We start from the raw sequence: 69,394 nt of genomic DNA on the forward strand, positions 1-69,394 counted from the left end.
ATATTGGAACACCGACTGCACCTAGATTCGATGCAACCCCGGGAGGGGGAGGGGGTGGGGATGGTATGTTGGATATGCGTACTATTGATTTATGTTTTGGTGATTTGTAGTGTTCTGTAGTAACAGAGTTAGTGCTTTGAAATATATGCAGGAACCAATATGCCGTGCCGCTTGTTTGACAACACGCCTGGTGGAGCCAAAGATGCTTCAACATCATCAAACTGGAACGGTGCGATGTGTTTTTGATGTTCCAAAATTTTGATACCAAGGTTGAAGTATACATTTACTAATAGTTATTGACGCACATTGTAGGTGCAGGTTTTATGGACACTGATGCAGGTGTGGACAGCATGGAACTATGTTCAGGTGGGGCAGGAGGTGTGCTGGCCGCAGCAAGAAAAGGTACTTCAGCTAAGAACCTTCATTTAGGTGGTTCTTAAGCTATGATGAGCGTAACAGTGTTTATAAATTCTGTACCAGGCATTACATGGGGATCAAGAGTAAAGAAAATGGGATTGAAGGTTAAGCATGGGCCGGGGGATAGCGGAAAAACTTACTCAGGAAGTAAGCGAGCTGTTGATCGTAAAGTATTGTCCAGGCGTGTGCGCAACAAAACACCAATTCCAGATAATATAGAGAATACAGTAGCTGAAGGCGAAAGGTTGTATGCGCGTGCACGGAGCCTGAAGGTAACACCTTGCAAGAGGCATGTACTATCGCTTGACATCGCGCCATCACCTTTTGATCTTCCTGTACATTGGGGGAAAAGTGTTAGCACACGTTCCATGGTGAAGTATAAGGCAATTATGCGTATGTCAGGTGTTGAGTTGCAAAGGTAATGGTACAGTAATAACCACACAGAAAAGGGGGGGGGGACTTGAAGAATACATTTGACTGATTGTGTGTGCAGGTTTTGGATCGAGCATGATGTCCCCCGTCAAATCAAAATCAAAGGTGCGGTGCTGCAGGACCAGTTCAGAGAGGATGGGGTGATCAGGAGCGAAATCTTTTGTGTTATGGTTAGGCACTTGCAAAATTTGGACGCATCTATGTACAGGAACAGCGGCTGCGACCATAAACAATGGAGGCACTTAATGGAACCAACTTTCAGTGTAAGCTACTCGGGAAACTTACAAATGACTGCAGTGATTAATCTTTCCTGACTGTTTAATTTTGTTCCAGGAAAAGGTCCTTGGAACAAAAGATTTTGCTGTGACAGAAGATCTGAGAGATATGTTCATTGGACACCACCTGGCTAGCCAGATGGAACACTGCAGAATGGTATGTGCGGCAAAATAATAATGAAAATGGGAACTCCTATAAAATGAGTACATACCTAATTTTTTTTGGGGGTGGGCTATGGATGCAGATAATGGTGCCTTGCAGGGCTGCTGGGAACTGGTGCTTGTATGTCTGGGACATGGTGAAACGGGAAATACATGTCTTCGATCCAGTGAGTACAAACGTGGGCGAAGATGCGCTGTGGGCTATGCATGACAACTTTGTGGCCAAGCTGCACATGGCTCTACATGCTTGCAAGGAAGAGTTCTTTGTGGGCTGGGATGAAGATTTTGACAATTTTCATGACCACTACTTGGAACTTTCGCATCCTCCTGCAGCAAGGTTATGATGCTTCAGAATTCGCCTTAAAATTGTGAGTTTATGTGACTGAAAATGGCGTTTTGTACTGCAGCTGTGACTCGGCTTTCTATGTTTGGCACTACATGAGGTGGTACGACGGAGAAGAATTACATAAACCTATTCACTCTGTAAGTATAAAAGGAGAGTTTTTAGAATAGATGTGGTGGTATTAGATAAACCATGGTGTGTAAATGCATCTTACTTTTGCATTTTCAGTCAACTGCATCAAGATTACGGAGGTCTCTGTTGTACGACATAATGGCAATGAAAGGGAATAAGGGTCACATACCAGCTGAGCTGAAGGAACAGATTGACTTGTCTTCAGGTTCTGAATGAATGTGTAAGGGTTGCATTTCTTAGCGTTGTCTTAGTTTGGTTCGGCAGAGTGATGTTTCGAAGGAAATAATGTAAACAAGGTGGTTACTAAGTGATTGTGTTTAGTTGTTTGATACTCATGTGGAGGACTTTGTTTTAATGGAGAATGAACATATGGATAACTAAATACTTGCTTCAGTAGAACTAGTTGGCGGAGTACATGCTTTCAGACGTTGCATACGTACAAACAGGAAAAAGATTGAGAGTACACTTGTTGGATGGTACAGTCTAGAAAAGTGAATATGCAACAAAAACAATAAAAGAAACAGCAAGTAAAACTAAGATTGCATCCTTCCACTGGGGGGTCTTGTACACAACAGTGTCGGTTGTCGGCCGGCGGCGTTCAAGTAGGTGCTTTGGGCCAAAGTAGCCGTTGTACGCTGCGTAAGCTTCTTCCTCCGTACGAAAACTTTTAAATGATGCTCTTTTGAACCCAATGACTTGGTCATTGCACGTGGGCCAGTCGTTGTAGACCCCGGGCTGGCGGCCATGGAAAACAATGTACCACTTCATGGTGAGTTACTGGGGGTACGGAATTTGTGAACAAAGCAAACAAAAATATTCATTAGCATGATTAAAGGAGTAATAAAGATGGGCCACTATTAAAAGAAAAGGTGCATGATTAAAACTTGAGAGATTTGAACCAGCGATTTGGAAGCCAATAACGTGGGAAGAGAGGCAAACCTTTGTCAAGAGAAGAGAGTACTTGGAGGCAAAATTGGGGCCTTGGCGTACAGCAGCTAGTACCGACGGATGCTCTGTGCTTTCAAAGTGGGTTGCTGTGGGTGGGATAGAATTTGAGAGGCAGGGAGGGACGGTGCAAGGGTAACATATATATAGGGGTGTGATCCTACCATTGGGAACTGAAGGTAGAAGTTACCGTTGGTGATGAAGTGGAAGGAAGCTAGAAAAGGTAGACATTTTGGTGGATAGACACGTGAGGAAGAGAATAAAATATTACAAAGCAATTGAGTGCGCCACCTTGGAATTGTGTACAATTGGGTATGCCAATATTTCGGTTAGACGTGACTATCTAAAAAAGAAAAAGGAGCGTTAATAAGTAATAAGTAAGCTACTGGGATGGGTGTATCGAGCTTGACTGCTAATTGCAACTAAGTGTTTACGACCAAAGTAAGATCAATGTTTGCAGCGTTTAACATTGCACAGACAAAATACAAATGTTGGAGTGGTGATATAGAGCACAGAGGCGCACCAAGTTAGAAATGAAACACGTTTAATCAGATTGTCGGGGATAGCTGCAAGGAGGTTTGGAATAAATAGGCAAAGGTACAGAGTCTCAATAATAGGGAAGCATAGGGGAGGAGGTCATTCAATAGATATATGCAGCCCACATGATCAGGGGCGAATGCAACGGCGATCGAGGAAAACCTGAAAAATCAAGAGATAAGGAAAGAAAGAGTCATGGTTATAAAGGAAGGACATTGGGTACATGAGTTCATATACAAAGCTGACATGGTACAGGAAATGAGAGATAGGGTGTATCAGAGTGTACCGCTGACCTTGCTAATTCAAAAATAAAAAGACGCTTCGCCTTGCAATTATGATCCAGACTTCATGATTTAATTAAACGAGAAAGCATGGGTGGTAGGTCAGCTTGACTATCTTTAAGAGATAACACCTCAAACATGAACTTGAGCCGAGTTCGATCGAGGTATTCCTGCATGTGTGTTAGGGGGAATAATTTTAAGAACTATATGACCAAACCTGTTGTTCAGGTATGAATGACTCGAATTGGTATACAGAAAAGCATTAGCATTACCTTGGTGATTTCAACATCTAGTGAATTTCCATTGAAGTGGCGGGACATAACAAGCATTGCAATGCCACTGTAACAACTGTGGAAAAAAACAAATCAGAAGTGACTTGCATATGAATCTAACTATGAACATTTATAGGTTAAAATACAGAAACATGAAAAGCATGGAGAGAAATCCTAAACCTTGGAATGTCATGTGGACAAAGCTGAGGGAAGTTTATCTCCAATTCAGCAGGCCCGTCAAGAAACCATCCTTGGTAAAACTTCGAAGCTGAAGCAACAAGAGACGAGCACACAATCTTGTGGAAATGTTGATGAAGCATCAATCTATATGGCACGTGCACCATGTCAATGATGTGGACCTTCAACTCATGTGTATCATACATATAAGCCGACCATATTCCATCAATGAATACTGGCACCACCAGCTTTAATGAACATGGGAAAGAAATAATTAATAAATCAAGTTAATAAATCACTTCAGATACTAATTTCATGAATTTGGTAAAATGCTGATACAATCATAGATTAGAAGGCTGCTGGAATATTACCATTTGACATTGAGACAGCGGGTGCCCGCAATGGACAAATTGATTGAAAACTGATTTTGTGAACTCAGGCTCAACACCACCAATGCTCAGCATCTGCTTGTCGATGTGGGGATAGTCATGTAGTTGCAAATTTTGTATGATTAATTAGTGTTGACGCTAATAAATTACAAGTTTTAATCGAGCATGTTGAAAAGGTGGCAATATTAGAGCTGCATACATACCGCAAAATCAGACTCGATGAAATAACGCCACCGAGGGGCTGAATTTTGATTTGCAACTAAAGCATCAAGCTGGTTGAAGCGACGGAGTACAACATCAACAGCATCATTGTTCAATGTCTGATTAAGTGTTATATCGGGGCACTCCACGTTCTCGAACTTAATTGCACCGAAAATGGCTAATACCTCCTCTGCAGTAAGAACAATGTACCTAGGATGCTGGTGAACAAGCCAATTCCTAAGCAAATGAAAAGAATGCACATGTTTATTGAATACGAAGAAAGAAATTATTTCCCTAAAACAATTGAACAAACAAATGAACGACAAAATCTGCAGTGCCGTAAGAAAGCTTGTACCTAGACATATCTGATGCGGCTGATGTGCTGAGCCATAGTTGAAGCATCTCAAGGGACTCTTGATCAGGTTCAGGGTGCGGCATGACAGAGCTCCAGGTTGGCGCTGGGGCTGGTGAAGCGGCCGGTGGGACCTTTTGGAAATTACGTGTGATTGGCTGGCCAAACAAAACGCTTCCATTCTGGCTGTTTGCATCATCGATCATGGATATAAGGTCTGTGACGTAGTCATGTGCAAATTTTTTGGTATATGATATGGGGGACAAAGGACGACGGGATGATGAAGACTGCGGCTTGTCGTTGAAATTGATGTTTGTAGCAACATTGTGTGATGGATGTGCTGTTGGTAATTTGTGATGGCTGGAAGTGGCTATGAATTGTGGGTTGGGTGAATCAACGCCGTCAATATCAAATGCAAGTGGGTGTTCTGAAATGAATATATAAATAGGACAAACATGAGCTAACTATTCAGCCAAAAAAAAAATATAAGTTCAGCATTTCGAGGGTGGGGTTGGTGACAATGTAACCAGGGGTAGTGACAAGTTAGACAGTAAATAATATATAGTACCTGTCCTTAGACGTTTGGACCTGGGTTCCGATGAAATAGTAACACGGACAGTCTTGCTGGTCGGGTTTGAAGTAACAGGTGTGGCAAAAGAATCAGGTGTAGGGACAGCTAGTGTGTTGCAGAAAAGGTGTTAGAGTCAATTGTGATACCAAAAAATTGTTAAGAGCACATAGAACGTGTAGACAAAATTTGAGCAGGACACCAGCAAGGAGAAGTAGAGCATTACCGTTATTCTTGGCAGATGGTGTGGCTGAATCAGCCTGTGCATGGAGTGGCATCTTATGAATCAGTGGTATCTGAGATGAACCAACGTGCTGGACAAACCAGTCAAATAGGGTAGCATTGCGTTTCATGATGGCTGAACGAAGCTGGGATATTTCCCTAATCATAAGGGTGTTTTGCTGCTTGAAAAAATCTACCGCGTACAACTTTTGCTGTGCAAAAGAATATATTAGAATGACATAGAATCAGTTAAATGGTTTAGTAGCAAAAACACGGATAATTTAGACAGAATATGACGGTGCAACAAGAACAGTGACGGCTAGAGTACCATAGCTGGGTATTTCGCGTTGATGTAAGATCCAAAATCAGTAGGACTTGAGAAAACCCAATTTTCGGGCGTGACAGAAATGTTTGTTGCCGGCGATGCTTGTGCTTGGTTCTCTGGTATAAGAAGCTTTGTAGCGACACGGTTTTGGACAGGAACATGTGCATCAGACTGAAATGTGTGCTCATGTAAGCACTAGACTCTTTAGAGCGTATCTGAAATTGGAAATAGTGGGAAACAATGCTGTGTTACACATGGTGTGACTATAATAACAAGGATAGCGAAAACAAATAAACTGACCGTGAAGGAGGAAAGAATGAAATAATGGTCAATACATACTAACCCCGGTAAACGACAAATAGTCATCTTCGCCACGAGAAGCACACATTGTGGTCATTCGGCGAAGTGAATCTTGATCGAAGACCTTTATACGGGGCAGTAATGTATGTTTCTTGTTTAAGGTCCGCAGATCAATGTTGTCCAAGAAAAGCACCTGCATTGGTGCAAAAACACAAGCAGGACAAAGGTTGTTTCAGATTAAGGTAAATTGGGTTTTTGATTAAGAATTTTCCGGATCAGTAAATTGCTCACCTGGAGAAATAAATGGCATCCACTAAGGGATGTGATGCGACCCTTTACAAGCATCTCGTGCCTAGCCTTCTGAGCGGCCTCCATTACATACGAGTACACGTACCGGCACCAATTGAACCGATCTATGATCTCAGTATCCTTAAGAGCACCCCAAAAATCACAGTTGCCGTGGTTGTGCTTTGCTGATGGGGCCAGAAGATGTCCCATAACGAAAATAACGAAGGAAATCTTGAATCGGTCTAGCTCTAGACGCGAAGACTTGTCATCGACGTGTTTTTGCAACACATACTCAAGTGATTTGAAGCTACGGGAATCCTTACCGCTAAGACCACAACTGTTCCTAATATCAACTAACTGCTCAGGTGAGATCTCTGCGCTGGACACATCGATGTCGCCGCAAGGGATTCCAAACACAATACCAATGTCCTTCTCGTGCAAGTAAATGCGACGAGACTCCGAAAAAACAAGGCAACTTTCGTCTGTATCCAACCTACTGAGCAACCAAGATGAGAGCTTCAGATTTACCTTGGAAATGCAAGGGACTTCTAGTAACCCGCCGAATCCAATCTGACGGACCAATTCCTTCTTGAATTCACTGAACTTTGACACAATATTGTGGACTGCCTTGGGGGAACATCTGTTGGTGATTCCACCCGAAGAAGATCCTTCGTCATCGCTTGAAGTGGGGGAAATCGCAGATGGCGAAGAGGAACGAGCCTTCGACGCACCGGGAGCAGAAACTGCGGGGTAATTACGGCGGGGTGGCTGGTTGGCGAATGTGGGCATCCAATGGGATTCACGTTCCTCCCCCATGGCGTGGGGGTGAAACGAGAAAGGGGAGGGGACGGGCAGTAATGGATAGACAAGTGAACGACCAAGAACTCGGAATGGGTAAACTGGAGTACACTAGCAAAATGCGGGATCAGTTATGTACCACACACTCTGTAGCGGAAACTGATGCCGTGCTTTTCCGCAAATGCATTTCAATGCCCGCATTGTACACATGGTCATAAACACACTTTTCGCTGGTGGACCCTAACCTTTCCAAATGTGTGTAGGGGCTGAGATATTTAGGCCATATTTATTTGGCAAAAAAAACTTATGCTACCACCAGGGAAAAAAAGTGCCTTTAATGACCATGGGTACAATGTATGTGATTGAAATGCATTTGCGGAAAAGCACGACATCATGTTCCTTGCTGCGTAAGGTGAGTACATATAGATAACAGCTTAGTACATAGGTGTACACCTTATGCTAGTATCCAGGCCCGTGATTCGGAGAGAGGTAAAATATCTGTACGGGCATCAGCACAGTACATCGGTAGTGGATGTGTCAGGTTAGCAGGGGGTCAAAAGGGTGGCTGCCAGAGTGTACAGGGTTTGGCAGAAATGCACAGCTCGAGGCCACCTTTATGTCATATCAACAAAGACAAGTTGCCTGCCAAAAGGTGAAGAACATAAAAAAAATATAAATACAAGCCTCATACGGTGGGTCTGTACATAAAATCGAGGGGTTGATGCGATGATTGAGGGTCAGGATAAGAACGTTCACAACTGCAAGGTGTACCGTTCATTTTCCGCCCGATCATCAGTTAAGTGGAGCCAAGTTCTGGACGGGTCAGTCCTACGAAGCCATAGCCATCTCATTCGAAGCGCATAACCACATAATTGTTTATTTATTTGTTCAAATTTTGTTCTGGCAATTTCGTGAGCAGATAAGCCGCCATGCATGAACCGCATCTCAAGTCAAATCGTGGGCGATGAATTTGTTGCAGATTTGCAGACTTTGACCGGATGCGCACAGCCCGGTCAATCTGTACGCACAGAATGTCTTGCGCCCAGGGCGCAAACGGAAGCAGAATTTTTGTCAAATTAGGATAATCAAAGCACGGTTCCCTGGGCAGTTGGCCAGATGAAACCAGAGCTCGGCGACGAGGAATTTTGCCACGAATTCAGCACAAAGCTGCTGCATCTGGGTCAGATCAGCCACACAGACACAGCCTTGCGGGGGAGCCTTTTTTTGAAAAAACATCATCTGATCCCCGAATCTGTCGGTGCGTGCGGCCGCACAATCTAAGCGTATGACCTTGTGATGTCCGGTCCTTGAAAAGCTTGTAGATATCAGGGGAAGATACGCGGGTGCGTCACCTGAGATTTTCCCGGTGGACACTTGCTGACCGGCGCGCGGCGGATAACTAACTGGTGGTGCCTGTCAGGATCCAGCGTGCAAACTCCGGCTTCTCCACTGGAACATGTATCTCGTGTGACAGTGAACCAGTGACGCCGACCGATCGCTCCTCGCCCGGATCAATGCAGACCACACGTCGCCAGGACAGCAACGACTCCTGGGAACAGTCCACGGGCTCATGTTCATGGTGTGTTGGATTCTCTTCCCTTGTGTTCTTCTCATGTTAAAAAAAAAAGAAGAAGAAAGGGAGGAATAGAACACAGTGAACAATGACCAACGTACCGGAAGTCATAGGCTTGATTCGACCAATCTTCTCGTCAGACACAAGCGAACCGACTGGTACAGGACGAGATCCTCGTTAGCGTGCCATCCCGTTGGTGTCCCTCGGTCGGACGGCCGCAGAGCCGTGCTGTCCCCTCCCGCTCCGCGACTGGTTCGGTTTCCAGCTCGCGGCGGCCGGTGTCCCGGTGCAGCCCACTCTGAGCTCTCGTCAGCCCCACTCCCAAGGGGAAGGGACGGGCTGAAAAGCCCAGTCGGAGCTCGAAAGTCTCGGGATTTGACGGCGCGGGCGAAGTGCGGTCAGTCAGGCGGGGATCACCGGATCACGGCCACCACTGTTACACCGAACGCGGCCGTGCTCCGTTGGACTCGGTCCGTCGCGTACGTGCATTGCCGAGCGTTCACCGGCTCGGTTGGGGGGCAAAAGGAAGGCGCGCGCGCGTGCGTGCGGCGCGATGGAGGTGGCCCAGGAAGCGCGCGCGGCCGGCGTCGCCGCGCCAGGGGTCGCTCTCCAGGGGTGCCGGCCTTGCCGGGCTGCTGCCTGGTGGAGACGGCGACCCGCGGCCCCGCGCCCATGCATGCATCCACGCGCGGTCGTCGTCGGACCGTTCCGCACACGCACGGGCACGCGCGTACGGTGGGTTGGGTTCCGCACTGGCGAACGTACGCATCACATGGGAGGTGAGCCGCGACGGCCGCGCGAGCAGAAGAGAGGCCACAGGAGGGTGGGTGAACGTCTGAACGGTGAATCATCGGCGGCCGATCGGTCGGTCGGTCGGTCATTCAGCTAGCTAGCGTAGGCGCGGCATCGTCGCGTGGCTACGTTCGGCGGAGCACGCAGGCCGGCCGGCCGGCAGCGCGCGCGTGGGCGTGCGTGCGCGCCGGCCGCCGCGAGCCGCATTGGAGTCTGGGCCGGGCGCGCCGACTCACGGCCGGGGGCGAGCGAGCCCGTCCGGTCCGGTTGGGCGACGACGACCGGTTGGGGGCCTGGGGCGGTGCTTGATGCGCGCGGTCGGCCTCTTTTTCCGTGGGGCGTGTTGGATTCGTTCGGTCCGCATGCAGCCCCAACATGGGCTACACAGTAGCGGGTATAGCTTCATATATCTGGTCTGCGGTGTCGCGGACCGATCTGAACTGCTACGCGAGAGGCTACCTAGCTAGACATGATGCTCGCGTCGTCGGAGAGGAAGAATCGCCGAATCGGGAGCGTATTTTTTGGGCTCGAGAATAATCGGCCCGACACGATCCAGCATTTCCCTTTTGTTAACGCGTCCTCTCGAATGTAGGGTGGCAGGCGGGCATGCAGTGTGCAGGTTCCTGACGCAGCTGAGGTGAGCCTGGCCACAAACAGGCACGCAGCCACGCGCGGTGTGCTCCGGTCAACCGAAGTCAACAGGCAATCAAACAGCAAGGCCGGCTTCTCCCTCCACCCTCCTTTTCAGATAAAAGGTTCTTCAGCATATCCATACTATGTCTGCACAAGGCCTCCTAATAAAGTTCGGCAGTAGCTCCAAAGCAGGCGATTTGTGCGTTTTGATCTTGTTGCCTTGTCTCTAAAAAAACATCTACTAGTAGTATAAGCAGAGTCACCTCAGGACATTGCTATCGTGTCGCTCTTTCATGGAACACTCCAAATCCACTCGATAATAACAGGCCGGCTGTCCCCGAGTATTCGTCCGACAGTAAAAAAGAAAAAAGAAAAAAAGAAACTGGCCTTGCGGTCTTGGACTACCACATGCAGGCTTGCAGCCAATAATCAACCTAGCTGAGGACAGCGTGTGTTGTGCAATGAGCCAATGACAGCTGTGTTCAGTAGAGAAATCGATGAAGCTCTTGCACCCGAAACAACCGACGACTTCCCTACCCTTGAGCTCTCCAAAAGCACTCGCTCACACTCGCATGATATGGGCTTTTCCAGCGCCCGTCTCGCTCCGCTGCCCTGCAAATCAAACCAACTGATGTCACCGGAAATGCTCGATCAGGGGCAGCTGCCAGCTGGGTAGGACAACGCAGCACGTAGGAGTAGGATTGGTCAAGAGTAATCCCCCCGCCCCCCCAAAGCAAGCAGATCGCCGTAGACAACCCTCCCACGAAGTCAACCTGCTACGTGCATGAGCGGAGGGCCCTGGATAACCTAACCAATGCTAGCCACCTACACCACGCACTAAACCAAGCACGCCGCTAATTCAACAGCGTCTGTCCCAGCTAATCGGTCGGACTAGACTAACCTGTGAGAAGCATAGACTATCAACCTTGGCATGAACGTACTGGTGCGCAGGCTGACAGACATGTAGCTTTTCTTAATCTGACGGATCGGCGCGTGCAGGCGCATCAGCTGATTGACGGCCACCAGAAAGGCTGCGACGACGACGACTAGCATCCATCCACCCCGTCCCTCTCGTTCCCCCATTTTCTCCTTGCTTGCCGACCGAGAACTCGCCGCGGCAAACAAACCGCACGAATCCGACGCGCCGTTGGACACTAGGGGCGCGGCCGTGGTTGACGCCTCGGTCGCCGATCAGATCCGCGGTTGCTTTCGGGACGGAGCACACGGCAGTAGTGGCACCAATCAACCAGGGGCTCAGGGCGCAACAAAGGGGGCTTTGCTAGGACGATGAGCTCGGCCGGCCAGTCCAACCCCAACGAGCGAACAGCCCCCGCGTTCAACAGCAATTATTCCTCCAAGCACGTCACCGCATCTTAGCTAGCGGCTGCCAGTGCAGGCCTTTTTTTTTCCCTTCTCCCTGGTCGCCCTCACTCTCCCGTTGTTGACGAAATGAGGTCTAGAGACACATCGCACATCCACACGACCACGCATATCTTCTCTTAGATAATCGGATAATGTCTCGGTTCTGCATCATGAACTGCCATGGCGGCCACAGTCGATGCATGTACTATCTCTTATGAAATTATAAATTCGTAGATTTCAAATCGAGCAAACATTAAGCATCCGTAACACTTATCAGTTATTCTATCCGTTCCAAACTATAGATCGTTTTGTCTTTTGTGTAATATTAATTTTATTATGCATCTAGATATATATATTATGTTCAGATACATAGCACCCATTCAGATAATTGCTTGCTCGTACTACCAGAGAAAATGACGGTTATTGATGAGCAATTGAGCATATCATTTCGCCTATTCTAGCACACACTACTTTTATAATCAGTTTAGGAGGTTAGGGGATTCCGCCTAGCTAATTAACGAGGCACGGCAGCCACTGCCAGTATTTTCAAGGAGCAAATTGCAGTGGATCTGCTCGTCGTTTGGCCATCACAAGCATTGCGTCCTGCAAGATCGCGAGGTAAACTAATAGGGAGTCGCAACCTATCTAACTCCCTTCGTTTTTATTTACATATCGTGTTAGGTTTGTTATAAGTCAAATTTGACTAACTTTAAGCTAGTCTATAGCAAAATATAGCAACAATTATATACTATCCAACATATGCTCTATCGACATATACTTCATGAAACAAATTTGGTATTGCAAATATTATTATCTTTTTATAAGTTTGGTCAAAGTTTGCCAAATTTGATTTACTACAAATCTAATAGGACATGTAATAAAAACAGGAGTATATACATGCATCTCTGGCGTCACGTATGGATCATGCATGATGCTTTATTTCTTATAGGTTAACTGTTTTTTTTTCAACCTGTGTTCGTGGATCGTGGTGCACTGGTGCAGGATTGAATGGATCCACGTACTGGTTTGCAACGTCTGTGTCTAGGTGTTGGAGTACTTCCTTGGCTGAAACTAAAAAGAATTCCTTGGCTGAGCTACAGCAGCAGCTGCGTGCATAGAATATGCTCTAGATTTCTTTTTTGATATAAATATGCTCTAGATTTTGACTTGGCATGGACGATCCAACAGACATCAGGTGCGGTGGGGATTGTGCGCAATTGGTTCAGGTAGGAGAGTAGGATGGATGCTGGTTGGACTTGAGGGTGATGCTACCGTCGTCTTTGTCTTTTTTCTTGATACTAGTACTGTAAACTTACATTATTTTTGAGTCTTTTATTTAGTCTGGTTATTATTGCTGGATTTTAATTTGAAGGAGGATAAGGCGTCACCATTCATCAATTAGGTACATTTCTTAGGGAAGGAGAATGATTGAATTTCCGTTTTTGTTTTTTGCGAGAACGCAACTAAATATATCTTTTTACAAGGAACCTAGGCTACTAGCTAGCGATATTTCTTCTCTTTTCTTCTTTTAAATTATATCTTCCTTGACTTGGTTCCTACTTTTTTTAAAAGAAAAAAAAGAGTCGCAAGAAATTACAAAACACATAAACAATTAACATAGGGCGTGTTATCATTTTCAGCAGTGATTCATCAATCAACTATATGATTCCGTATTGGAATTATATTTTATGGTAGGAGTGGTGTTCCTTTCATTTTTCTCTTCTCATTTCTTTTTTTATCAGAAATGATTGCACTCAACAGGGAGTAGAGTAAATTGGTGTTCCAGTGACCTAGTTTTTTAATTTGTTAGTGCCAAACAAAAGAAACAACCACTTGTCGATCTAGATTTGGATCACGATCCTCTGAACATTTTGCTCGCATCCTCATTGGTGCTTACAGTCAGCCTGAAGTTACGGAAAAGATTCACCATAGCTGCACTTGTCTTTCAAACATCGAAATCCCAGCCAGCTTATACATACCGTACATGCGAAAAGGGGAAAAAATTCCGTGCGGACGGACCGCACGAGCGCTCCCGTGAGGACCCTCTCCCGATGCTGTACGCGTGGCCAGCAAATTCATCGGACGCTCCATCGCACGCTCGCTGCCTCGCTCGTTGGCTCGGCTCGCACAGGCGCATCGCTGCTCCCTCGCATATGCGGCTCGCGGTAATTCCCAGGCGACGCTTGGTTGCTCGGCGCCTCGTCCCCGCGCCACCGCCGTGCTGAATCGACGCAACGGCGGGCCGGATCGAGGCGCCGCCGCTCCATTCCGGAGCACGACGTAGGAGGGGTGCGCTCGCGCCGCCAGCCACGGTGGGCCGGCTCCGGCCGCCGCCGCCGGAGCTCGAAGAGAGAGCGAGCCCGCGGCCATGGCCTCCGCTCCGCTGGAGCTCGGGCTGCAGCCCTTGCGATGTCTGGAACTCTGGATCAGCTCTGTCATGGCGCCCGACGTCTGCCCTTGCTCGTTGCGATCTAGAAGATTAGAAACAAACCGTCCGTCAGGGCTCCCGACAAAGTGGCGTGATGGCCTGATGGAGAAGAACCCGAGCCAAGCCTAGGAACCGAGCTGTGCGAGCCGCACGACGCAAAGGGAGCGGCCCTGCGCTAGCGCAAGCCGAGCCAGCGTTCGATAGATGAGGCAGCGAGCGTGCGATTGGAGCGTCGGATGAATTTGTTTGCCACGCGTGCAGCATCGGGAGAGGGTCCTCACGGGAGCGCTCGTGCGGTCCGTCCGCACGGAATTTTTTTCCGCGAAAAGTACGCTATCTCGTCCGGCGGCACACACACCCATGCCCTCGTGTTCCTTGTGAAAGCAAGTGTTAGTTCTGTGCGTTCATGCACCATTGGATACGCCCACGATCGGTTGGTTACGGAGGCAGAGCATGCATGCAATATGCCATGCGGTTTCGGGACGCTCTCGCCCACGCGCGAAGGCGGCGCGTGACGTCGCCGCTGCGCTTTTGACGGCCTGACCCAGAGTGCGCCGCACGGCTCCCCGCCGGCATCGTCAGCACTCACCCATCCACCGCACCGCACCGCGGCCGCGCGCGCGCGCGCGCGCGTGTGCGTCCAGCTATGACTACCCGATCGAGGCCAGGCGGCGCGTCGTCCGGCCGCGCAAGCCAGTCAAGTTACCGCGCCGCCCGCCCGCCCGCGATTTGCGGGCGCGGCTCTGGCCTCTGGGCAGGGTCGGAGCAGCGCTCCCGTTCGCTCGGCGCCGCGCGCGCGCAGGGCACGCCGCCGCCGCCGCCTGCACGCGCCGCGCGTGACTGCGTGGGGGTTACGCGCGCCGCGCGAGGGCGCTGCGGCGGCGAGCCTGCCTGCCCGTGCCCTGCCAGCTCCACTCCTCCGCGCCGTCCGTCTGTTTCTGCGCGGATTCCCTGGTGCCGCGGCGGCAGAGAGGTGCATGCACGGCCCCGGCTTCCCGAGCCGAGGCCCGTACACGTCCCTGTCAATGGTTTCGTATTGCGGTCTGATCCGGCGGAGAAGCTTTCTTTAGGCTGCACGAGTTTACTGACGGCATCAGCGAGTATGCCATCAGGTCAAGCTTCTCAATCGGATGCAAATTTCAATAAAAGACGCTATGGCGACACGTGTCGTCAGCCTTTTTCCTCCCAACTAACCCCTCTTTGGCTAATGTTCAGACCTGTTGTCTGCTACTGACGAAAAGATAACTAAAATTGACCAGAGCCGATTACCCACATGGTGAAGCCAGACCGTACTGATCCCAAATATTTTACTGGGAGTCGTCGCTGTCACGGTGAAACCGAAACATGACGGGTTGAACACGCACGGCCTGGAACCGGTGCTCCGCCTCCGCGCGCGCGGCGCCAGCTCGTCGGAGATGTTAACGTGCATGCCAAATCCAGCCGTGGAACGGGCACCGTTCCCGTAGAGGCCATGCACGCCTCGATGGGCTCGGAAAACACGCTTGGCTCTTTCCCATCCAAGCTGCGTATCCAACTCTAGCTCTAGCACTAGTCCAGCGAACGAACAACAGTGGAGAAGTATACATGCTAATTATTCATGCACTCTTGATGAGAAGGTGTAGCTACGCCCTAATTATATATATTATGGCAGGGGAAAAGTGGAAAACAAACAGGTTTAAATCCAGCCCGGCGTCCTACATTTCGATGAATCCAAGAAGGAATATGATGTGTGGTTGTTAGGATTTAGCAAAATCTATCGAGCATGTTCCAAGTGTATTTATACTTACTGTGAAAATTGTGCTGCCAGCAGCTTCTAGCAAACTAAGCTGAACCCTACTACTGTGCATGGAAAATTAATTACTGAGGAAACCAAGCTTAACTCGTGCGTTGTTACCCTTTTAACGAGTAGGTAATTTTGCTAATACTATCAGTTAATAATCACCACCACACTGTGGCTGTAGAAATTCCTCTAAAATATTCCCGTGGAAATTCCTGAGTCGCCAGTGCTCCTCATTCCATCGATCTCCAACTGGTTCCCAACAGCACAAAGAAGGGAAACCCGTCCCAATTTTCCATCGGGTCCCTGTCACCTCCCTCCATTTGCTTGTGCCATCCATCATTTATATATCCTATATACCCAGCTGATATCCTCTGCCGGCGGTGTGTGGTGCACCGTGGTGTGTCGACACATGCCTCCCCGGCCACCCCATTTTTTCTACCTTTTTTCTAACCATGTCGGGCTACTCTCCAACCCCCGCGTAGTTTAATCCGGCGTCATTGCCCCCGACCGGTCGGCTAATTAGAGCCAAATTAATCCCGTCGCGGGCACAAGGCACAGCTAGGTAGCACGGCGGGGACGGCCGGGCCGGGACAAGCGCCAGCCGCGCGCGCGCGTCTCGTCGTCAGCCCCGATGGCCCCTGCCGGGCCGCGCCGGCCGCGAGTCCCCTCGCCCGTCCGACGTGGCGGACAGGGCGGGCCCACGTGCCCCCGACGGGCTCGGGCAGTGACGCCCGCGTGGGCCACTCGCTGCCGGGCCGGGCTCGCTGCCCCCGACGTGCATGGCGCCCGTGGCCCCCGCCCTGGGGGAGCCCCCGGGCGCGCTATATATACCGGCCCCCGCAACGGCATCCTCCACTCGGAGCTGCAAGCGAGACGGAGAGAGTTGCAAGCCGGCAAGGCTCAGCAACCACCACGCCATAGCAAACAAAGAGCCCTCAGCTTTGAGCTAGTAGCGAGCCGAAGAAATTAAACCCCCCGTTCCGTTCCGTTTAGCGTTCTTGCTTCCGGGCATGGCTCCGACGGAGGCGGCGGCGGCGAACGGGAGGGTGACGGCGCTGGGGGTGGCGGCGTGCGAGCGCGACGCGGAGAAGCTGGAGTTCATCGAGGACAAGACCAAGAACTTCGACGCGGAGCAGGTGCGCGTGCTCACGGAGATCCTGGAGCGGAACGGCGGCGCCGAGTACCTCCGCCGGCACGGCATGGAGGGGCGCACGGACCGCGCCGCGTTCAAGGCGCACGTGCCCGTGGTCACGTACGAGGACCTCCGCCCGGAGATCGAGCGCATCGCCAACGGCGACCGCTCCAACATCATCTCCTCCCACCCCATCACCGAGTTCCTCACCAGGTACGCTACTTAATTCGAAACCAGAACATCACCAGTTGCTAGTGTTGTTTAATTCTAATCGGTTTCGCGCGGTCAATGGTTGCAACGGCGGTGTTGATTAATCGGTGGGGTGGTGGTGGGTGATGGAATCGACGTGTTGCTTATTCAAATGCGCGCGTGCAGCTCGGGGACGTCGGCGGGGGAGAGGAAGCTAATGCCGACGATCGAGGACGAGCTCGACAGGCGCCAGATGCTCTACAGCCTCCTCATGCCCGTCATGAACCTGTGGGTGACCGCATCATCTGCCTCTCCTCCTCCTAATAATAATCCAGCAGCTAATTCTTAATTTAATTCTACAGTATGTACTGCCTTCTAGTAGCTTGCTTGCTTTCGATTGATTGATTGATTGATTGATTTCCCCGTTTTGACCCGGCCGAGGCGATAGGGTCAAGCGATCGAGCTAACCATTTTCGACTGCAATCCACCGAGCTGATGAGCTGGTGGTGCATGCACCATGTATATTTGTAGGGCTTAAGCTAGCTAGCTAATCTCTGATTTTACCAAATATAATTGACCTAACTGAAGATATAATGGTGTCCGTTTTATACATCGTCTTTGTACATGTTTTCACAAGCTGTCTCTATTTTTTGAGAGAGATTAATTAAAATCTACCGTACGTAGAATGGCAATCTTGAGCCTAAATAAAGTGAACGCTAGAAATACTAGTAAGCAGGAACGAAGTCATGTGTCCGTAGCCTGTGAGCCTGTCGTCCGGCTTGGCCTCCAACGATCCTCCAGGGCGAGCAGGAGGCTAGTAAGCCAGCAGGCAACTTGGCAGAGGCGTGGCTAATCATTCAGACCGGGCCTAAAATAATTCGAATTTGTATCTTAGACGCCAGAGATGCCGTCTCTACTTTTTAGGCGCCAAGATTTCCTTTTCTTATTTGCGGCATCGTCCAACTCTACCTTGCTAAAATAAGGCCGGGGCAGCCCAAAGTCCATTGCAGACGTAACCGGCAAGTTGTTGGAGCGTGTAACCGTGTAGGCAACGCGACAAAAATGCAGTTCCTTCTCGCGCTGAAATATGTGCTAGCTCCATCAGTGTGGAAGATCAATTATATGTAGAGCCAATCAACTTTTTTTTAAAAAAAAGTAGTACATCGAGCCTATATGCAATCAACTTGCTGCTGCATAAGCACACGTATGTGTGGTACATACATACACTGGATAAAGTTTGTTAATTGCACTTGTTGCCGCATTACACGGCGACATGCATACCCTGGCTGGAATGAATGACGGCAGTATATGTATAATTAATTATCTCATGAGTTTTTTTTAAAAAAAAATTGTTTCTGAGAAATATAAGAAAAAAAATACATTTGTGTTCATGCATGCATGGAGCCAGCACAAATGTTATAATTAATTAATCTGGATGCTGCATGCATGATCGATTTGCATCCATATTCAGGTACGTGCCTGGGCTTGACAAGGGGAAGGGCCTCTACTTCCTGTTCATCAAGTCGGAGACGCAGACGCCCGGCGGGCTGCCGGCGCGGCCGGTGCTGACCAGCTACTACAAGAGCGACCACTTCAGGCACCGCCCGTACGACCCCTACAACGTGTACACGAGCCCCACCGCGGCCATCCTCTGCACCGACTCGTTCCAGTCCATGTACTCGCAGATGCTGTGCGGCCTGCTGGCCCGCACCGAGGTGCTCCGCGTCGGCGCCGTCTTCGCCTCCGGCCTGCTCCGCGCCATCCGCTTCCTGCAGCTCCACTGGAAGGAGCTCGCGCACGACATCCGGACGGGCACCCTCAGCGCCAGGGTCACCGAGCCGTCCATCCAGGCGGCCGTCGCCGAGGTGCTCGCGCCGGACGGCGACCTCGCCGACTTCGTGGAGGCCGAGTGCGCCAAGGACAGCTGGGAGGGCATCATCACCAGGGTGTGGCCCAACACCAAGTACCTGGACGTGATCGTGACGGGCGCCATGGCGCAGTACATCCCGACGCTGAGGTACTACAGCGGCGGGCTGCCCATGGCGTGCACCATGTACGCCTCCTCCGAGTGCTACTTCGGGCTGAACCTCCGGCCCATGTGCGACCCGTCGGAGGTGTCCTACACCATCATGCCCAACATGGGCTACTTCGAGCTGCTGCCGCACGACCCCGAGGCCGGCGAGCCGGCGGCCGGCCCGCCGCCGCGGCTGGTGGACCTGGCGGACGCCGAGGTGGGGAAGGAGTACGAGCTGGTGATCACCACCTACGCGGGGCTCTGCCGCTACCGCGTCGGCGACATCCTGCAGGTGACCGGGTTCCACAACGCGGCGCCGCAGTTCCGGTTCGTCCGCCGCAAGAACGTGCTCCTCAGCATCGACTCGGACAAGACGGACGAGGCGGAGCTGCAGGCGGCCGTGGAGCGCGCGGCGGCGCTGCTGGCGCCCTACGGCGCCGGCATCGTGGAGTACACGAGCCAGGCGGACGCCGCCGCCATCCCGGGCCACTACGTGGTGTACTGGGAGCTGATGGTGCGGGAGGGCGCGGGGGGCAGGATGCCCGAGGCGGCCGTGTTCGAGCGCTGCTGCCTGGAGATGGAGGAGGCGCTCAACTCCGTGTACCGGCAGCTCCGGAACGGCGACGCAATCGGGCCGCTGGAGATCCGGGTGGTGCGCGGCGGCACCTTCGAGGAGGTGATGGACTACGCCATCTCGCGCGGCGCGTCCATCAACCAGTACAAGGCGCCCCGGTGCGTGTCCTTCGGCCCCATCATCGAGCTGCTCAACTCCAGGGTGATGTCCAAGCACTTCAGCCCGGCGTGCCCCAAGTTCAGCCCGCACAGGAACTGAGATCCTCTGATTGGATGGATTCGATGGTCACGGCCCAAGATCGGGGCTGGACGCTATAGCCTGCTAGCACTACTACTACTTCCTTCTTCCCAGTCGCGTTTATTATACTGTGTGCGTCAGTGTGTGTGTTCTCCGGTTCCTTGCTCGTGTGCAAGGCAGAGGAGCTCCTGCTTGCTACTAGCTCCAGCCAGATGGCTGCTTCTTTCTTTGGTACGTATTAGATCAAGCTACTCCACTGCTGGTAGTTACGTACTTGTGCGTGATGTCATTCCTTGAGTGGAAATGACGAGTGTCTGTAATCGTAAGACAGCAGCGTCATTCTTGGCCCAATATATCATAACAGGCCTTCTCGAAGTACCTGTTTATGTTGCTCGAAAAAATAAAAGGAAAAGTCTGGTTTACACCTTCCAACTATTGCAAAAGTCCGATTTTCAACCTTCAACTACGAAACCGAACAAAATAGGCCATCCAACTGTCAAAACCGGGCAAATTTGGCCCCTGGGGTGGTTTTGAAGATGGTTTTCCATTTTGTGAGAATTAAAAATATTCAATTTTACACTAAAAAATTTATAAGTAATTCATTTTAAATCAAAAAATTATGAAATGGGTATCAAAAGTTTTCTAAAAATATAACCTATCTATTGTCACATGACTTGTGACTAATTTTTTTATGTTCATAATATTTGGCTACTTGCAGTTATGCCTATTATTTTTAATAACTAAGATTCAGATGGATGTTACATTTTTTAAACAAATTTAGTATTAGTTTCATATTTTTTTGATTTAAAGTGAATTAGTTTTGATTTTCTAAATCTAATTAGATTTATTTATTTATTTTAGAAAATGCAAAACCATCTTCAAAACCACCCCAAGGGCCAAATTTGCCCGATTTTGACAGTTGGATAACCTATGTTGTCTGGTTTCGTAGTTGAAGGTTAAAAATCAGACTTTTGCGATAGTTCGAGGGTGAAAATTGGACTTTTCCCAAAAAAAAAAGGTACCTGCTTATGTTTGCATGTGTATGTTGTTTGTTGCTTTTGTTAGGGGAGCTAATGACACTGCTTGGATTGACTGTTTGACAATATATACTATGGCATAGGGGATCTTACAAGTTAGCTGAACATGATGGTGCATCTTTCATATACAGAGGACAACATGATATTGCTACATTTGCTGGCAAAACGAGGGACCATGTGGTCTCACAGGAAAAATGGACCAATGCAGTTCTCCAGCATAACACTCAGGAACCATCAGCTGACAGTTTCAGACATCCAGAGAACGATCCAGACAGGCAGCACATTCAGTCACAGTGAGAAGGACGTGGCTCCCAATTACGAAAAGCAAAGAAACTTCGCTCTGACACATGATGATTGCTTGACAAATTAAAGATCTGCGTTTCTTATTCCAGGGCTCCAGGCTACGCACACAGATGATTGTACGAAAGGTGAAAAAATACATATGATTTATTTGCATCCACAAGTAAATGGATTGCTTCAGTTTCTAGATCGCATTCATCACTAGGGCTCTCTAGTGCCACTTTGGCCTTGGGTGACAGGAAGGTGTTCACTGTTTGAGCAGCTCAGAAGATCCGGAAGCCTTCTCAATTTTGGTCCTCGAAGTGGTCTCCCGCTCAAGCGTTTTGGTTTTATATCCTGATCAGAAATTGAAATGTTAAGCACTGAAATTTTAAAAGAAAAGTATTCTTATTTTCCAAAACAACAGAACAACTATGTAGGAAACGTAATTGCCAAAGCGCTAAAAATAAGCAGGGCTGTTGTCAGTAGACCTGGTCAAATATTGCTGTAGGGATGGCAAGAGTTGTCACTGCGTTAGGAGAATCTACTATTCCAGATATCCTACCCTCGCAAGGGCAGCACGAAAGTAAAAGATATGCCTGCATCAAATCCCCAATCCCTGGTGTTAAAATAGTATTCAGCATGCATGATAAGATAATAGCTAGTTACCCTACTGCCTACCTGCTCCTTGGAGTACCCAAATTTGGAAAGGTACTCGATGGCATTCAGAACTGCACGTTTGTAGGCAACTGATGCATCAAGGAAATGCTGCTTCCCATACTCATCCACACTGATGCCCTCAAATACTAACCACTCTGAGAAATGTGGCTCCACAGGACCTATCTCAAAGATAGGATTCACATGTAGTGGCGTTGGACCAACTGGGGTCAAGTATTCTTTCATCCCACCTCTTATGATCTCACACCTATAAAGAATACAAAAGAGATTCTGTTAATTTTGAGAAGCGTGCAAAGGAAGTGAGTTTGCATTGGCAGATTTTATTTTTCAAACGACACAGTCATTTTGTCCACAACAACAACAACAACATAGCCTTTTGTCCCAAGCAGGTCGGGGTAGGCTAGAGATGAAACCCAAAAGACACAAGGATAAAAGAAATACAAAAGGACACAAGACAGAAGGTAGAGATAGGGGTAAACAGAAACAGAGACAAAGGTCACAGTTCAGGCACGTTGATTGCTAGTCATTTTGTCCAGCTGCATTAATTTGCACCGGCTGTAGGGTTCAAAATAATTGATCAGGCTCAGGCCACATCGCAACAAACTAACGGAGTGAGTTTGATCCTAACAAATAATTCACTATGCTACAATATATGAACTAGAAATCACGAGCTATCTGAGAAGCTCCATGTGCAAGCAGCTATGAAGATGGCTATTGCTAGTGTACTAATGCTAGTGTCTTAAATAAAAAAAGATGGAATCTAATAATATGAAATTTTCCTACACTGGTGGATCTGATGTCAGACATGTTTATGAAACATGATGTAACGAGTAGTATTGAAGTGTGAATAAGGACAAAGTTTATTACTTGAGCTCAAGGAATCCACTCATTTCAATTGCGCCACAAAATGAAACTTCACCATCACCCTGGGAGAAGTGCATATCACCAGTACTAAGATTTGCTCCTTCAACAAATACTGGTAGATAAACTTTGAAACCTCTGCTTAGATTCTTTATGTCACAATTCCCACCATTCTCCCTTCCAGGAATAGTTCTGGCTGCTTCATTTGCCATTTTGTGCCATTCAGCCATCTCTTTCTGAATCTGAACAACATTATATTAATTATGAGCATGGCACTTACAAACCAACAGGTAGCAAGACATAATTTAGATCTGCTAGACTATCTGCATATAGAACTGCTTTACTGGTGCCATAGGTCGCACAAAAAGATTAATCATACAGATGTGATTCGACCATTTGCAGTTTGAAAACATAAATCTTGAAGCGACACTATTAATAGAGGTAGAGGGTGGTTCATCATGCCTTTCCAAGTAAGCAGTTCTCAGGGGTCGGCAAATTAGCAAGGGGTCTCTGGTGTAGGACTTCACACACTTTAAGAGTCTCTGGACTTGTCTCAGCCAACTTTTTCTCCCTTTCATTCCATATATTAAGAAGTTCAATTGATGGTGCAGTTCCTACTATACCAGGATGAGTTAATCCTGGAAAACGAACACCTGGAACACAGAGAACAGAATTAGTGACAGATCCAAAACTGCATAGCTTCACACCCAGCAATAAAAAGAACCTTTACCTGGTATCTGAGGGGAATATGCATAAATTCCTTCAAAATACCAAATGGCCTTTCTTGCACTAGGAAAGTGGTCAGTTAAGAATCCACCTCCATTTTCCCTTTCAAATATTGCAGTATAACCCCACTCATCGCCAGGAAGTGGACCAAGGTTGCAGATCTCTACTGCAAGAAGATCACCAGGTGAAGCTGGAAGCCCTTCAGAATCAACTATTCTTAGGGGCCCACTAAGATAATGAGTCTGTAGAATTCTTTAGTCAGTTGTTCTCACCATGAAAGCAGTATAATAAAGTAAAAAAAAATCAACTGTAGCAAAATGTAAACTTACAATTGTGAGATCAAGGAATTTGATATCATCTGCAGAGTTATCATCCCTAACCCGCCCTCCAGTCCAATCAACCATCTCGACGCGAAACAATTCCCCTTCAGTTACATCAGCAACAGGAGGGATATCTGGATGCCAGCGGTTATGGAGAGGGACCTTTTGCTCCCATGGCTGCTTCTTCACATCTATGGGAATTACCAGTCTTGGGGTCAGAGGAGCCATGTTTTGTAACAGTATCTCCTCAAGAGCTTCGTCCCGTTGGAAGCTTTGTGCACCTTTATGATGGTAGGATATACATATTGATGAGTCATGCTAACAGATAAAAACAATAAGACAAAAAGGAATCTCACGAAAATATGGTTTCAAACATAAATCTGCTTGGGAAGAACAGTGAAATATGAGCAGTGGATCCAGTTAATAATAATATTTTTAAAGAAGTAACCAATAAACAGAGACGGACTCACCAAACAACAATATCATGTGTTTGGACCTTCTTTACATACTGAGTCACCATCAGATAAGAAGTTTCTTTCTGGTCCCGCACTACTCCGTGGACCATGAAGAACTAGGATTGTAGATATTTCCATGTTCCACAGCAGTATCAAGTACCGACAAACTTGGGTTGTCTTATTCATTTGTTTTTTCCTCAGACCAGAACAGGCAACAATTATGCTTCCGATGCACAAAGTTAGTGTCTTATAGGCAATATTCTAACACAACCTGAAACTCCATCCCCACAAGACCACAACACTAGCCAGTAGGGCCTGTCGACAAAACCGAAGTTTGCCTTCCTGCTAAACTGACCAAGACCACAGAAGCAGGGATGATTCGATGGTGTAATCTTTTGCACAAAATCTAAACTAGCTAGTAGGTAGCTAGAATTTTATATTAGTTCCAAGAAGCAGAACTCAGAAGTAATATCATCAGCAAGCTAATTTTAACCATTTAAGAGTGATGAACAGTGCTGCAAAACTTTCCTATACCAGGATAAAACTATTTGAGCAGAGAACCGTAGGAACACAAGTTTCTACCTGGGTGTAGGAAATACATTTAACAAAGTATTATTGGTCCAAATCTGTATCTATCATATTGCTGTTAGAACTTGGAAATAATGAAGAATTGCATAGGTAAAAGTAAAAGACTAATTTGATTTCCCCAAAAATTACCATGTTTCTACGACAACACTTAATTACACTTCCTATCACCAAAGCTGTTCACCGAACTACCTTTTACGTGTCATAAAATTTGTACTCCAGTTTGAAACATTAGTGATCAAACTGGGAGTGACAGTAGGGGTGTGCTTCTATAGGTACAGATTAACTGAGTTACAAAGAGAACTCCATCAAATGTTCATCACTTGTATGTCTCACTGACCTGTCCTCTAACATCCCAAGGCTCCAGCCTGCATCTTTGTCAAATCCCCTTTTCTTCACCCACTACAAGACATCTTTGAAAGGTTATTGTAGTAATCCGAGCAGCGTCTGTCTATAATTTCACTTTCCAAGACAACATAGGTAATCTAGGTCAGAGTGAAAGAAAGAGCATGCTTATCTACATGGTACTGTGCAGCTTAACTGACCATCCAATATTCCTCAGAGCGCACATTGCATCAAATCTCCGTCACTTATATATGTGCTTGAGCTGTCCTCTAACATCTTAAGGCTCCAGCCAGCATCCTTTGTCAATCCTTTTTTCTTCATCCACTTCAAGACCTCCTCTGCCTCCAGCCACCTCCCTGTCCCAGCATACAAGTTGGCTAGTAGCACATAATGTGATGCATTCTCAGGCTCCAGCTCTACCAGCCGCATTGTCACATGTTCACTCAATATTGAGTGACCATGGGCCTTGCAACCCCGCAATAGCAAGCCCCAGATGGCAGCATTTGGCTGTGATGGCATTGTCTCAACAATCCTGAAGGCATCATCCAGGTGTCCAGAGCGACTAAGAAGGTCAACCATGCATCCAAAGTGCTTGATCCCAGGTCGAAACCCATACTTACCTTGAACAATCAAGTCAAATATTTTCTTCCCAATATCAACAAACCCAGCATGCGCACATGCACAAAGAACACAAATCAGTGTGACAGCATCTGGCCGTACACCATCAGCTTCCATCCGGAAGAACCATTGCAGAGCTGTTTCTCCATCCTGTGCCAGAGCAAGTGCCCCAATGATAGAGTTCCAAGTATAGACATTCCTCTCGAGCATTTCAGAGAACACACGTACTCCTTCTGCAATGTGTCCACACTTCCCGTACATGTCAACAAGTGCAGTGCCTAATACCACGTCCAGTTCCCATCCCTGCTTCTGCACGTACCGATGGATCCAGAGGCCGGTGTTGATGGCACCATGTGCCGCACAGGCACCAAGCGCAGAAACCATGGTCACGCGGTTGGGGGCAACAGAAGCAGCAAACATCCGCCGGAAGGCGGACGGAGCCTTCCAGGTGCGGCCGCGGTTCCTATACGCGGTGATCACTGTTGTCCACGCGACCACGTCCGGACATGGCATTTCGTCGAACAGCTGCTCGGCGTGCGCCAGGACTGGGTCGCAGGCCGCGTAGCGCGCAAGAAGGGCATTCTGGACGTGGAGGTCGCTCGCGAAGCCGGACTTGCCCACCTGAGAGTGCACGACCGTGAGGTCTCGGAGCGAGGAGAGGGAGGTGAGGATGAGCGGGAAGGTGTAGCGGTTGGGGCGGACGCCGAGGCCGAGGATGTGGCGGAAGAGCGAGAGCGGCGAGCAGGCGGGGGCTGGGCGCAGGGAGCGGAGGAGTGAGTTGAAGACGAAGACGTGGGGCCGCGGGAGCGAGGCGAAGAGGGCGAGCGCGGGGTCGAGGCTGCGGAGGCGGCCGCAGGCGAGGAAAAAGGCGGAGACGACGGTCGTGTTGCGGAGGAGCCCGGGGTCGAGGAGGATGCCGCCGCGCATTGGCCCGAGGGCCGAGGTGGAGGTGCAGGTGTTGATCGCGTGCAGCGCGCGCGCGACGGCCGAGGCGGCGCGGTGGGCGGGCGGAGCGGCGGCGGCAGGCCGGCGGGCTCAGCCCTGACGGCGTGTGCGATGGGGCGCGTGGCTTTCGGCTCGCGCAATGGGCTTTTGAACCCTCGGGCCTGGGCCCTGGAGTGAGGGCGCGGTCGGTTTGGTTGCTAATCACCAATTCACCACTCACCGGATTTGCATACCATATACTAGTACAAGGCAGCGTTGATCGTGATTTCTGCCCTAAAAATTGTGTTTTTACAATGCAAACTGCAGAGCAAAAGCACCGGCTCCATACATATCTGCGGTGACTTGTCAAGTACTCATGTGTCATCGTGCGACACCTAGAATTGATGAAGAGTCTTCTTTTAAACATAGGGCCACGACATGACAGGGGTGCCTGGTATCAGAAAGGAAATTTGAAATGCCTATACATTACCGATACGAATTCTCAAGCTTATGATTTTACAAGTTACAACAGCTCCCTGAAGAGCAAGGAAGTGGTCTGACCCTGCATGCCAGCTGAGAACGCTGAGGCTGGCAGGGTCACTTGTCACCTGTGACTAGGGTGTAACTTACCGACCGGTCCGGCCAAACCGGCGAGGTCCGGTTCCGGTATACCGGTCCGGTTTAGCCGAAAACCGGTCGAAACCGGTCAAATTTAAATTTGAATTCAAAAGTCGCCGTGCAATCAGTTCGGGCCGGCTTACCGGTCGGTTGGACTGGTTTACCAATCAATTTGACTGGTAACCGGCCAAATTCAATTTTTTTTTCTTTTTTGGTTTAAATTCAAATGCCCGCAAAGTATACTAAATAAATGTTTGTATAATATATTTTAGCCTAAATGAACCCTCCAACCCTCTTTTGTACTACTTGTACATTGTATTTGTATACTTTTATATGCACGTTTTTTTGTTTAACTTCAAACCCCCGCAAACTATACTAAATGAACGAATTTTTGAGAAAATTTGACACCATTAGATTCGTCGCACCTTGAAGTATTTTTAGGATTTTTTTTTCATTTTTTTGAATTCAAATTTGAATTTTGAATTTGGGCCGGTTTGGTACCGGCCCAAACCAGACCGGTTCCCACCGGTTTGAGGAACCCTGCCTGTGACACGATCAACAAAGATCTTGCACCATTTATTCGTTCACGAGTACCAGCTTCACGGTTCCTGGAACTTGATGGTATTTGCGTCATCTGGGGCTGATGCTTCCTGACCTGCAGAAGAAGGTTCATGAGTGTTATTTCTTCAAAAAAAAAAGTTCATAAGTGTTTATGCTTTCTGATACAAGCCAACATCAGCTACTACTCAAACTAAGAAGGTTTTGTGCACCTTGACACCAGCCATCGATAACAACTTGTGAGAGGCGACATAAACATGAGCTGAGTTGTTGATCCTTTTATCGACAAAATAGATGACCTCAGATACGCCTGACTGTAAGAAAGTCAGCATGCTGTTAGAACTAAAACAATAAGTATTCAAATTACACGAACAAGTTAATTTGTGATGATTGTCTTTTTTCTAAAAATTTGGTGGAAGGAGAATGGCTCAATGGGGAATCGAACTGAACTACCAAGTGTATGCCAAACTAGTAATTTGTTGAACTGCAGTGTGTATGCAACCTTGCTTAAAATGAGCGAAGTCAAGCTTTAACAGGGGCTTAAGTTTCTTAAATTAAGCAACCAAGCCTTAATAGGGGAAGTTCTCGATATTTCAGTAAGGTATGCGAAGGCAAAAGCACACGTCAATCCTAGGTGAATACCAGCAGCATGCATAGCAAGATATTTGCGCATACATCTTGAAAACAGAATGGATGTCAACATATTTGCCAGTGTGGGGGGTAAATTTAACTGTGTTACAATAAGTTGCGACCCTAACATCATGTGATCCTACAAAGAGACAAACCTGAATGATAATCTTGGCGCATTCATTGCATGGGAACATGGTGACATATAATTTCTGTTAGAGAAAAGAAACGCATAAAAACAGTAAGGCTTCTATAACAGTTGAATGAAATGTATCTGATATTGGAGACCGAAACAACCAAACCTGTCCAGCCGCTGAAGCATGGTTTGTATTTAGAATTGCATTAACTTCAGCATGAACAACATAGCTGCCAGGATAGCAAAAATATACATAATCGGTTAGAATTTAGCATATAGCGCTGCTACTGGAAACTCTCTTTGAGTATGAGAATTTGTCTCGCTCATCATGAGAATTAAACAACATAAAACCCATGATTCATACCACAGGATTGTGCAAGCCAGATTAGCTATAGATAATCAAGAACAGGCCTCTAGTTGAACTGGTTAGGTGTGGCTCTAGTAGCACTCCTCAGGTCCTAAGTTCGACTCCCCGTGGGAGCGAATTTCAGGATGTGGTTAAAAAAATCCCCCCGTAAGGGTAGGGTAGAGGGTTTGGGGGTTTTATCGACCTGCGTGAGGTCTTCTTCTTAGCAAAATGCCCGAGGGCTGTCTTAGCCCCCACAGGTCGAGCTTTTTTATCTATAGATAATCAACAAATAGTCAAATACAGAATAATCTGGCAATGTAAGACAATGAACCGAGGGTGGAACTGGTAAAGAAACAAGCAAGCACATACTCATGGACAGCAACTCGATAAAAAAATTGGCAACAAAGTATGACAGTTGATGAATCTACAAGCAGTAACACAGTTATATTGTTTCTGAGGTTAATTGTGGGCTACCGCCTGGTGAGTGCATTTAGGTGCATATACAAAATCCCATTCAAAATGCACTGCTTTCGTGCTTTGGAGGAGCAAGGAGCTGAAGTCATCCTCATCATATTATGGTTGTTTCATGACTAGTTTTCATCGGCCATTTATTGTTTGCTCACCAAAACAAATCCAAGTATACATTTACACATAATTCAGCTACCCCATCAAAATTCAAATTATAATTGAGGCGGGCAATTTTGATGCGCTTAGGATCAAGATCAATGAATAGTTTGGTTACAATCACACAGTAAAAAATAAATGTAAACTATTTTGTCTATACTAAGTGTATTGTCCCTATAAGCCCAGAAAACATTGGTGTGTGTCAATCAATAAAAAAATAAGGATGGCAATGAGACTAGGAATGATGGGAGAAATTCATTACTTACGGAAATTTTGTCTCTAGTGGATCTCCATTTGCAGATTTCTGAAATAGAAAAGAGTTGGCAAAATAGTATTGCCTATGTCATCATATGTAAGAGATGCAATTTTATTTAAAGTGAGTGAATCTGTGAATGCCTTTTGAAAATGCCACATGGTATTTGACTAGATTATGAAGTAATTTGCTACCACTTGTCATTCAATGGACCCCAATGCTAATAGATTCAAAATAGAACTTCAGATAAGAGAAAATGTACCTCTGCCCAAGGAAGTTTGTCATCAGAATTCAGAACAACCTCTAGGGAAGCCGTTGTAGCCAATTCCTGGTCAGACAAAAGCTGAGTTACATTATCAAAGTCAATATGCAGCTTTGAAGAAGTTCAGCATGACAACTATATTCATCACAAATTCACAATAGGCCCATCACAGAAAGTACAGCAATCAGCAAACAGAACAAGTTAATGAACTAAGCTGCATATTGTCGTAAGCCAGGATGGGCTTTATCAATTTATCACTGAAAAGATACCACAAATGTCATGTTAGTGATCAAAATTATTTAGTGCTCCATTATTCCTGAATCAATTGCAGCCAACTCTTGGAACTATATTGAAATAGCAAAGACAAAAGCATCAACGGTAATCATGGGAATATTCACACAAGCATTTCTCAACACATGATGGCTCCAATACACCAGGCACTCTCATGACCAAATTAACACACAAACAAATGCTCAGTACCAAGTAATAGAGGATATGCTTACACACAGTATCATAGTCACAATAAATCAGCATACTCATTATTGTCTATACCAAAAATTGGTTTGTCAACTGCGTACAAAGAATTCTGCAGCTTCATCCTTACCTAGGATTATTCCCTCTTGGCTAACCAAGCATGCTCCAACCTGATGATATGGATGGCATATAATCAATTCATGATTCGATCATGATGTACGTAAAGAAATAAAGAACTACATAATCTGCCATATTAAGACATATATATTTCATGAATACACAAAGGATGTCAAAACATTTCATCTTCCCACTCTTCCATTTATGACAAATCAAGCAGAAAGTGACATATTTTAACACCGAGGCTATAGTGGAGTAACAAATTTATTGTGGTATTGTTGCATAAAGTACACATGAAGCCTATCAAAGTGCTTTCTTGATATAAAATTTGAAGCATTTCAAAGGCTTTAAGCTTCGAAGATTTATCAAATTGTTCACTACAGCAACGTAAAGCTTCACAATAGAATAAAAATATTGACATATTGTCATTGTTAATCTGGTATTTTTTTATTCATCATGAGTTGAAAAGGATTAAAAAGAATTATCCAATAAGCAGAATAAATACTACCTAGCAGATAGCATCACGCGTGGGGATAAGAACTTCTAAGTGAGCCTCTGTCAGCAGTGTGACTAAAATGTAAAATCTAAGGTCGATACTCGATAGAATTAACCCTCTGATCAGGCATTCCTTCCTTCCTAATCCTACCTGCATTACCTATCTCAAGTAACGAGAGATATACGCATAACGCATGTGCATTTTCCAGCGTCAATAAGGAATTTGCACAAACAGCTTTGATGCTACATACCAGCACAAAGGTTCACGTTTTTTTTTAGCCCAACACAAATGTACTTTACCTGCCTGTTAGGATCCTTGGACCGCTCAGCCGAAAGGAAGGCTATCGCCATGAAGTAGTCGTCCCAGGAGATATACCTGCATAAACAAACGCCACGAATCCGCACAGGATACTTAAGAGAAGCTGAACTCAAGACTCAGCTATGACCAACGGGGGCAGGACAACGGGGACGAACCCTTCCCTCTTGGCAGGATCGAAGGGGGACTGGCCCAGCGGTCGCTCGGGGGCGGACCCGTTGGCGGCGAGGGACATGTTCTGGGGCCTGACGGAGGATGTCCTGCAGCGAGACAGAAAGCGCAGCGCCGCGGCAGCAGCAACGGCGCCGGCCGCAGCTGAGATAGAGGCTATGGCTAGATCCCTCGTCGATGCCATCGCGCTCGAGCGGTGCGAAAGGGGCGCGCACCGCGGCACCGGTGGTATGGGTGCGGCGGCGACACTGGCTGGATTCAGATTTCGGAGTAGCCGGCGGGAGGCTGGTTTGGGGCGATGAAACGCGGGAAACTTTGGGGCTCCTTCTGCCTTCCCGCGCGAAAGAAAAAGGGTTTTTTTATTCATACCATTGCAATTCTTGAAGTTTGGAGAAACACCATTACAATTCGCCTATTTTGAACCGCGCCACTATAACTTTTGCTTTTCTAAAAAATGCCACGGAATACGTATGAAAACGGCTTGGGCCCAGCTGCAGATGTATTCGTATACGTATATTTCATTGAAGCCCCTCTCCACTATCACTGACATGCGGGCCCCACATGTCATTTTCTTCTTCCTCCTCTTCACATCTTCCTCCGCATCAACTCTGGCGGCGCAGCTCGTTCAGCGGGGCGCGCAAGCTCCACCGGAGGGCCACCGCCTCCACATCTCCCGCCTCCCACCGCACCTCCCGCGGCCCCATGCCAGCCCCGAGTGGGCGGCCCCAGCGCGCGCGGCTGGCCTCGATGCGCACGGCCTCGGGACGGCGGCAGGCGACGCGAGGAGCAGCCCCCGTTAAATGGGCGTGGAGCGGGGGCACGATGGCGGAGGGGGGAGCAGGGGCACGGCGGCGCGGGCGGGCGGGGAGCAGGGGCGGCGGGACAGGCGTGGAGCAGGGGCGGCGGCACGGGTGTGGAGCGAGGGCACGGCGGCGGAGGGGGGAGCAGGGGCACAGCAGCGGAGGGGGAGCAGGGGCACGGCGGCGCGGGAGGCGAGGCGGATGAGGACGAGCATGTCGGCGATGAGCGGCGCGGACGGGGACAAGCCGGAGAGGGCGCGGAGGATGGAAGCCGGGGAGTGGAGGCGCGCGACCGCGAGGGCGTGCAGCTCGGAGCGAAGGAGCGGGTAGTGGCCGCCGCCGCCGCCGCGGGAGGCGAGGCGGACGAGGAGGAGGGCGTGCAGCGGGAGCGGCGCGTGGCCGTGGGCCCGCGACCACCGCGCGAGGGAGACGAGGTGCGGGAGAAGGGGCAGCGGCGCGGTGCGGAGGAGGAGGCGCAGGACGCGGTGCCGACGTCGCCATGGCCGGCAACAGTGGCGGGGCGGAGCTCCTGCGCCGGCTCTGTTTAACGGAGTAGTTTGGGAGTTAGAAGTCCGTATCCATCTCTGTAGATATACGATCTGAAAGTGGGCCCTTATACGCGACAGCCGTAGAAAATGGCATGGATGAGTGAGAGATGGAATTATAATGGTAGATCTCAGAATAGGTGAATTGTAGTGGCGTTTTTTCAAACTCAGACAATTGTAATGGCCTATATCAAAAAAACCCAAAGAAAAAATCACGAATGCCATGTTGGCGGCGGTGTTCCATTGTTGGGGTATTTTGAAGGCAAAATTTGCGGGCGAATACCCTTCAATTCTGAAATTAGGCAATTAGCCACATGGCACACTCAATTTTCGTTTTGCGACAGTAATTATCCACAACACACCCTGATCATTAAAATAATTATTTTATGTACAGAGGCGAGAGATGAGAATAGATGAAATTGCCCTTGAAAGCTTGTGCCAATGCACGATGATGTCTTGCCCAACATATTGTCAGGTGTTACAAATCTTTTGGCATTATTAGTTATATATATATATATATATATTCAAAATGAAGATTACGTCCTCTAAATTTTGCTTTGGCGTCGTGTAGGTTCACATATTAAGTCCTCGTGCTAACATGACTGCCACCTTCACCCTTCTCTGCCGGCGGCGGCTAGCATGCAAACAGGCCTTTCGTGCAATCGTGCAAGCAGTGCACTCCGTCCTCACGATCCTCATCCAATGGTGCATGCAGGTTTTGCTCATAAACCCCTCCACTTCTCTCTTCAGTCTCACGCGCAAGTTGCCAACAAACCCTTCAATTACTCAATTGCTAATGTGATTAGCCCACGACCAAACCCAGAAGATCACGTCGATCGTGATTGCCGCGCCCTCGATCGTGGCCGCGCGCCGCCGCCGTCAAATGGATGGCGCCACCGGAACTGCAAAGGAAGGGAGTGCACGACCTCGATCGTGACCTCGATCGTGACTGCCGCGCCGCCATCGTCAACTGGACGGCGCCATCGGAACTGCTGCCGCGCGAGTGCGCGACCTCGATCTTGGCTGCCGCATCGTCGTTGTCAACTGGACGACGGCGCCACCAAAACTGCAGCCGCGCTCCTGACAAGGCCTGCGCATGAAGCGCAGCCTCATGTTGTGATCATCCCAGCACGCTATTGCGGCGCATGTTGCAGTTGGTTGTCTTCACATTGTTCTGCTTGTCAGGTGAGGAACTAGGGCACTGATTGCACAAATGCAAGCAAATTTCTGCTCCAAATATGTGGCCAAGTATGATCCGCTGCTAGCTTTGAGAAGGAAGATGTCAAGCGCGCACAATAAATTCGAAGATACGTTTCAAATGGCAAAAACAGCACACGGGGCATGGATATTCTGTTACAAAATTTAGAATCTCTATCATTGTTGTTTTAGCCTTGCTCTCGCACCAGACAAGAAGAACATGAACTTTATATTGGCTGCAGCATTCCAAATGATGTACATGCTATTTTTTTTCACACCACATAATAGAAAATCGATTACAATCATCTCACAGCCGAGAGCAACAATTACACAGTAACATCTTCCATTCCATAGACGGGCATCCCTACAGGCAACCGCTGCAGCCTACATGCCAGCTTGGATGGAGGGGCACCGCTGCACGCCGTCTTGGAGGAGCGGTGGCACAGGTGTATCAGCTTCGAGGCGGCGCCGGCGCAGCAGCGCCCTAGGGGCAGACCTATTGAAGCCTACAGGCCAGCTCGGATGGAGGTACTGCACGCCCGCTTGGAGGAGCGGCAGCGCAGGTGGATCCGCATTGGCGCAGCCGCGCGGCTGCCCTGGCCACCTGGCGGCAGCGCGGCGGCGGACCAGGGGCAGGGCACTGCCGTGCATATCGGAGGAAGGAGCAGACCTCCATTGATGCCCAGGAGGCCACGAGACAGGTGCAAGCCCGTGGACCTAGTGGCTCTAGAGGCGGCGCAGGACCTAGGCGTGCCCGGCGGCGACGGCGACGGCGCAGGTCGTCCCAGGCCGAGCGAAAAGAGGAAGTACTCAAACGCAAATGAATGCAAAGAAAGGGAGGTTTTGGTAATTTCCCTTTGCACTGGAGAAAGGACCGTCGGGGCTTCTGCGTGAAAATACAAGGTACCGTAGGATGACCATTGGGCGGCCCAGGGGCGCTGCTTGCACCCTTGCCCGGGTGTGCTGTTTGCACCCAAGTTGGACCCGTTCACAAAACCGCCGCACAATAACCCCATTCTGTTTCAGGGTTTGTCTCAGTCGCAGGAAGGCACTGGCGAGAGACGGCAATCGGAGGAGGCCGATCCGTCGCAAAATTCTCCCCCGAGCATCCCGATCATGGCGTCGCCGGCGGCGGAGCCGCCGCCGAAGAAGCGGAAGGTAGTTGACGCGCAGGACCCAAGCCCCTCCTCCATTTCGGTGCCCGCGGCACCTCCTTCCCCTGGTCCGCCGCCTCCTCCCGAAACCCTAGCTGCGGCGGCGCCCTCAACCTCCTCTCCCCCTTCGACGGAACCGGCATCCCTGCCGTTGGAGGAGGAGAAGCTTCAAAAGCGCCGCAATCGGGAGGAGCTGTGCAAGGTCATGGTGCACTACCGCCGTATCCGCGACTACATAGGGCAGCGGAAAGACCGCGGGCTCACGCCCGAGCTGGAGCAGGACTACCTCTACCTCATCTCCGCCTCCCGAGGTGGCTAAACTCCCCCCTCCCCTCTCGTCACGTACAGTGAAACTGGAATAGCTTCCGTTGTTAGTTGATTGATGTTGTGATTTGATATAACCTGGGGTAAGCTTGAACGGCTCAACATTCGAAACTGGATTCGTTTGTAGCTGCAATCTCGATGGACGGTGAAATTTCAGGGCACTTCCTCCTATTTTCCTTCAGTTGTTCTGTGTTAGAGTGTGGTTGTTAGTTCATATCAGGAGGTGGGGGGGAACCATATACTGGGCTTTACGGATGTTTAGTAGCATGGGAATTCAGATGCTAAACAAATAGAATCATGTAATCTGATGTGAGGAATGTACAGCTTCGCAAGGATTTTGTGGTAGCTTGTTCATTTTCCCCAATTCCCTTTGGTTGATTTGCAACTGACTAAAGAGTTTGTCCATCTTAGATTAGCTTCTCTGGTTGTGCATTCCATTAAGGCAGTATGTTGAATGATTATTGATTTGATGATGTGACAAACAAAGTGTATGATAAATTCTACATGAAATTCCTGTGCTACTAAATAAAATTTGGAAACAAAAAATGATTTAAATAGTACTGCATCATTGATTGAAACCGAAGTGAGACTGTTGAAATTGTGACATGTTGTTCCTTATATGTGCATCTTCAAGGTTAGACAAGCATTGGTTTCATTATCTCTGGAACCATAGAACTTATTCCTAAAAGCTTGTACTTTACTACGGATGCCCAACTTTTTCTCTGTAGCAACTATGCTTCCACATTTTGTGACCACTTAGATTAGAATAGTGAGGACAAGGTTTTCAAAGTACACGAGGAGATTGGCGTGGTGTGGTGGTGGTGGTTTGGGGATGGGGTGCGAAAGGGCCTCTAGCCTAGCAGTTAGAGCACTCGAGAAGCACCCAGTAGACCCGGGTTCGAATCCTAGTTGTAGTGAATTTACGGGGCTGGTGTTAAAAAATCCCCTCGCCAACAAAAGCCGGGTTCGGGGGTTTTCTCGATCCGTGGTCGAGGTTGTCTTCTACCTTAATCACAATTCGTTCGGGGAGGTCATCACCCGACGGGTCGAGTTTGGGGGGTGGAGGGGGGGGGGGGGTGATACTCAGGTTACATTGTTCTAGACTTGTTTTCCGTGTTATATTATATTATATAAACTGAGAATTGCACAATCTTGAAAGAGTCCGAAGTTTATCTGCCTTACGTTCATTATTTGTTACGCCTTTTTCTCATGATGTGTTAGATTTAGAGGCATCATCTTTTACTATGGCTCACTTTCATTAACAAACAGAGCAATATTTATGTATAAAATTTCTGGAGTACAACTGCACTTCGTTGCACGACCTAAAGCTTATTATTCCAGTAAACAATCAGTTTCTTCCATGTTTACAAAATATCCTTGTCTATCCATGCAGGTTGTGAAAGCGTACAATGTTTTCTGTCTTTGCCGATCCCTCGATTTGCCTCACACTGTCCTACAGCACTTGAGGCAGCAACTAAAGTTACCATCAACATGTACAAATGCAACATGGCCACTGTAACAAGAGGGAAGGACTCGAGTACTAATGCATACAAGACAGTTAGAGCTTGTATCGTTGGCTTAACTGACATATGTTCTGCAGCATCTTCTGAAGCACCCAAGTCACCTGTTATCAAAGGAATCTGCTCTGAGGTTTATAGAACTGTTCTTTCCTTCTTCATTTCAACCTTTGAGGGGAAGGATATCCATCGTATGGACTCTATAAAATGTTTAGTGCTTCAGGACCCTATGAAGTTGTTAGAGACTTTAAAGCTGGAGTTGGGGAATGCCAACCAACCAACATTTGACAGTTTATTTGAATTGGAAGCATTTTGCTTCCTATGCATATTTCTTTTGTTCCCAGAGAATGTACTAGAAGCCTGTTTTACGCTGCTTGATGCAGAATCTGATGATGTAAAAGGAGAAGGGCTGTACCTTTTAAATCAGCTGACCTGTCATCTGAACAGTAATGCTGCAAATAATGCTCTGGATGATAAGATTGATGGACAGTCTTCAGGAACAGAAGGAAATCTGCTTGACATCAAAAAGATTGTTGATTCAAATCCTTCGTCCAATGATAATGTTGATTTAGAAAATTCTATTGCGGAGTCAAATGAGAGTTACATTACAATGGTATGGATCATTTTTCTATTAGTGCTGAATTTTCACCTTTCCATTAAATAGTTTTGACTTGGGACCCATTGAAGACAATAAAGGGTTCTAGCGTACCTATTTAATCAAGGATGCATTGTTCGTATTCTGTTTACATCACAAGGTTCTGCTTGCACTTAAAGTTAAAATTTACTCAGGAAGTTTATGATCACTGGGGACTTTTTTGTAACCTTCCACTTTATCTTGTAAAAATCTGCTTTGTAACTACCCTCTTCATTTTTTCTGCAGCTCTTTTGCTTATTTATTTTACAATCTTATTAGGTTTCATTTGCAGGCCATCTCTAGGCAACCATCTTTGAGACATTGGATATTATCAAGGTACAAGAAATTATGTGATTCTTGTAAACCTGCTGTTGTTTCAGAGGTGTCATCTTGTTTGAAAGTTTTGGGCTCGTTGTCAGAACCTGTTGAGGATAAAAGTGACTCGGGCAATGAATCATTAGTGCTTGAGAAACTCGACAAAAATATCAGAGAAGATATGCAACCAGATGAACTAGTTTCTTCATCTGAGCTGGGAGCACCTTTGAAAACTGAGAAAAAAGATAATCACGGAGACAAAACTGCACAGAACAAGAATACGGGCATGGTTCATAATGATAGTCAGAAATCTGATAGGTCAGCGAATGCAAAAATGGATCAATGCAAAGGAGTAAGTGTTGTATCTGATGCAGCGCATCAAGGTACAAGACCTGATTCCCTTACGCCAAAATCCATGTATGCTTCTGCTGGAGGGTCTACATCACTTACTTCACCAAGACAACATTTTGGGAAGGCAAAGCACATATATTCTGAACCATTTGATATTTATGGGGCTTATGTCAAAAGGGATGTGATTTCAGTTTCGAAGGAACTTTGGGTTGGTTCGCTGGGAAATAGAGCTGCAGAGGTATTAGTGAGATCTAAGTTTGAGGAGTTTGGTCCATTAGCAAATTTTTTGTTCTATCCACCCAAAGATTTTTCCTTAGTTGAATATAGAAACATAGTACATGCTGTGCGTGCATTTGGATTTATGCAGGGTTCCTCCATTTGGGGAGGTTTTCTTCAAATAAGATATTTAGACAGACTTGTAGGTAGTAAGGGATTTATTCGTGGTATAGCTATTGGTGAAAGCCGTCATATTTATGTTGCTAAAATCAAGAATCAAAAGGACAAAGATGAGGTGTTTGATGAATTGAAGGCTGCAGGGTTGAAGAGGCCATGTGGTGTTACTGATCTGTCTGGTGAAAATGCTTTGCTTCTTGAATTCGAGACGGCAGTTGATGCAGCTACTGCAAAAGTCTTTCTTAGGAGCCAAGCTCCTGCTGATGTTTGTTCCAGGGATAAGAATTCATCTGGTCATCAACTCTTGGTGCAAAATATAGACAACTCAGTCCCTGACATGGAGTTAATCAATGCCTTCTCTCAATTTGGTGAGGTCATTTGGTGGCAATTCAATAGATCTGATGGGAACTGCTTTGTAGTTTATAGATCACAAGATGCTGCTGCCTGTGCGAAATCACACTTGCATGGTGCACGATTTGGGCTAAAGTCAATTATTGTTGAATCAAGGACAAGCAGTGCAGGATCTGTTCATGATAAAACACCGTTGCCTGTTGCTCCACCGTTAGGCCAGAGTTTTCCTGACAACAGCATCCACCAAGATATCAGGTCAGCTTAACCTACCTTTCCCCTAATTCTTATATAGATAAAAACATCAGTGGCTTCTATTGTTATTTTGCAATCTGGCCAGTGATATGATTATAGCTCCCAAACGTGCTAAAGATGACGTCTCTTGTGGAAGCAAATTTTCTAAAGGTTACCATGCAATTTTGGCATTATGCCATGACATGTATGAGGGATACAGTCAATTGCATTGGTTGCCATGACTCCTTGTTTTCATAGGAAATAAAAATAATATGCCATTATAAACAAATGAACACTTTGTTTGCTGCTGAGAAGTTACTCTATGCCACTGATCTGCTAAGGAACATTTTTGTGTTTCCTTGTTGTTTATGAACTTACAATTAACATGTCATTCCTGCTTATCTAGATTTAATCTTGTGCAGAATCTCCTTTTGAATCTAATCATGCAAAGATGCTTATGGTAATTCAATGTCAACATGAACAGTATGTTGTGAACCATTTACTGTGCATGTCCATTTTTTTTAAAGTAGATATAGTTGATATTAGCATCCTGCAATCATACTGCTCATATGAAAAGTGAAAACAACATGCAAGCAGGAAAGGGCAATTTATAACCTTTTCTATTTAATATTTAGTGCCACCAGATTTGATCAGAGTGCTGCAGGTGCATGGAAGTTGCCTTTAGCTTTACATGTATCACGAAATGTTTGATCAATATGTCCATTGTGAGAAGCAACAAGATGCCTATGCCATGCTTTTTTTTTTCTTTTCCGCTTTCTGGACGTATTAGAACGTTTGGATCCATGGACTAAACTTTAGGCCTAAAGCTTAGTCCACTAGTTGATCCAAACAGGTGGATTAAAATCAATGTTCAAAAAGGCGTTTCTAGGTGCCCGCCTAGGCGCGACTAAGTGCTAGGCGAGGGGGTTCCGCCTTGCCTAGGGGGGTAGGCGGTCCCCTAGGCGGCCTATGGTGGAGGAGGCAGGGATGCCTCGCGGCGGCGGAGGAGGCAGGGGACGGGCGCCGGTGGAGAAGGAGGCAGGGGACGGGCGCCAGCGGAGGAGGAAGTAGAAGCTACGGGCGCCGAGGAAGTAGGGGTGGCGGCCGTAGATGAGGAGGCGGGGGAGGAGGAGGAGTAAGCAGGGGCAGCAGTGGAGGAGGTAGGGGCGGGTGCGGCGCGGAGGAGGAACGGCGGCGGCCGGAGCAGAGGAGGGAGACGGGTGGAGGAGGCAGGGTGGGGGAGGATAAGGTTGAGGCTAGGGCATAAGTTGGGGTTGATACTTGGGTTGGGCTGCTTGATGGGATTTTTATCTAACTTTAGGCCCACTATTCTCTGGTTTTCCTTTTCTTTTAGAGATAGTTGACGTTTATGGCAAATATCTACATATATAGCACCGCCTAGCAAATCGCCTTGAAACGCCTAGGCTCGACTAAGCTCGCCTAGGCTCTAGGCGGAGGGTCACCGCCTAGAAAACCGCCTAACGCCTTTTTGAACATTGACTAAAATGTGGACTAAAGTTTAGCTCCACCCCAACTAAAGTTTAGGCCATTAGTCCTCAATTTGATCCACCTAATTTGGACTAAACCAACCCGCGAACTGCAAAAAGACCAAACTACCCCTCACTATGCGCATGTAGGCACAACAACAGTATAATCCAAAGGTAAAAATGACATTTCTATATTTCTATGTATCTCCCCACCTAAAGTTTAGTCCATGGATCTAAACAGGCATGGACTTAAGTTTATTTACCTAATAGTCACCTAAAGTTTAGTCCGAACTAAAGTTTAGTCCTAGGTGATCCAAACGGGGCCTAATTCATGTGGCTAGGCAGAAGCTTAAACACTTTATATGACCCTTGTATGCCTTTACTGTTTTCCCTTCTTACCATCAATCAAATATATTGTATTGCTTGTATGTTATGCTTATATCTCAGAATATAAGTTCAGTACATGTAGAGCAACATTTAGAGGCCTGGATGTTCATTATTTGATTGAACCTGCAAAACCCCGATGGACTTCCATGTCCTGCTGTTTATTTATACATCTCTAAAAAATATACAACTGATGATACCACATTATGTAATCTCGTGCAACTTTTATATACCCCAAAGGAACATTTCTTGTTACTTACATATTCTACTTTTGGGAACGTCTACAGGAATCCAAGAGTTTCAGGATATCATGCAGGCTATGCAGCACCAGGAGATCGACCTATTTATGGCAAGTCTAGTTTTTCTTTAGTGGAATAGAAATCTGATTAGTTTCCAATATAACAATGTCTTGCTTGATGTGCAGGCCCGCCTCCTCCAAATACAAACAGAGCTCCACAAGGAATTATTCCTTGCCCTCCTGTTTCCACACACCGTGGTTCTATAATACCACCACCACCTATTCAAACCTCCTTTGTTCGTCCTGTATATCATGGTCCAGGGAGTCCTTGGGAGAACACTACCCCCAATCCACCACCCTTCAGTCATGTTTCCCCTCGCATGATGCCTGCCAGTAACTTCCGTGTCAATCCAGCTCCTCTTCCTTTCAGACCCTCTTCTGTTACTCCCATTGCACAGCTTCCTGGAGGTTCAGCGCAGCATTCTGAGAAAATGCCACCGCCACAACCTCTACCAAATGTAGCTCCCCCACCATTTACACCTCTAGATATGCCACCTCCACTACCTATTTCCCAACCACCTTCAGTGCCACCACCTCCAAATTCTCCTCCTGCGGCTCAACCTATTGTTGACTCTTCTGACTTGCAAAAGCCATCTTCTCGTCCTCGATGGCAGGGTTTTCTTGCAAAAAGTAGCTTGAATTATTGCAGAGTCTATGCAAGTAGAGTAGAACTGGATGCCTGTAGATATGAAAATGCCGCTTCTGAACCGGCAGAGTAAGGGTTACAAAAATTCATGCTACTATATTATTTCTATTATGAATATTGAATATGGTAGTTTGATTAATATCATTTTGTTTGTACATTCCAGATGGCCTGAAAAACTAGACGTGACAAAGCGCACGGATTTCCAGCACGTGAAGACAACTTTCTCCAATACCCCCCCTAGTAAAGTAAGTTTCCAGAAGACCATATTCCATTTCTGAAATATTTGCAGCCTAGTGTAATTTTTACTATTATGTTGTCCTCGATGAAGTGGGAAAGGGTGTTTTGTTCTTGTAGTACTTAAAACACGAATTTCACATACCATGTGAAGTGTGCCTTAAGAACATTCTGCATTTCAGGTCCATGGTACTTGGAAAATTAAAATTAGGTGCCCAGATACTTAATACTGGTGTTACTAAATTTGAATATGTTATTTCCATAATGGATATCTAGTTACTTTCATTTGCTTCCAAATGATGGCATTGAAATTTAAGTAATTACTAATTAGATCAATATTCCCCTGCCAGATTTGAACCTCAATTTTGGAAGAAAACTAGAGATTTGTGATGCAAACCTACAGTTGTTTTGAACTTTTGATGCTCCATGTCTTGATAGCTGATTATGGACCCTGCATACACCTGTGTGTTTTGATTTAGCTTTTGTTGGAGTTTTGATGTCTGGTTCAGTAAATTGTACATGGTCATCACTGAACTTGTAGCCTTACAAATAGCATCTTTTGGCACCTGGCTCAACTCACTATTTTATGCAAAAGGGTAGATGGAGCAAGAAATACATGTAACAAGCCCTGTCTATGCTTGTTAATAACTCAAATACTGCTGATGAGGGTGAGGAATTGTAATAATTGGACAGGAAATTTCTACTAGACACTACTCCATCCGTTCCTTTTCACATCAACGTGGTCTCTGGTACCCTATTTAGTTACTTTTCTATATGTACTGTGGTATAAGCTTTAAACATCAACAACAAAGCCTTAAAAAAGCTTTTTTTAAAAAGCTTTATTTAAAACTGCAAGGGTTTGAAAGTTTTCTATGACAAATCTAGTGATAACATGTCTGTGGTAAAGTTCTGTACATTTGTGTATAACAGCTGTTAAAGCTTTTAATGTTTGATCGCATATGCTACAGAATTTGTTTGAGCATGCAGGTATTAACTGTTAGGAAATGAGTATACAATGATACCTTATGCTAAGAAATTTGTAAGATATGGTCCCTACGTTTTAATATGTGTAAGCTGAGGTGAGCAGTCATATATATAAATATATATTTTGGCTTAAGCCAAATCACTTTATCACCAAGCGTGCAGTCAACAGTCAACACATTGGTGTTAAGATAATAATCATAGTTCATATGCCAGTGTGCACTTGTTAAAATTACAGTTTTAGGGTTATATATCACCTACAATTAATGGAAGGCTTATCTATTGTTTGATTTCTGTCGTCTAAGTTGGAATGATTTTAATATTGAGGGTAGATGTCATGTTTTAGACGAAAATGCAACTGTGCTTTTCACTGTGGGGATTTGTTTTTGGAGAAACTATAATTTCTTGCTTTCCACTGCAGAGAGAAGTCTGCCGGCTTTTGCCTTGTTCAGATGGTGATCAGAAAGGGGTATGATCTTATTGATACTGGCAACTACATTACCTGAACCTAGTTTTTTTTTACATCTATTGCAAAGATATAAGACCATCAGATACTTCGTTGTGCGTTTGCGGCTACAATCTTGCACTAAGCCTTAAGCAAATGAAATTATTGCTGTCCCTTTCTGGTGTAATTATTTAGTAGGGAAAATAGAATTTTTTTTGGCATTTGTGACAATGTATTGTAATTTTGAGATTGTAGATATTTTGTGTTTGTGTGTGTCAATATTTCAGCTGACTGCAGTTTTAGGACATTTTGTCTCTTCATATTTTCCATAAAAGCAATATTGTTGCCATATTAATCAGACATTTCTGTTTCTAGGGTCGAGGTACATGATATATTGTAGATAAAGATTGGAAACATGAGATATCATGCATTTGTTTTGAGTGGTTGCCTGAGATCATGCAGAACATAATGATTTCAGAGTTGCGTTCTTTGATAACTAATGGCCAATTGGTTAACTTAAATGTTCTGTATCTTGCAGTTCCAGGATTTTATATCCTATCTGATAAACAGAGAATGCGCTGGTGTGATAAGGATTCCTGCTGTGAATTCCATGTGGACAAGGCTACTATTCATCCTTCCTCCCACATCTGATGCGTGTGGCATGCTAGCACTTCCACCTCATCCTTCTGACTGTATGATTGTTGTAATTTTGCCCAAGGAAACAACCGTCGAGGCCACATGACAATTTTGTGTACTGCATGTATGTCAGCTTAGTCTCTGTTTAAGGGTTTTGAGAGTTTGAACTGGTAGGGTTAATGTGAAAACTGTGCATAATAGTTGGTTGCTATAGTGTTTCTTTTATATAAAAAAACTGGCGACTAGTTAGTATTTTGTTATACTGTGTTTCGTTCAGTTATCTGTGCACTATTGTGACGAAATCTAGCCCCGCTGGCTGCCGAGGGAGCTCCTGCACCAACCATGCACTATCGTTCCAGGAGAAGCTCTACTTCATCAACTCGACTGAAGAAGTGTGCGCGATTGGTTTCTCGCCCACTCGCCCCACGCTCCAGTGCTTTGCTCTCCACGGTTCGGCTGTTCGATTTCCCCAGGGATGTACTCGGGCACGCAGTGGCTGGTTGAGTCGCAGGATCAACTCTTTCTCGTTCGCGTCGGAATTCCTTGGCTTCGATCCGGATAACATCGGCCGTCGGCGCCATCGATGTGTACAGGATGGATTTCTCCTCCTCGACACGCGCCCGTTGTCTCAGGGTGCATGACATTGGAGATGCCGTGTTCCTCTTGGGGGATGCGAACATGGTAGCATCCTGCCCGGCAAGCGCTCTGGGGCTCAATGCAAACCAGATATACGTCATGAGGAATCTCATGAAGCTAAGGACGAGGACGACGCTGACTTGTGCGTATTTGACTTGGAATCAAACACCCTGGAGATTACCCGAGTCCACTACCACGACGGCTTGCTTCTCTGCCGCAAACCTTTCTGGATCGTATCACCTAGCTAGCTATCAAGCTATGTTGACTCTACATGTTCTGAGGATTATTTACTTCAACTAGTAAAGTGTACATGCGACACGCACGTATTTAAAAGTTAAAATTTAATACATATTTATATTAATAGAACACTACCAAATTATTTATTTAACATCCTTCCCATACATTTTGCCATCTCAGTATCCAGCTGCTTAGGTCCACAGCTCCACGCCATCGTCTTTGCGTCGGCTTCTGCCGCTCAAGTCCGCAGCTTCTCCGTGTGCGCCTTTAGAAGTGGAGCCGCTCCATCACATCCATGCTCATCCAACCAACCAAACACTACTAAACTATCCAAACTATGAGCATCCCCATGGGAGCATGGAACCAGCAGCACCCATTAGGCCATTACCCTCTAAGGCAAATTATTTTTATCAAATCACATTTAGAAATTCTGAACAAAAATAAAGCAATATCTATACAAACAAGACTGAGATATTTATTACCAGTCATCACTAATTGAGCCCCTCACTTTCAATAAAAGCACCAAAAAATTTCCAGTAATTGACTGGAGGTATTTTACATAACTTCCTAAAGAAAAATACTGCAGTAAACGTAGGGAGAACAGGGCTGAAGTGCTCTGCTAGAGACAACCTAATTATAGCATGGAGGATTCAAAGTAGTGTTCTTTGCTGTTTGTGCAACAAGGCTAATGGTTGTACATAACTGGAATCCATTCAGATTCACAAAATTTACCTTTGAATAAACAAGCTAGATTTCTGAGACATTCCTCTATATAGGAGCTTTTATCCGTGGCTCCATAAAATTGCTAGGCAATCCAAAAGCATAACACAGTCTGCAAGTGGTAGAAAAAAAAAGAAATTGATGACGGTACACTATTGATCCGTGTCTCCATAAAATTGCTAGGCAATCCAAACGCATAACACAGTCTGCAAGTGGTAGAAAAAAAAAAAGAAATTGATGACGGTACACTATTGAGGACGAACTTGGATCTTGATGTGGCCGCCGGTGCTGGTCGAGTAGCGGGGCCGGGAAGGCCGTGCGTGGATCTCTGGTCTCTGCAGGACATCTTTCGCGCCGGCAGCAAGACGTCGGCGACAACGCTGGAGTGGACCACTGGGCCATGGTGGAGCTCGTCCGGAAACCCAAGGCGATGTGGCGGGCGACGGCGGAGGTGCACGAGGCCTTCGGCGCACGCGGCGTGGCGGCCGAGCACGCGCTTGGTGAGCTCCGGTACCTGCACCTCATCATCCGGCGTTCCGGCTGCGCTTGGTGAACGGGGGCTCCTCGCACACCGCGACTCAGGCCGCACCCTCGAATGTATCGACGACCGTCGATTACGAAGTTCCATATGTTGAACCAAAACTCCCACTCTTGACGCGCGCCTGCCAGATGGTTCAGCTAGACACTGGGTCGCTGTGCCAGCACGAAAAACGCCGAGACCGGCTGAAAGGAGTGCCGATGCCGGCTTAAAAAGACGCTGGACGGCCACCTCAGTAAAGCAACCAAGCAGGGCGACGTTTATAGCCCTTGGACGAGTGCAAATGCTTCTCCAAAGCCTCGGGGGCTACACCCGCGGGTGCGCTGACGCGCCCCCGCGGAGGAAACTTCATACATTCGAGGACCAAATCCGCTACAGGGGTGGTGCCCACCCATACACTTTCGGTCGTTCTCTCCGCGAAGGAGAACGAGACTTCATTGCTCTTTGCAAACAAAGACTACAAAAGGGTTACCGGCTCGAAGCCGTGGCAATTTTCCCTGTCTTGGGAAGGAGCGAGTGGCGATGAAGAGCACCGAGTCCTTGGCGGACAACACGACCAGGCTGCTCGGGATTGCGAGGAGCAGCCCCCAGACCGCACAGGTCCGGCGGGATGCCCTCCTCGCAAGCTTTCTTCTAGCGTCTCCTCCACCGAAGACCTTGCGGGGGGGGGGGGGGGGTCAAACTGGTGGACAGAACCCTCTGCACCATCTCCCCGGGAGCGACGTTGTCGCCAAGTGGGACGATGCGAAGAACGGCCACCAAACCTGGCGCCGACGCCGTGGTCAGGCGCCTCAACGCCCCTTCAGGCTGAGGGACATCGCAGAGGCAGGGCCCCACGGGCCCAATGCTCTTCTGCTAATCCCACTGAAGCTGAGGGATGGTGAGCACGCCCTCTCCAGCTTTCCCCCGCCGCTCGCAAGCATTTTTCTAGCACCGAAGCCTAAAGAAGCCAGGCCACCCCGTCCGGGGGACGACCGTGAGAGGCAAAGGGAAACATTACTAGACTTAGGCGATGCTAGAAGTAAGAGCAGGGAAGTAAGAGAGTAAAGGGAGTCCCACGATCTCTATTTATAGCCGCATCGGGCGCCAAGCTTTAAGCCTGTCGCAAGGAGAAGGCTTGGGCCGCCCGTGACGATGCGACACCCCACGAGCAAAAGATGCCTTCGGTTACCGTACCGAGACGTGACCAAACAACACAAAGCCGAGCCCCTGGACGCTGAGCAGCCCAGCATCGACGCTGGCTGACTGCCCTCGAACGACGCGTCGTAAGGCGACCAGGGAAAGCAGGGCTAAGGCCCTGAATGCAGAGCAGCAGGCGCCATCATGGCCCTGGCCCGCTCAGCGCGCTGACGCGTCTCGTCACCGAAACAAGACAAGAAGGCGCGCGCGCCTCGGAGCGCTTCTTCCAGGCGCACTAACCCGACCGACGAGTTGTCGCATCCACCAGGCCAGCATCCGGATGCATCTGGCGGAAGTGCAGCACCGATCGATCACATCAAAGGGAAAATCGCCGAAATACCCTTTGGCCGAATCCCCTGACTCGACCAAATGCTCGGGGGCTACTGTCGGGTACCATGATTAGGGGCACCCTAATCAGGGGACTAAAATCGCCCTAAAAATGAACGCATGCTGGGCAACCGGGCCCACGAAGGCCTGCAACCTCCTTCTAATCTGGAAGAAAGGAAAGGACTCAAAGAAGCCCAACACGCGGCCCACGTACTTAGTGCGACCCGTCCGCACCCCCCTCGGACCCGCGGGGTGATCTCCGCTTCGTTCGAGGGCTCCCCGCCGAAGCCCTCGACCGCGCCCCGCGCCTCCGCCTCGCTCGAGGGTAGCGAGCCTGCCCTCGAGAAAGCGGATCATTTACGCCCTAAGGAGCTGAGCAGCCAGACCCCTGGGGTCCGACTCCATCTCACCGGACCAACGGTCCCGGACCCGCTTCCCGCTCGGGGACGGGTCCGGTGTGACCACGTGTCCCAGAGATGGAAATGCTCAGCACCTGTGGCCGAGGACCCGGATCCCCGCAGATGGGTCCGGGACCCCCACGTACCTATCCGGACCCCCGTGACCTCTCGGCTCAGCTAGCTGCTCGGGAGGGGTCCGGAGCCGCCACGTGTCACGCGGACGCGGGCACGGGCGCAAGCTTTCCGCTGGAAGCTCCCTCACCCACCAGTATTTACTGCGAGTGGTTGAGGCGTGCTCTTTTGACGCCGGGCAACGCCACCCCTCGGTAGAAAAGACAAACGGCCCTTCCGCTCATCCGCCCGCCATACGAAGGCATTAAATGCCAACCACTCCTCCACAGCGCCCGGGTCAGACGATGTCAGGCCGCCATTCCCCACATTAGCTGTGACCGGAGTCTTGTCCGCCAACTCCGGTCACTGCTCTACCATTCCGGACGCTGTGACGACACTGTGGGAACCTGCGGCGCAGTGCAAGACGTGCTCGCCACTGCTCCAGCTACTATGCTGCCAACTCCCCGTGCCTCTTTCGTACTTTCCCTTCCGCGGAACCCCCGAACGGCATGGGCACGACTCTCGGAAGCGACTCCGGCCTTGACCAGGACAAGACCCTGGCCTGTGGGTCCCTCGGAACACAACTACGCCGCCCACTGGAGCTGCCAGGACGCCGGCGTAATCTCCGCAAGACTAAGGACGATGCCCAGGATGACAGCCACGCCCGGCGCCATACTCCACAGTGTACTTCCCACAGTGCTCGATCACTGCACACCCGCGATTCGGGGAAAAGACGACGTCTTTCATGACCCCCTGTGCATATACACCGTCCCTCCTTGTGTCTATAAAAGGAGGAGGCGGGCGTTCCCTTAGGGGGGTCTGCCCATTCGGTAGGACGCAACGCTTCGCACTACTAGCAAAGCACACACGCTCCTCTGAACTCCGATATTGGCACTCGTCTCAATCAACTCCTCCTCTAGCAGAGACTTGGGAGCTTCCCTCTCTCTCTCGCCTCGCTTGTACCCCCTACTATAAGCACCCCTGGTGCAAGATAGTACAGTGCTCTCACACACCCCTTTGCTGGACGTACGGCCCCACGGCCGGAACCAGGATAAACCCGTGCGTTACTGTATTGCCTCTTGCATCAACATCTGGGACGAGGAACACGCAACATCATCACTAGTTGGGTCCGGACCGCCGGGTCAGGGCACCGACACTTGTCCCTGGAACCTCTTCTATAGCCAAGAGACCCTATAGGATGGCAGCTTCTGAATTGGCAGAATTAAAGAAGCAACTAGAACTACAACGAATTGGCTTCATCAGACAAACTCGTCGCCTTGGGGAGCCCCAGTCCTATTTGTCAAGAAGAAGGATGGGAGTATGAGGTTGTGTGTAGATTACCGGGCACTGAACGAAGTTACCATAAAAAATAAGTACCCCCTCCCCAGGATTGATGACCTTTTTTATCAACTAAAAGGAGCCAGGTACTTTTCCAAGATTGATCTGAGGTCAGGATATTTTTAGCTCAAAATTAGGGAAAAGGACATCCAAAAATAGCTTTTGTCACTCGTTACGGGCAGTTTGAGTTTACGGTGATGTTTTTTGGACTCACCAATGCACCTGCTTATTTCATGAATCTCATGAACAAGGTGTTTATGGACGAGTTAGATAAGTTTGTCGTAGTCTTTATTGATGACATACTTATTTACTCCAAGAGTGTTCAGGAACACGAGCAACATCTGCGGGAAGTATTGGAAAAGCTGAGAGTACATAAGCTATATGCCAAATTCAGCAAGTGTGAATTCTGGTTTGAGAAAGTAGCTTTTCTTGGTCATATTCTGACCGCAGAAGGAGTAGCAGTGGACCCTGAGAAGGTCGAAGCAGTCTCCAACTGGCAGCAACCGACCAATGTTAGTGAAATCAGAAGCTTTCTTGGATTAGCTGGGTATTATCGAAGATTCATTGAAGGATTTTCCAAGATAGTCCGGCCCATGACAGAGCTGCTTAAGAAGGAAAAGAAGGTTGTTTAGACGGAGTCCTGCGAGAGGAGTTTACAGGAATTGAAGAGAAGGTTGACAACCGCCCAAGTACTAACCCTACCAGATATTCATCGGAATTTTATCATTTATTGTGACGCATCCCGACAAGGATTGGGTTGCGTACTCATGCAAGACGAGAAGGTAGTAGCTTATGCTTCCCGACAACTCAGGCCTCATGAGCAGAATTACCCAACCCATGATCTGGAGTTTGCAGCAGTAGTGCATGCCCTCAAGATTTGGAGGCATTATCTAATTGGAAATAAGTGCGAGATCTATACCGACCATAAGAGTTTGAAGTATATTTTCACCCAGCCATATTTGAACTTAAGGCAAAAAATGTGGTTAGAACTGGTTAAGGATTATAATGTGGAAATTCATTACCACCCTGGCAAAGCTAATGTGGTAGCCGATGCTTTAAGCCGGAAATCTTATGGACCCAAGGATGCCCATCTGCAGGAAGAAATGGCACGATTGAATGTGCACATTATCCCTCGAGGTTCCATTCGCAAGATGAGCATTCAACCCACTCTGGAGGATAAAATTAGAAAAGCCCAAAGTTCGGACAAGGACTTGATGGAAATCCGAATGCAGACTGGGGAAAATAAGGCACCGAATTTTAGGGTGGATAATGAGGGAAATTTATGGTATAAAAATAAGATTTGTGTGCCCCAGGAAGGAGACTTCCGGCAGATAATCATGGATGAAGCCCATAACTCGGCCTACTCCATCCACCCAAGATCCTCCAAGATGTATATGGATTTAAAACAAAAATATTGGTGGAAAGGAATGAAGGCGGATATTGCACGGTTTGTCGCCCATTGTGATACTTGTCAAAGGATCAAAGCCGAACATTAGAAGGCAGCAGGATTGTTGCAACCCCTACCTATCCTAGTTTGGAAATGGGTTGAGATAGGAATGGACTTTGTAGTTGATTTGCCCAGAACACATAAAGGACATGACTCCATATGGGTAATAGTGGACTGACTCACTAAATCGGCTCATTTCATACCCGTGCGGACCAATTACGGTGGAGAAAAGCTAGCCAAGCTTTATGTGGAAAACATAGTGAAGTTGCATGGTGTGCCTAGCAAAATCGTTTCAGATAGAGGGACCCAAATCACCTCTAGGTTTTGGAAGAGTATGCATAAAGTCATGGGCACCAAATTGGATTTCAGCTCCGCTTATCACCCACAAACAGATGGCCAAACGGAAAGAGTGAATCAGATTATGGAGGATATGTTGAGAGCATGTGTCCTTACCTATGGCAAGGATTGAGAGCAGAGTTTGCCCTATGCGGAATTTTCATACAACAACAATTATCAAGCGAGCCTGGGCATGTCACCATTCGAAGCTCTTTATGGAAGAAAATGCAGAACCACCTTGATGTGGTCAGAAGTTGGAGAACGTGCCCTAGTCGAACTTGCACTTATAAAGGAAGCAGAAGAAAGAGTGGCCGAGATTAGAGAAAAGCTGAAGGCCGCCCAGTCTCGACAGAAGAGCTACGCAGACAAGAAGAGACGAGAAATAAGCTTCCACCCGGGTGAGTTCGTCTACCTTAAAGTTTCACCTATTCGGGGAACTCGAAGGTTTCAGGGACAAAGAAAGTTGGTCCCTCGGTACATTGGACCGTACCAAGTTCTGAAGAAAATCGGAGCCGTAGCATACCGACTGAAGCTACCAGAAGGAATGTCAGATATACACCCGGTGTTCCATGTATCCTAGCTCAGGAGATGTTTGAGGGCACCTGAGAAAGAGCATGTGCCAGAAGAAGAAATAGATCTACAAACAGACCTTCGGTACTAGGAAGTACCTGTCAAGATTTTGGACACTGTCACTAGGAGGACAAGAAACTCCGAAGTACGGATTTGCAGAGTACAGTGGAGCAAACACAGAGTAGAAGAAGCTACATGGGAACGTGAAGATGCTCTGAAGAAAGAGTTTCCCCATCTGTTTAGGAGCCAGCCGAATCTCGATGACGAGATTCATTTTAAGTGGGGTAGGTTTATAACGTCCCGAAAAATTTACCAAGATAATTCACGCATTGAAAATAATTTCCTCAAAATCTCTTTTCATCGATGAGCTCAGTCCATTCAAAATCGTTCCCTGCCCGATCCCCCCAGTCCCGACATCCGAATCCAACCGCCGTCCCGTCTCCCTGTTCTTCCTCGTCCCGCGCGTCACGCCCGACCGGCGCGCGTGCGCGACCGGCCGCAGTCGCCGCCGCGAATCTCTCTCTCTTTCTCTTTCTCTTTTCTCCATTTCCTTTCCCTTTTCTTTTTTTTCTTTTTCCCTCCTTCCCAATCTCTCCTTCCTCCCTCTCCTCTGCCGCGCTCTCCCGCACGCGTGATGCGCCGAGCGCGCCCGCCACCAGCCACTCCCCCGCCCCCGTCCACGCGCGCGTGCCCGCGCCCCTGCTCACCTGGCCCATCACCATTGCGCACGCCGAGCCCCCCCTCACTGCCTGGACGCGCACCCCTGCCCACGCGTGCGCACGCGCTTCACGCGGCCGAGCCACTCGCTGCCCCACCTGCTCGCCGCCGACTTGTCCCGTCGCATCCACGCGCCGCACGCGCACGAGCCCGAGCGCAGCACGCGTTCCACGCGGCCGCGCCGCTCGCCATGCCGCCCGTCGATCAGCACCGCCTTCCTGTGCTCGTCTCGCTGCTCGCGCCGCCGCACTGCGGAGCACAGTGCCCCGCCTCACCGCTCGAGCCGCGCAACCCAACGCCGAGCCGAGCAACCGGCCCCTCCATGTGCTCGTCCTCCCCTGCGCGCCCTCCCTGCCCGAGCCATCGCGTCGCCGCCGCGAAGCCGAACGCCATTAAAGGCACCCCGCCAAGCTCGCCGACCCCCCACCGGCCACCACCACCCACCGCCTCTCTCGGCCTATAAATAACCCCCTCCGCCGAGCTCTCCACCACCACGAACCTCACCGCCGCTGCTAGCCCCTCCAGCTCCCTAGCGCCGCCGCCACCACCATTGCCGCCCGCCTCCAGGACGCCGGCCACCGCGGAGCCCCCTCCTCGCTGCGCCCCAGCCCGAGTTAAGGTAGGGGATAGAACCCCCTTGGTCCCCTCTTGCTTTTCCCCTCCTCCTTGACCGCCGCCGCGCCTCCAGGACGCCGACCCAGGGTCGTCGCCGCCCTCCGGCCGTCGTGGCTAGGCCGTTTCGTTCCACTTCCGCTCGAGCTACGGCCGGGAATTGATCCCCAATGCCTCCCTCTCCCTTTTCCCCCTCTTCCCGAGCGCCGTTGAGCTCCCAGGCCGCCGGCCCCAGGCCACCGACGGCGCGTCGTCCCCTCCCCTGTTTCTCAGCGGGGGGGGGGGGGGGAGGTGGAAGAAGGGCAATCTTGCCCATAACCCCCTGCCATTCCCTCTATTTCCTATAGAACCCCTCCTATATGTCACTTTTGTATAAAGGCCCTTCCACTTTTATTTATTTAGAGAACTAGCCCTCCACTATATAAACAAATCATAAATAAACCCCTGACCTTTTTCAGAATAGCCCAGATATTTTCTACAATACCAATCAAGCCCTTGCCCCTAAAAAATAATTACAAATAGGCCCCTGATCCCGGTTTAACCCCTAAAACCCCTCTTCAACCTATCATTTCATGCGCCAAAAATCCTCCAATCGACCTGAAACTTTACCCCATCTTTTCTAATATAATTTTTGGCCATGCTATTAGAAAACCGCCTAGAAATATTACTCCTATCCCCATATCTTAATTATTTCCGATTCGAGCTCAATGATAAAATCTGTATTTCTTTTTTATTTATTTATTGTGTGCTTGTTTGTGTGCGTCGTAGATCACGGTGTGAACGAGGGAGAACCCGTTGACGAGCAGTGCCACGAGCAAGTGAACGAGGGCCAGTTCCGCGACCCCGAACCCGAAGGACAGTACCTCGATCAGGACTTCCCGGAAGGCTTTGAGAACGGCAAGTTCAATCTCATCCTTTGATGCATGTTTTGTCCTAGTTTTATAAACACAACCCATTGGCCTGTTTTACAAAACTGCATATGTTTTGACTGCTGAAAACATGGTTGGATAGCCACCCCTTGATTTGTTATAACCATTTCTTGACCACCTAGATTAATGCCTGAATATGATTTATTCTATTCGGATGTTAATCGCTGCTAGGACGCTTAAGACCCTGAACTCGGTACCACTTGTTTTATAAAAAGAAAACGTGTGAGTGTGTGTGGAAATGGAGAATGTGAAATTTTTGAAAGATGAGTTTAGACGGGATGGATGGCACTTCTGTGTGAATTGCTGAATGGTGTGCTCGTACCTGCGCGGTCGAGCAAGGAAGGGAGATATCCATCTTGTCACGATTAAGGACCGAATTGGTGTGTCATTTTGCCTAACTCCACTGTCGTGCAAACCACTCGACCGTTGTATGGGCAATGGCTTAGCATAAATCCCACTAGTTAGTCTGATAGCCATCAGGAGAGCTGAGAGCAACGGGTGACCAAGGAGAAGGGATAAGCTCTGTGTGACTGATGCCCCGGTTAAACCTCGATGATAGGTCGATGACCCCTTGGTGGATCCCGTGGTGGCTAGTTAGGTCTAGCTAAGGTGGGTAATGGCTTTGTTGGGATCTGCACCGACACTAAGGTGATCGTGCTGTGGTACCCCGCTTGTGGGTAAAGTTGCACACCTTTGCAGAGTTAAAATCTATTCGAATAGCTGTGCCCACGGTACTGGGCGAGTTACGGTTTGGTCACACAACTAGTGTTTCTTCTGGGAATGGATGGGTTGGCGTGAGTTATTTTGGGAAAGTGTCCGGCAGTTGTGCCGTGTGCTACTGCGGACGAGGAGTCCGGTAGCAATCTAAAACTTGGATCATGTGTGGATCAACCCTACATGTTACCCAGTGCAAAATAATGGCTTTTGAAAACTCATTTCTTTCAAGTAAACCCATGCATAAAAATTAGCTTTCCGCAAATTAAACCCTAACATTACTCTTGGTTTACCATGTGCATTATATTCTGTTTATACCCCCTCCGTGGGTGTGGTTGGACTTGCTGAGTACGTTTGTACTCACCCCATTCTTAATTTTTACAGAGGAAGATCCAGACTTCGTTCCCGAAGATGTTGAGTAGGGGTTCCGTCCTACACCCGACCTTGCCTGTGGATAGGGTCACCCGCAGGAAGCTCCGTATGGCACAAGACTCTGATGACCTCTTCGTAGTTAATATCGTTGTGTGGGTTTTAGTTGTTATCCTCGCGATAGTGGCGCTTCACTGCCCATTACCGCGTAGAGTTGTACGGTGATGTACCATCTGATGTAATAAATGTGTTATCATCCTCCTGGGACTGATATTGTATCACATTTAAGTCTTCTCTCATGAGGGTCACAAACCTTCAAACGCAACCCAGTCAACCCACCATCCAAGCTCAACCAACACAAGAGCAGCTACCACCACCCCCAATCCACCCACCAAAACAAGAAAACCAAACCACAAATAGCCAACCCGCGGCACTACCAACCTTCGGGATGATCATGCCCATCTCCGGAGGTTCCACCCTGGACTTCGAAAACAAGAGACAACGTAGAGACTACTTCAGGCAAGTCCATTGCATCGTCTCCGAAGGTCCAACCAAGAGAACCCAGTGGTCACACTCTCCGATCACCTTCTCCGAAGAAGATGTCAACCTCATCAGCTACCCACACACAGATGCTCTTGTCATCGAGGCAAATATTCAAGGCTGGAGGAATGGAAGAATACTAGTTGACACTGGCAGTTCTGCAGATATCATCTTTTCGGACACCTTCGACAAAATGGGCATCGACCGAAGCCTGCTTCAGCATTCGGAAATCCCTTTAATGGGATTCGGAGGAAAAAGAGTGAATGCAATCGGCAAACTATCACTCTCTGTGTCCTTCGGGGACACAGCCAACGCAAGAACAGAACATATCACCTTCGATGTGGTAGAGATGCACTATCCCTATCGAGCAATCCTAGGAAGAGGGACCATCAACAAGTTCGAAGCTATTGTTCACCAACTGTACTTATGCATGAAGATTCCAGCACCTGTGTAACGTCCCGCCTCCTCGAGGCCGGGCCCGCTTACATCTGGCAGCTTATATAGGACGTAGACTGCCCTCACAAACCAACACAAGTCTTTTCTGCACACTTTGTCCTCACTCGTGCGCACCCGGGAGGACCTCGGTCACCCATCCCCAAATTGCTCCAGGCCAAGCACGCTTAACCTCAGAGTTCTTTGGAGATCGGCTTCCGGAAAAGAAGTTGCAACTTGTTGGTATGCGTATTCTATCAATCCTATTAAGTCACGGGTTGTTCAGGGTCTCACAACCTGCGGGGGTCATCACTGTCCGTGGCGACCAGCAGCTTGCAAGAGACATAGAGCGGGGCTACACCCCAGGCCAGAAAAATGTCCACAACCTTCGGACTGAATCCAAGTCTGTTACCTTCAAAGAGCAGCAGAGAGACAACGAGAAAGCAACCTTCGAAGAAGACTGCGAAGTCAAGAAGGTCCCCCTTGACGTGCACCTACCCGACAAAATGGTAACTATCAATGCAACCCTCGAGCCCGAGGAAGAAAAAGAGCTCCTCGAGTTCCTCCGCAAGAATCAAGATGTTTTCGCATGGTCCGCCAGTGACCTACGGGGTGTCAGCAGAGATATCATTGAGCGTCGCTTGGATATCAACCCAAACATCAAGCCGAAGAAGCAAAAGCTTCGCAAAATGGCAGATGAAAAAGTCGTAGTAGTCAAGGCCGAAGTCCAGAGACTGCTAGATGCAAATATTATTCGAGAAGTCAAGTACCCAACATGGCTGGCAAATACCGTGCCGGTCAAAAAGAAGAATGGCAAGTGTCGCATGTGCATCGATTTCACCGACCTCAACAAAGCCTGCCCGAAGGATGACTTCCCGCTGCCAAGAATCAACAGAGTCGTTGATGATGCGGCAAACAGTCAACTGATGTCTCTGTTGGATTGCTTCTCCGGATACCACCAGATATGGATGAGGAAAGAAGATGAAGAAAAAACAAGCTTCATAACACCCTTCGGCACCTACTGCTTCGTAAGGATGCCCGAAGGATTGAAGAATGCAGGACAGTCTTTTTCAAGAATGCCTTCGGTGGTTTTGGAGCACCAACTCAGAAGAAATGTCTTGGCCTATGTCGATGACATTGTTGTGACCAGCTCAATAAGGAGCAACCATGTGGCAGATTTGGCTGAAACCTTCGCCAGCCTAAGAAAAGCAGGGTTATCCTTAAACCCCAACAAGTGTATCTTTGGAGTTCACAGGGGAAAAGTGCTAGGATGCCTCGTGTCCACAAAGGGCATCGAAGCAAATCCTGATAAAATAAAAGCTCTCTGGAACATGGAGGAGCCCAGGTCCATCAGGGATGTTCAGAAACTCACAGGAAGGATAGCAGCACTAAACATATTTATCCCTCGCTCCGCTGACCGAAGCCTACCATTCTTCAAGGTCCTTCGCAATGCGAACAAATTCGAGTGGGGCCTCAAGCAAAGTGAAGCCCTTCAGGCACTCAAAAATCACCTCCAGAACATGGTCAAAATGACCTCACCTGACCCGAAGGATGTGTTGCTCCTGTACATCGCAGCATCCTACTCTGTTGTCAGTGCAGCGCTCGTCCTCGAGAGAGAAGTTGGGGGAAAGAAGCAGCAGCTACCTGTCTACTTCGTATCCAAAGCTCTTGCTGGCTGAAACGAACATGGCACCATTTATGCCATTTCGAGTGATTTTGGTGATCGAATGGCAACACAACACTTGGACTAATATGATTGTTAAGATGACTATTCTCAGGCTTTTAGGTTCAAGTGATGACAAAGAGAAAGAGAAGATAGGCGTAGCAAGGCCCAAAGGGCCACCCCTACGGGGGTTCAAGTGATGACAAAGAGAAAGAGAAGATAGGCAGCGCCCTGAAAGCTCTTCGGACAGTAGCACCAGAAGAACCGATGCCAAGGGCATCGGAGCATCCGATGGTTGTCGGAAGAACCGACGCCATGGTATTTTGGTGCAGAAGGGAATCGAAGCCAAGTCATCTTATAGGCACCGGATGAACCGACGGTTCAAAAAGAGGCATCGGTGCATTGGGCGTATTATGTTCCAGAGACGATGCAAGTCGCGCAAGAGCCAAGTCTTCAGCACCGGTTGAACCGGTGATGCATCGGTGCATACCATCGGTGTAATGACGTCAGCAGAAGAGTTGAGTGCTGTGAGTGACCGGTTGAACCTACGGCTAAGCATCGGATGAACCGGTGGTCACTGTGTCAGCTGACAGAAGCTCAACGGCTACTTCGGGTCTTAGAGTGACCGGATGAACCGACGCTACCCCTGCCAGAGGCATCGGTTCATCCGATGATACGCAGATTTTCTGCTGACCGTTGGAGCAACGGCTACAAGACTTGGTGGCCTATATATACGCCTCACCCCAGCCATTTGAAGATTGCTGGAGTTGCTGGACATCCCACACACACCCAAGAACATCTCCAAGCCATACAAAAGGGTCAAGATCATATCCTTAGCCCTTAGCACACTTTGAGAGTGTTGTGTAAAGGATTAGCTCTTAGTGAGTGAGATTGCAAGGCCTTGAGCCTTTGTACTGTGGTTCTCTAGTGAACCAAAACAAGAGCTTGGTGCGCCGGCACCTTGGAGCGTGAAGCTCGCCGGCAACGTCATCGACCCTCCGACTTGGTGTGGAGCGGCGACGACATCTTTGTGCGGGGGACGTGGAGACCCCCATCCTTTGTGGAGAAGCTCCTTAGTGGAACCCGGGGCCAAGGTGACCGTGATTGTGTTCACGGAAGAGACTTGGTGGCCGAGTAGCAATACTCTTAATGAGTGCTACAACAATGTAGATGTAGGTGTGCCTTTGTGGCTAACCGAACCACGGGATAAACACCCGCGTCAAGAGTTTGCTATCTCCTATCCCGCTCTTTAAACTTCCGCATTTCATACTAGCAATTTGTGTGCCTTTACTTTCATAGAATAGTTTCTTGGTAGGAAAGGCTATAGGTTGCTAAACTCTTTTGGGATAGGGTTTTCACACTAGAACAACCTAGTTGCACATCTAGATAGCCTGTTTTAGTTTAAGTTTTGTGCAAACTAGTTGGAGCCATAGGTGTAAGTTTTTATTAGTGCCTAATTCACCCCCTCCCCCTCTTAGGCTAGAGCACCCGATTACTTTCACAGGCTCGAAGCTCCTGTACTCAGAGCTAGAGAAAATTGCATATGCAGTAGTCATGTCTGCTCGGAAGCTTCGATATTATTTCGAAGCTCACAAGATAATCGTGGTCACAGATCAACCTCTGCATGATTTGTTCAGTAACAGAGAGGCCTCAAATAGAATTGCCAAATGGGCTTCGGAACTCTCTGAGTTCTACATAGACTTCGAGAGAAGAACAGCCATCAAGTCACAAGTATTGGTAGACTTCATTGCCGATTGGACATCCCCAACCTTCAAGGAGGAACCTCCGACTGAAACCTGGATCGTGCACTGCGACGGGGCCTGGTGCAACGAAGGAGCGGGTATTGCTGCAATCATAGAGTCTCCTTCGGGAGCAAAAACAATACGCAGCACGTCTAAGCTTCGGCAACCTCGAATCATCAACCAACAACACCACCGAGTACGAAGCCTTGCTCCTGGGCCTTCGCAAAATGAAAGCCCTTGGCCATCAAAACTTCATAGTCAGAACAAATTCGAAGGTTGTCAGAGACCACATCGAAAAGGACTCAAAGGCAACAAAACCAGAGCTCATCAAGTACCTCGATGCCGTCAGATCCATGGAGAAGTATTTCAAGGGCTTCGACATCGTTCATATCCCGAGGCACATGAACGACGAAGCCGACAAGCTGGCAAAGGCAGCATCAAGAAAAGAGCAGTTATCTTCGGATGTATTCTTCGAAGAGATCACAGAACCTTCGGTCAAACCAAGGAAAGAAAAGCAGGTCTCAGTCATCTCAGCTGAAGACTGGAGAACACCTATAATGGAGTACCTTCGGGGAAACATTGAACTGGCATATGAGAAAGAGGAGAAAAAAATGTACAAGTCAGGCGTCACCAGCCCATGGCTAAAATGCATCTCCATAGCTAAAGACATTGAGCTCCTCAAGGAAATACACTCCGGGTTCTGTGGATCCCACATTGGCTTCAGACAACTCGTCTCCAAATCCTTCTGGCAAGGATTTTTCTGGCCCACGGCGCTATAGGATGCCCAGCACATAGTCAAGACATGCCAAGCATGCAAATGATGGGTCTGAAGTCCTCAAAACATTCGAAGCCAACCCAGCTAATACCTCCGACCTGGCCCCTGCAAAGATGGGGAATTGACCTGGTTGGACCCCTACCCACTGTTCAAGGCAACTACAAGTACGCAGCAGTTGCTGTTGAATACTTCACAAAGTGGATCGAAGCCAAGCCACTCATCAACATAACATTAGAAATAATCAGAAAATTCTTCTGGCAGAACATCATCTGCAGGTTCGGGGTCCCAAGGGAGATCACTGTCGATAACGGCAAATAGTTTGATTCACATCTCTTCAGAGAATTCTGTTACAGTGTGGGCACGAAGGTAATCTTCGCCTCGGTGTACCACCCACAATCCATCGGGACCGTCGAAAGAGCCAACGTCATCATCTTCGGCAGCATCAAAAAGTGCCTGTTTGATCAGAAAAAGGGCAAATGGACCGATGAACTCCCGAATGTCATCTGGTCCCACAACCCTTCAGAATCAAGGACAACGAAGTTCACCCCATTCAGGCTACTCTATGGTGCCGAAGCAATGACACCAGAGGAGCTTAAAAACCAAAGCCTAAGGGTGACTCACCAAGTCGAGGCCATACCATCGAGCGACAAGGACCTTATGGAACTAGATATCCTTCAAGCTTTGGAGAACCTTTAGAAGTATCAACAAGAAACCACGAAGTGGAGAGATAAAAAGGTCGTGAAAAAGAACATCACAGTCGGGGACTAGGTCCTAAAAAGAAAGCCAAACGCCAAAACCTTCGGCAAGCTTAACTCAAAATGGGAAGGGCCTTTCCTAGTGACCAAAAGCAACAGGCCATGGTCTTACCACCTGTCTAACGCCGAAGGCAACGAGCTGCAGCATCCGTGGAATGCTGACAGCCTCAAGAAGTATTACATATGAGCATGTAAAAAGGCCGCATCGCAAGACTATAAGCGACTGCGGACCTCCGTAACTGTTTTCATTTTTTCTTTACATTGTAAAGGGCCGTACTCTTTTCCTCACAGGGGAAAACTCCAGACCGGAGGTGAGGTTTTTGACGAGGCGGACCCGTTGTAAGCCAATTCAATACAATGAATTTCCCCCAAGAAAAGTGTCCCCTTCGCCTAAGCAGCCCAAATGGCAAGCTTCGGCAAGCATCTACATGCTCCTTAAAACAGTAAGTTAGTAAAGTATGCAGAATCCGCAAACTTTGCATACTTATCTAAACAAACACCAAGGGGCTTCGACCTATTAAAAGGTCCGAACCAAAAAATCTTCGGCACCCAAAGGCACAATAAGTGCTTGCTAAACAAACGCCAAGGGGTTTCGACCTATTAAAAGGTCCGAACCAAAAAACCTTCGACACCGAAAGGCACAACAAGTGCAAACCAAACGCCAAGGGGCTTCGACCTTTCAAAAGGTCCGAACCAAAAAACCTTCGGCACCAAAAGGCACAACAAGTGCAAACCAAACGCCAAGGGGATTCGACCTTTCAAAAGGTCCGAACCAAAAAACCTTCAGCACCGAAAGGCACAACAAGTGCAAACCAAACGCCAAGGGGCTTCGACCTTTCAAAAAGTCAGAACCAAAAAACCTCCGGCACCAAAAGGCACAACAAGTGCAAACCAAACGCCAAGGGGCTTCGACCTTTCAAAAGGTCCGAATCAATAAACCTTTGGCACCAAAAGGCACAACAAGTGCAAACCAAACGCCAAGAGGCTTCGACCTTTCAAAAGGTCCGAACCAAAAAACCTTCAGCACCAAAAGGCACAACAAGTGCAAGGCAAACGCCAAGGGGCTTCAACCTTTCAAAAGGTCCGAACCAAAAAACCTTCGGCACAAAAGGTACAACAAGCCCAAGACCAAGAGGCTCCGGCCTTTTTCAAAAGGCACGAATCAAAACCTTCGGCACAAAAATACATTAACTGTCAATGAAATCAAAAATCTTCGGCTCTAAACAAAGGAAAAAGTGCACCAAGCGCCAAGGAACCTCAGTTTCCTGAAGACACGAATCAAAGATACCCACGGAAGTATCGAAGGATGGAAGCCAGAAAGGGGGGGAGACGTTTTTCTATCCGAACCCTCGGCATCCATCATTCGACCCCACCGAAGCAAATACAAAGAAGAAAACAACCCCTCGAGACAACAGCGCGCAAAAAAGAGGGGAGACGTTTTTTTCCAAAACACCAAGTTTGCGCACGTTGCCTCGTCAGTGAATAAATTACCTTTCAAAGGCCAACAGAAAGAAGGGAACCTTCCTCCTGAACTGCCACCAACACTGGTAACCATCAAGCAACGAACCGTTAGGAAAGAGGGGAGACATTTTTCTCCAAAAAATATAACCATAACGCTCATTACTCTCGATGGCAACAACTCACCACCCGAAGGATACAGCCAACACCCAACGCAAGGTGGAGACATTTTTTTTCTTAAGCCCGGCAAATCTTCACGCGAAGGTACTTACCCTTGCCAAAAGCAACTAGAAAGCGGGAGATGCTTTTCTAAAGCATTCAAACACATAACACCCGAAGCACCCTAAAATGCTTCGGACGAAGAGTTTCGACGAGCCATGTGCAAGAAAGGGGAAAAATGTCTCCCAACATTTCCCTCGCACACCGCTCATCAAGACCCAACTCTACTCACGAACCCGAAGGATACGAGAGACGTTTTTCCTTCGCGCACAAAGCATCTCGAAGGATGCACATAACGAAGCGCCTCGAAGGATGCACACAACAAAACATCTCGAAGGATGCGAACAAAAGCACCTCGAAGGATGCACTTCGTAGAACATCGCGAAGGTCAAATTAAGTCACCAAAACAAACACGATTACAAAGATTTACGACCGGACCAGCATAAGTATTCTGCCACGCTGCATCCGGGGCGAGCAAGGATGAAAACCTCCCAGCTCATCAATACCATAGTGTTGTTGTTCACATCCCGCAGCATGGGAATATTTACAAACAAAATCTAGAGTCCCCAAAACAAATCCCTACAAGCTAATCTTTAGACCTGAGCCCTCGGCGATCCGTTTGCGCCGCGTCCCGAAGGAGACCTACTGGCCTCGGGTGTCCCACCGCCCCCCGAAGGTTGACCATGAATCAATTCCTGCACAAATAGCAAGGTTTTACCACAAGAAAGCAAAAAAAAACCAAAAACGCAAAGCCAGCTGAAAGTAAGCTTACCCCTGTCAAGGCAGCCGCGAGGGTCCGAACGGCGACCTTACTCGAAGGTTCCCAGAAACGCTCAAAATATGCAATCTTGACCTCCTGTATCTTGGCAATTTCCTCGGACAAACCCTCGTAGGGGACGTACTAAAAGTCTCCTTCGAGATTAGAGAGGTCGACGGCACCAGCGCGAAGAAGGTTCCCCACAAGTCCCTCGAAGGAGACAGACACCACGTTATCATTTGCAACACCCATCACCTCCCCGAGCCCCTTAAACTCCGATAGCAACCAGTCCAGAAGCTGAAAGATAACCTGAGAACCCTCGGCCGGCTCAGGCAAGGGCAGAGGCTCTGCTCCGAGAGCGGCAAGAGCCTTCTTGTACTCTTGGTACACTCCCTCGGCTTGCGAGGCGACCTCAGTAAAGACTTGCTCGAGCTCACCCACTTTAGCGTGAACCTTCTCCAACTCGGTGATCCTCCCCTTGAGGGCAGCCTTCACATTTGCGTCCCTTTCAACAGTTTTCCGAAGTCTCTCTAGAACCTTCTCATTGTCCGAGGCAGTTGACTCTAGCTTCGAACACTTGACCTTCAATTGCTTGTTCTCATCCTGTTATCGCCATAAATTAACCATCTAATTTATGGGCCGAAATCAAGATGGGCCTAAAGCAAAAGATGAGGAAGGCTTGTAAATCGGCTTCTGCGTGAGCGTCTGGGCCACATTGGCCGTGTATCTTTAGTTTAAGATTAGAGATAGAGTCCAATCGGGACAAGACTAGTTTAGATTGTTTCCCAAGTCTCCGGACTATAAATATGTATCCTTTGTTATTCATGAAGAGAGCGTCATCACGACTCGCAAACAACAACTCTCGGTGCATCGCCACCCCTAATCCTAGGGTTCCATCCAAGTAAATGCCATGCTGCCCTGATCACTTCTTGCGATCAGGGCAGTATTATTCTTGCTTTTACCTTGGTATTACTCGTACTGAAGCGTTTTTATGGCGAGTAGTACTAGTTATCATGATGTTCGTAGCATGGCTTTTAGTAGATCTGTTGTGCTTCGTTGCTTATCATCTGCGAATATCATGTTGTCTCTGTGCAGTCACGTTTCAATCTCTTGCTAATTCTTATCGCATAGAATTAGTTGCACAGGGGCAACACCTTGCTTGTTTCATGTTTAGTAGATCTGATCTGTTATGGTTTGCTCTTATCTTAAGAGTTGGCATAATATCTGCTAGGTTAGGCCTTGCAAACGGATTGGATGATCTGGTGGCGTAGTAGATGCTTTATCTTAGCCTTGATAGGGATTGTTCCGGGAATCGGCTCTTGCTAGTTCTTAGGCCTCTGTTTTGGGTTGTGGTTTAGTTGTCTGTTATGTTCGCTAGGCCTAGTCACGTGTAGGATGTTCCGATCTAGTAGTGAAGCCGTTACTATCGTGGATTAGATCAATTAGATTTAATTGAAGCAGTTTTATAGTGATTTGCTCTATTTATCATATCTGGATACAATCAGATCCCATCTGACACCGGGACTCGATCGGCTCTTCAAAGCCGATGCAAGAGTCATCCCGGGGAGCCGACCACGGCTCGGACTTATGTTTACATGTGTCTTTGTATGCAGGAAACTGTTCGGAGCACGTCTGCACCCTCCTGATCGGGTATAGGTCAGGTGGCACGCCCGGTTTTCATACATCCTCCGGGCGCGTGACGGAAATTGCGGGCCGTCGATGAGGGAGCAGTGCCTCTAGCGCCCTAGCAACCTTTCGGCTCTTCGTGTTGCCCGTCGTTGCTCGCCGGTGGGTTTCGGTCGACAACACATTCTGGCACGCCTGGTGGGACCCTCGGCAACAACATCCACCGCAATGATGACTGGAGCTCAAGATCAAGAACCCGCTCCCAAGCCCGTCACATATGAAGAGCTTCCTCCTGAACACAAGAAGAAGTATGATGAGATCAAAGCTCTGCTGGAAGCTGATCTCATCGGCTCTTTTGAGAGGACTCGCAACCATGGCATCAAGTGGAAGGGGTTCTCACCAGAAGGCGCTCTGGACAATGTAGATCTGTCTGTACCATCTGAAGAACGCACCAGAGCCCTGCGTCAGGAGATGAACTACATGGTGGCCCATGCGCTTCATCGGCACTCTCAGAGCTTGATGAACGAACTCGAGCGCATGGCGCATCGCGTCATCCAGGAGATAATCAAGAACCAGTACTCTCCATCGGGGCCAATCCTGGGGAGTCACACAGAGGAAGCTGCACTACATTCTAGGCCGCAACTGCCATTCTCATTTGCAGCTCCCAGACCACACAGCTCGCCGATCTACGTCGTCCACAAGATCGGCGGTCATCCTGGAGAAGGCCAGTTCCTCACCGAGCCACCTAAGGAGATTCCGCACGGCTACACGTGCGCCTACATCCCTGACAGTGTCAGTCCAGCACGCTCGGTGCAGATGGTGAACCCAGGAGCTCCTGGAGCAGACGCAGAAAAACAAGCGTGGCTGGCAAAGTACGCTACTGGGCCGAGTGCTGAGCCATCGGCCCCAGGAGTTCTTAGTGTGGAACAGGTCAGTGCAATACTCAGAGACCAGTTTGGCATCCTGCCCAAGAGGAAAGCGATCGGCCATTCCAAGCCGTATCCAAGCGACTATGACTTGATCCCACTGCCACCCAAGTATCGGCTTCCTGAGTTCACCAAGTTCAACGGATCAGAGGGAGCCAGCTCCATCGAGCATGTGAGCCGATACTTAACGCAGCTTGGGATGATCTCAGTGTCGGATCCATTGAGGGTCCGGTTCTTCGGCCAATCCCTTACAGGCCCAGCCTTTGGATGGTACGCGTCGCTAGCTCCGGATTCGATTCGGACTTGGAGGCAGCTTGAAGATCAATTCCATACCCAGTACCACTCGGAAACTGCAGAAGCTGGAATTGCCGACCTCGCCCAAGTCAGGCAGAAGCGAGGAGAGACCGTGTCAGAGTACATACAACGCTTCAGGGAGGTCAAGAACCGATGTTACTCGTCACGCATCACAGAGAAAGAGGCAGTCGATCTGGCTGTCCTGGGACTTGCTAAGCCGATCAAGGATGCGGCTTTTCAGTTGGAGCTCACGTCTCTGGCGCACCTGGTGCAGAAGCTTACGGCATACGAGCATTATCATCCCGAGCTGTACCAGGACAAGTTCAAGCGCCATGTAAACATGGCACAAGCTGAAGAATCTGACGACTCGGGTGAAGAGCAAGAAGTGGCCGTGGCAGAGTGGACTCGGGGGGCAAATCCTGTCCCATGCAAGTGGATCAAGCAGCAGGGGCTTGTGAAGGGCTTCGACTTCGACGTGACCAAAACAGAGCAGATATTCGACCTGCTCCTCAAAGAAAAACAACTGAAGCTCCCAAAAAATCACAAGCTGCCGACGGCACAAGAGTTGCAGGGAAGACTATACTGCAAGTGGCACCACTCGTTTACTCATGCCACTGGTGAATGCAAGCAGCTGCGTCACCAGATCCAATCGGCTATCGAGCAAGGCCGATTAATCCTGGCTCAGCACACTATGAAGGTGGACACGAAGCCCTTCCCACAAGCTAACGTGGTGGAACTGTCAGACTTCAGGTCCAAGGGCCAGGACTTGGCATTCCAGATCAACATGGTGGGACCTATGCGCCGCCATGACAAGCAGAGGAGAGAGGCCGCTTCTGGCAAGCGGCCGCAGAATGAACACGAGTTGGAACAGCAGCATGTGACTGAAGAGCAAGTACGTCACATCCGCAATCAGCTTTCAGCTTCTAATCGGCTTCTGGAGAAATACCAGTACCAGTACCAGCTACGCCGCCGATATGAATCGGAGGAAGACGAGTACGAGCACCGCTCAGGAAGGACATTGGGGAGGCGCCAGGCTATACGCGACCACTGGCATTGCCCGTTCTTCAGGTACTGTTGGAATTCCGGCATGAGCCGATTATCTACTATAGATGATTGCTTGGAGTGCAGGCCTCGAGGACACCAACAGGACAAGACATCGGTGTTCCGGCGTTTGGGGCCCAGAACACGTCAGGACGACCATGTGGGGCGCCTATCCGGAGGTGATTCAGAGCTAGCGGAAGAAGACAGGTACCATCGCCCACGATGGTGTCCTGACGGGCTCGATCGGTCGCAGAAGCGCAGAGTACAGTGCTTGCGCAATCTGGAAGACGCAGAAGCAAAGTATCTTGACGTGCTGAGGAAAGCATGTCCGGATCTCGCGGAGCAAGTTAGGCGACCGCAGAGGGAAGAGAGGCGCCCCCCGAGGATGGAGTGGCGCCCCAAGCAGACAAAAGCCGATGAGAAGCCATCGGCTGACGTGAATATGGTGTTCGTGCTCCCGTCAGAGTTTCGAGCACCCCAACTGGAGGAATTGGCCATCGCGCAGTTGGATCTCGGCCCACGACCAATCATTTTCGAGAAGCCCAAGGAGAAGAGCTACAAACACTTGAAGGGGCTATATCTCAAGGGCTTCATTGACGGCAAGCCTGTGAACACGATGTTGGTCGACACTGGTGCTGCAGTTAACCTGATGCCATATTCTGTGCTGCGCCGATTGGGTCGTTCTTCTGCCGATTTGATCAAAACCAATGTGATGCTTAACGACTTTAATGGACAGCCATCAGAGGCGATGGGGGTTCTTAATGTGGAACTGACAGTGGGCCGCAAGACTGTACCGACATCGTTCTTCATCGTTAACAGCAAGAGTACATACACGGTGCTGCTTGGAAGAGACTGGATTCATGCCAACTGTTGTATCCCTTCCACAATGCACCAGTACCTCATCCAATGGGATGGCGATGAAGTAGAGGTGGTCCCTGCAGATGATTCCAGCGAGATCTCGGTCGCAGATATGAACGCCTGGGATGCGGAAGGACAAGAGCCGATTTCCGGGATCGCCCTGGAAGACTGTGATCGGATTGAGGCGACAAAAAACGGACTGAGGCTGGTCTTATCCACTGGCCTCACAGAATAGATGGACCCTGGCTA

At 48.3% G+C, this 69,394-nt stretch overlaps 3 protein-coding genes and 1 pseudogene across 3 annotated transcripts; 2 read left to right on the top strand and 2 right to left on the bottom strand.

Moving 5' to 3' along the window:
- The first annotated feature begins 16,848 nt into the window (after positions 1 to 16,848).
- On the top strand, positions 16,849 to 20,508 carry LOC120672596 (probable indole-3-acetic acid-amido synthetase GH3.2). Its single transcript, XM_039953093.1, has 3 exons — positions 16,849 to 17,329; positions 17,492 to 17,593; positions 18,777 to 20,508. The coding sequence occupies exons 1-3, from the start codon at positions 16,995 to 16,997 to the stop codon at positions 20,149 to 20,151; spliced, it is 1,812 nt and encodes a 603-aa protein (XP_039809027.1). The 5' UTR covers positions 16,849 to 16,994; the 3' UTR covers positions 20,152 to 20,508.
- Positions 20,509 to 21,482: 974 nt separating this feature from the next.
- On the bottom strand, positions 21,483 to 26,976 carry LOC120674988 (pentatricopeptide repeat-containing protein At4g21300-like). Its single transcript, XM_039956077.1, has 8 exons — positions 25,633 to 26,976; positions 24,041 to 24,349; positions 23,716 to 23,953; positions 23,448 to 23,638; positions 22,992 to 23,227; positions 22,128 to 22,371; positions 21,938 to 22,045; positions 21,483 to 21,803 (listed from the first exon to the last, which is right to left on the bottom strand). The coding sequence occupies exons 1-8, from the start codon at positions 26,959 to 26,961 to the stop codon at positions 21,669 to 21,671; spliced, it is 2,790 nt and encodes a 929-aa protein (XP_039812011.1). The 5' UTR covers positions 26,962 to 26,976; the 3' UTR covers positions 21,483 to 21,668.
- Positions 26,977 to 28,033: 1,057 nt separating this feature from the next.
- LOC120672597 lies at positions 28,034 to 32,282 on the bottom strand (annotated as a pseudogene).
- A 3,156-nt stretch (positions 32,283 to 35,438) lies between these two features.
- Positions 35,439 to 45,141, top strand: LOC120672276. The gene is made up of 8 exons (XM_039952599.1): positions 35,439 to 35,965; positions 37,372 to 38,108; positions 38,422 to 39,794; positions 41,929 to 41,990; positions 42,066 to 42,654; positions 42,749 to 42,830; positions 44,222 to 44,269; positions 44,784 to 45,141. Exons 1-8 carry the CDS (start codon positions 35,617 to 35,619, stop codon positions 44,985 to 44,987), a joined length of 3,444 nt encoding a protein of 1,147 aa, XP_039808533.1. The 5' UTR covers positions 35,439 to 35,616; the 3' UTR covers positions 44,988 to 45,141.
- The last annotated feature ends 24,253 nt before the right edge of the window (positions 45,142 to 69,394 follow it).

This window comes from Panicum virgatum, chromosome 5N (genome assembly GCF_016808335.1).
Source record: "Panicum virgatum strain AP13 chromosome 5N, P.virgatum_v5, whole genome shotgun sequence".
In the NCBI taxonomy this organism is placed as follows: Eukaryota; Viridiplantae; Streptophyta; class Magnoliopsida; order Poales; family Poaceae; genus Panicum; species Panicum virgatum.

Coding starts and splice junctions, on each gene's coding strand:
- LOC120672276 (XM_039952599.1), top strand. CDS start 35,617: ATGGCGTCGCCGGCGGCGGAGCCGCCGCCGAAGAAGCGGAAGGTAGTT. Junction 35,966..37,371: donor CCTCATCTCCGCCTCCCGAG/GTGGCTAAACTC, acceptor CTATCCATGCAG/GTTGTGAAAGCGTACAATGT. Junction 44,270..44,783: donor CAGATGGTGATCAGAAAGGG/GTATGATCTTAT, acceptor TGTATCTTGCAG/TTCCAGGATTTTATATCCTA.
- LOC120674988 (XM_039956077.1), bottom strand. CDS start 26,961: ATGCGCGGCGGCATCCTCCTCGACCCCGGGCTCCTCCGCAACACGACC. Junction 23,639..23,715: donor ATATTCCCCTCAGATACCAG/GTAAAGGTTCTT, acceptor TCTGTGTTCCAG/GTGTTCGTTTTCCAGGATTA. Junction 23,228..23,447: donor AGAACTGCTTACTTGGAAAG/GCATGATGAACC, acceptor AATGTTGTTCAG/ATTCAGAAAGAGATGGCTGA.
- LOC120672596 (XM_039953093.1), top strand. CDS start 16,995: ATGGCTCCGACGGAGGCGGCGGCGGCGAACGGGAGGGTGACGGCGCTG. Junction 17,330..17,491: donor ATCACCGAGTTCCTCACCAG/GTACGCTACTTA, acceptor GCGCGCGTGCAG/CTCGGGGACGTCGGCGGGGG. Junction 17,594..18,776: donor CTCATGCCCGTCATGAACCT/GTGGGTGACCGC, acceptor ATCCATATTCAG/GTACGTGCCTGGGCTTGACA.